This window comes from Chenopodium album, chromosome 5, assembly GCF_948465745.1.
Source record: "Chenopodium album chromosome 5, dcCheAlbu1.1, whole genome shotgun sequence".
NCBI classification, from domain to species: Eukaryota; Viridiplantae; Streptophyta; class Magnoliopsida; order Caryophyllales; family Amaranthaceae; genus Chenopodium; species Chenopodium album.
Window position 1 is genome coordinate 69,637,212 of NC_137838.1, and position 72,089 is coordinate 69,709,300.

A 72,089-nucleotide genomic window follows, 5' to 3' on the forward strand; every position below is an offset into this window, starting at 1 on the left:
ACAGTCCTTGTGGAGGGCATGAGAACCTTCCCAACATGAAGCAATGTGGAACCTGTAATTGGACGGTGCCATGGAGAGGGGAGGCTTTTGACTCAGGAAAACGATACCTCATTCAAACTTATGGTGGGATGATGAAGCGACGAGTGTTCGATGCATGGGAGTTCAAGCGATCTTTTGTGAAGAAATAATAGACCATAAAAAAAAGGAAGGGATTTCAGAGGATCTATTCATGTTTACGTATGCAAAGTTATGAATTTCTACTATTATCTATCACTAAGTTCGACTTTATGAATCAAATTATATTAATACTTTGTTTTTCTGATGTACGTGAAGTTTAAGATAGTTATGTAAGAATCATCACAATATATTAATAATAATCATTTATCCATTTAAAGTAACATAATGCATATATAGAGGTCTGGAAAATTGATGTAACATGTAGCCATGTTACTGCATACATTGGCGCTACGCCTTAATTACGCAAAAAAAGATAAAGCTATAAGTACATAAATAAACCATAGGTCCGTAGTAGATCAAACCATGTGACAAGAAACTAATCTTCTGTCAGATCAACAAATTCAACCTTCTTGTATCGTGTTGGGCATATTTCATCTTCTTCCAAGTTAATTGGCTCAATCTTCACAACACGATCATCAATCTCGGCTAGTGAAATGATTCTTAAGCCCTTGTCATTCACCGGGATGTCTTTCAAGTTACCTTTGTGCATCATGTAATTAAAATGCTCCTCTTCATACATTTTCTCAATCAAAGGGGAATGGCCACCCACAGTTACCAACTTTCCCGTGTTAAGTGGCCCAATGTGGTACAACACGTTCCTCATAAAGATTCGAAAGTTATGGCAGTCCTTCATTCTTTGCATCTCCAACTGCTCGACCTTGCTAGGGGCTGCATAATAGTAAAAACTAGTCATCATTAGAGTACTATAGATAAAAGATGGAGTGTAAACTTATGTTACGAATGATTTTTTACCTTTGCATCGGTTACGTTTCGCCATTGAAGAATCCTCAGCTAAGTAGTTGAAATTTAATTAACAATGTAAATCAAGGATTAAAATAATGAGTATTGTTAACCCTTTATGACATTGTAAAGGAAGTTGTCCCTCTTTTATAGGCGTTTTTTTCCCGCCAAGTAATGTAATAATTACACATTTCGGCGGGAAGAATATAATGTATTTCTTCTCACCAGAAATGATTGAAAAATAAAAACCAAAGTTAACAGTATCATAAACATGTTTATTGTATCATTTCTGTTTTTATAATGGATTCAAATGTAAAACCTTATTTGTGAAATTAAGAATTCAATCAAAATATACTGGAATCAAACCGATGTTTAGTGTATCGTACAATGTTGCTGAGAATTACATATTCATTACGCCCTTCCAACTTACCACGTTGGAAATAGTAATACTTCTAGGATGAATAAGGAAAATTACCATTACCAATGTTATTTATTACCCACATAAATATAATTTATCTTTATATTTTTATGTTCACATGATTTTAATGGAGTTTTTGGATTATTTTATTTTTTTATTTTTATATTAAACGACGAATTTTTGTATTATTATTCAATAGTATTGTGAATATTATTTGACTATCACATGAAAATTTTATAAAGATTAACAATGTATAATCGCTGCTGTCCTCTACAAACAAATACGTAAAGTGTACAACTTCACATATTAATATTGAATTGCAAAAAATGTATAAACAATTTATTTTAACAAAAAATGTATTAATAAGTTATTTTATTTTTTATTAACAACGTACTTATTGATTCCGTAAATTCAGAATTGATACTGCAAATGAAAACTGATTGATTAGGGAAAAACAAAATAAGGAAAAAATAATTTCGTAACATACTTAACTATTGATGTCATACGTAAGTGAATATGACAAATATAATACTTTTACAAATGATAATAATTAAAATTAGTTTACTGTAACACAAACTTAGCCTAACATAATGTCATACATAAATAAAACGTAACTTAACAAAACTAAAACTCAATAACAACACCAAACTTAAACTTAAGGACATGCGTCTAATGCATTACTTATACATGATATCTAACGAAAATCGGGGAAGGGCCTTTTGATCTTTCGTTCCATAGGATCATCATGAAACCAAGTCCATTTCCGGCGAACGAGGCTATCGTTCACGTAGTACGGAATAGCCCTTCCCATTCACGACAGACTAACATGGCAACTGCCAACCTCTTCTCAGACATGTGGTACCAAATTTTTTCCATCAAAACATTGTTTCCCCAAATCTGTTTCATTTTCCCCTTATCAGGATACCTAGGTTCAATATCCCCCCAGTCACATAGTTGAAAGTACAACACCTTTGGTAACAATGGACCTGCCCACTTTGGATCATGACTTTGTAGAACTCGTACACGCTGAATGCAGTCACATTTCTTTAGATATCTACAAGGGTACACTATGGCGTTTAGCCGTTCCCTGTATGTTCTCCAATCAAAATCATGACATTCATCGTGTTCTTGTGGAACATCAGGAAACTATAGGAGAATGTGCAATTAGTTTCCCATATTAAATAAGTGGTTTTTTATATACAAATATTTAAACAAATGTAAATGAAATGAGGTGCGTACCCTAAATTTTTTTTTTCTGTGGAGACGATGTAGATCCCTCGTCAGTGTCGTAGGGTATTTTTCCCTTTCGATCAAGATCCTGGGAAAGGAAAAAATAAAAAAAAATCCATTGAAAAGGTATTTATAATAACTTCGTAAGTACTACTAATCATTTAATGAGTCACAAATAAAACTTACTTGCACTTCTTCTATATGTTCATGTTCTTCTTCTTCAATGAGTTTTATTTCCATATTTGAAATTGAAAATGTATGGTTGAAAAGGTTCAAAACTGGAGGTTATATTTGATATTGGGGGTGGGGGGTGATTGGAAGACTATAAAAAAGAATATATAGTGGGTGTAGACGGTTGTTTAAAACCCAATTATTTTCATAATTCTTTTAATTAAAATAAATCGTGGTACCAGTAATTAACTTTTTACAGTTACCATGTGTAGGGTTTGTGGTTAGTAGTGTATAGGGTGGTTATTTGGTTTTTATTTTGTTTAACTGTATAATATTTATTTTTTACACTTGAAACATGTTGATTATCAATTTTTTTTAAAAAATTCGGAAAGAAAAGGTAATGTATATGTAAGCAATTTATTTATTGTTTGAATTTAAAAATTAGATTGTGCAAGAACTTACTTTTTTTATTTAAATAAACGTAAAATGTTATGACGTATTTTTCTACCGTGCATTTGAGTTATTCAGAATCGTAAATAAAATTAAAATATTATACTGGATTTAATGATAGCAATTAATTGAAGAAAGAGTTATTTTGATATTTTTAGAATCATTAGAACAATTAAAATATTTAATTATATAAAATGATATATAGTGAATAGTGATTGGTATTAAACGTTCAAAGGTTGAAGTTCAATTTGAGTTCATACCTTTATTTTGTTTTATTTGTTTAAATTTTTTTTTTTTTAGAACTTCTGTGGAAACTTCCATTACCTTAACCATATCACTTCAACTTCTCTTATTTTTATTTTAATTTTTTTTATAAAATCAAAAAATTATCAATAACAGTATAACTTCCACATAATTCCTTTTCTTTTACATATACACTAGAGTGTACCCGTGTTCATGCACGGGATATATGTAGTAATGTAGTATATATATTTAAGAGAAAAAAAATGGTAACAGTGATATGGGTTGTTATGAGTTAAAATTGTTTTTTTTTAAGTGATATGGGTAGTTATAAGTTAAAATGGAGGCTATTGGTTATTTTTAAAAAAAAAAAAAAAAAAAATAGAAGGGGTAGAATTGCAAGGATGGGAATTTAGAGTGCTGTGAATGAAAGTTGAAAAAAAAACTCTTAAATTATATTATAGACTAAAGTGTACTCGTGCAAAATGCACGGAATATATAGAAAAAAACTAATAACAAAATTATTATATTTTGAATACGTGAAGTATAATATAGGTAATTTTTAGGGTAGTTGTGTGTTATTAGGGAAAATAAGAGTGGAAGTTATTTGGAGGTTTATTTGTTAGAGAGGTGGAAGTTGTTTGAAGGCCCCCCAAAAAAAAAAAGAGTTAAAGAAGATTAATTACCACCATCAATTTGATTATTAAAGAAGATGTTACTTCCCATTCTTAAAGGATTGTGGTGAAGTGTGTTGGAATAAAGAAAGGGAATTCAAGATGTTACTTCCCATTCTTAATTTCAATTGAATAATTCTCATATAACACCTCATTTTAGTAGAAGTTTAAGTTGATAAATCACCAATGTTTTTCTCTTTGTGTAACTCTTATAACCCTCCACTTTTATGAGAATGTTAAAGAAGATTAATTACCACCATCAATTTGATTATTCATCTCCCTTGACGTTTGATGGGATTCTTCTTCTATGTTTTTCTATAAATAGAAGAAGTCTTTATTATTTTACATACACTTAAAAATACATATCAAACACAAGCTAAACACATACTCTATATTGGGCATAAGTTACTTGGCTCCAACCTTCCACCCAAAAGTGCCTTTGAGTGGAAGTTGTGTGTTAACCATAGGGAACGTGCCGACGAATACAATTGAGCACCCCAGTTGCGTCGGAATTTCGTTTTCAAGTCAATGAATTTGCTTCACGACACATCGTACTCTTCCTATTTTTGTGAGATCAGTTTTTCGGTCTTGCTTAATATTTTTATATTATTTGTAATAGACTACTCCTTTATTTACAACAAAGTGTTGCAAAATTAACTCTTAAATTATATATTAGATACAAGTACACGCCATACGTATACTCCTTGCGCCGGATACACTCTCATGCATTGAGGTTTTACTTTTTTTTTTTTTATAAATAGTACTTTGTATAATATATGCCATGCATTAACATGAGTATAGAGTTCCTTTATCAACAATTCAGTATATTACTCTAAATCCGTAACCCTGCAATTATATGCAATTTTTATGGACTACCCTCTGATCAATTTCCACTATTCTAATCATCAAAAAGAAAAAAACATGTACAAACGTTGTTGTGCAATTGACCTTAGCAAATAACTACGTTACTTGAAACAAAACAAAGTATGTTACTCCTAGAGCAAGACACGTATCCATATGACACTAACAGAGTAACACGAGTAACCCCTATAACACTTAAAGGGTAACTTCTATACCTTTGACAAAGTATAAACCATAATAGCATTTCGTGGCCACTGACTTAAAAGATTAAGACCCTGTCCATTGAGCTTCTAAGCAAAGCGTAGGATAACCTGTTTCAGCATAGCAGAGCAGGTGTTAGCACGACAGAACAAGTGTCAGCACATTATTAATACGATTAGTAATACCCAATACAATAGAGCTAATTAGGGTTCAACAGAGTCGACCAGTCCAAAACCTAATTAGAGTTCAACAGAGCCGACCTGTGTTTGAGTATCAACAGTTGGCTGTGAAACCGCCGCCCCTTTGCTACCCTTCATATCCTTCCCCGCAGGAGCGGACTTTGAAGCCCCCTTACCACCCTTAGGGGCTTTTCCAGAAACGGAGGCTGAATCCTCCTTGGCACTCTTAGGGGCAGAAGCTGAAGTGGAGACTGGTGCCTCACTGCCACCGTTCCCACCATCACCACCTTTGTGAGGACCACTATCATCGTCCTCTGCTTTACTACTGCTTTCCCCGTCAGAGGGGGAATCTTCATCACCATCATCTTCAGTTGATTTACCTCCACTGCCGGATGCATCTTCTTTAGTTGATTCATCCTCATCCTCCTTTGTTTTCCTTTTTTTGTGAATTGGAACCTAAATTAAGAAATGAGATGGGTAAGTGGAATATTAAATTGTTATGTAAATCAAAAATAATATATTCAAATTCTATTAGAAAAGAAAATGTAAAGCATAACTGACCTATACATTTTTTAAGTACATAAACATTTCAATATATGATGGTATAAATACATTCTGTAATCATGAATGACTATTATTGTTAATAAGTGTTGTGATTCTCTAAATTCAACAATGATTCTTACTATAACCAAGTTATGATTCTTGTAACTCGAAACAGATATTTTAAATATATTAATAAATTTTGATTGTAAATAACTAATTATTGAGAATAGAAAGTTTATGATTCTGTAAAGTTAGTAATGATGCTATTAATATTATAATCATTGTGTAAACTTTGCAATGACGCTATGAGGCATATATTTATGTAGTAAAACATTTGAGAGTTGATTACCTCTTTTGGCATCTTGTCAACAGGTGCTGCTGTTGACTTAGATCTTGTCCTTGCTGAAACCCGTGTTTGAGAGACAACATTCCCCCCTTTATCTTTGACATCTTTTGTTGACGGCTGAGGTTCATCATCATCCTTGTATTTTAAAAAATTCAAAACAAAGACATGGTTTAGTTTTCAGCAACGCAGTGAAACACAATGAATAAAATGTAAATAGAATCAATTACCTCATCGCTTGAGATGACTTGGTGAATTCCTTTGTACTTTTTCAACGCTCTGACTTTAGGTTTTGCTGAAGTGGTAACTTTTTTCAGCTTCACCGTAGTTTGATATGCATCTGTTGATGTTCCAGTTGGAACTTGCATCCACACGGGACGATCACTATACGCGCCAATAGGGTAAGGCTTACCATAAACAACATCTCTGACAACCTTCAAATAAACAAGTTTAGGTAGCTATGTAAGTACTCCGCAAGTAAAAAAAGAATTACATAGGTATACTACACAAAAAACACAAACCTCTGCCACACCGTACGTCCCATCATCTCCAGTGTCCGCTGCAATAGCTCTGTCGATGTCTAGCTGCTGCCACAACCCTAGCCTTGGAACGTTTACGTCCCATCGATGACCCTTTCCATCGATGTTAAGCCTGTCAAGATACGCAATTTGTGCAACATAGCTACTAATCAACACAACATCAACATCGTGTTAAACTTTGCGAGTAAACTGAGTAATTTATTACCATGAGCACTATTGGAGATCCTTTCACTCCACACGTCTCCGCTTCTGCTTCACCAACGGTTTTGATCATCCAATCAAATACGTACTGTGCCCAGTTCCACTTTCTTGCCTCTTTTAAGTAGCGGTTTTTCAACAACCAACAGAGAGTAGGACTAATCCAGTTGTTCAACGCCGTACAAATCATATTACCAAATACAAGCAAAATGAACGATTGTATGAACCGGTCTCTATCGAGCTTGTTTTCCTTTAAATCTTGCTCTACTGTCCCATGACCAATGCCACCTTTGTTTGAGTATGAATTCCTCAATTTGGTGTACTCCTTGTCACCTACATCCATTTTTAATCAACAAGAGTGATTAGAAATATGCAAAAACCAAAAAATGTGATGTCTGATGAACTACTGCTCTAAATAATGGTCTGATCTCATGCAAATAATTTTTTGATGCTTAAAATAAAACATTTGTGCTGCAAATAGCTAACAGATACTTTTAAAAGGTTACGGATTCTAAATGGTATATAATTGACTAACTAAAAAACTTTTTGATAATACAAGGATGATAAGACTTTTTTTATCATGTAAAAAAATAAAAAATGCCATTTATTTTATAAAGACTCACTTGTGTTTGGCTGTTCAATTCTCAATGTTAAATCCCCAAATGGCAAGCCATATACCCACCCCACAATCTCATATGTTATCTTAATCTGGTAATCATCCCTAATACGCAACAGTTGGGTCTTGGGATCCCACCTCCCTACCAGCCATGATAGAAAGTATCTGTCAGCAGATGTGAACTGCAAATCAAGGAAGGTCTGAAAACCTGCCATGCTGACCCATGCCTTTTCTTTGTCCAACTCATTCACTATGTTAAATACCCTGTCTGGATATATCCTCATGACTGGGTACTAGAACCAGAAATTGAAAAGCAACCATTGTTAATAACTGTTAGCAAGCATGTTAAGCAAATTGACATATTACACCACTAGAATCAGAATTCTAATGCTTCTTACAGGTTTTTCTTTCTTCCAATCAGGAAGTCCAGGCCTTCCTAGCTTCGCCCCAGCCTTTGCTACTATTTTCTTCCTCGGTTTTCCACCCCCTTCTTCATCAGTTTCCTCATTTGTCGGGTCCTTCGTAGACCTTCCACGCTTCTTCGATGTTTCTTTCCTTTTTGAGACCTCCGCTTCTTCAGGGCCGTCACCTGAAGTGTTCTTTTCTGACCTTCCACGCTTCCTAGTTGTTTCTTTGGACGGTGGAACCTTCTCTTTATTAAGTTTGTCACCGGAAGGTTCTTTCCTTTTTCTTCCACCCTGCTGCTTCTTACTTTCTACAGTGGGCTGAGCTTGTGAGGTCTGAATATGTGACATGTTTGAGTTAATAATATAAATTATATTTCATAAAATTAAATCATATATATTATTTTAGCATCATAAATTATTTTTCAGAATCATAAATTTTTATAAATTAAATGTACCACCTTTTCAGCTGCATGGGATTCCACAGTTGGATTAGCCTCAGTATTAGCCAAGGGGTTATGTGATGCGCTGCCCTTATTTGCTTTATCCACTAAAGGGTCCTGTGAGTCCTTTGGTGCGTCTCTTGACTCATTATCCTGATCCTCTCCAGGCTGTTCACCACAACAACTTATATCACACATAAATTTTTAATAGCATCATTTTCATTTTCTTAACATCATATTTTTGTTTCATGAATCAGAAGCTTAAAATGACTTTATATCTTAGTTGCTAGTTGTTTACTTACAGCAGAAGTAGTTACTAGAACATTATCCTCTGGATCTACTAAGGGTTGAATTGTAGAGCTGCCCTCATTTGCTCCATGTACTAAAGGCTGTTGTGTGCCTTGTTGATGTTCTATCAGTTTTCCACCATGACCCTCTGCAGACTGTTAAATACATACACATATGTCAACCATATAGAACTTTATAGCATCATTATATGTTTCAAAATATCAGGTTTTAGTTTCATGAATCATATTCTTTAAAAGACAAAACATTTTTAGATAATGTAGTAGTTAGATCAGGAACTATTACTGGAACATTATCCTCTGGATTTACACTAGGTTGTGCTGAAGAGCTGCCCTTTTTTGTTTCATCCACTTTAGGCTGTTGTTTGTCTTGTGGTGGTTCTGTCAGCTTTTTACCATGAACCTCTTCAGACTGTTCAATACATAAAAATATATCAATCAAATGTAAATTTATAGCATCATTATATGTTTCTAAAGATCATATTTTAGTTTCATGAATCATATGCTTTAGATGACATAATTATAGCTAATGCAGTACTTACACCAGGAGCAGTGACATGAACTTCATGCCCTTGATTCACCAAGGGTGGTTCAGCAGAGCTGGGCTGATTTGTTTCATGTACTGAAGGCTGTTGTGGGACATTTGGAGGAACTATTGAATCAATGTCCTGAGTCTCTGTAGGTTGTTTAATACAAAAGCATATATAAATCACATATAATTTTATAGCATCATATTTTTATTCATTCCATCAAAATCCAAAATCTAGAATCAAATAATTTGGAAAGTAGTACCTTGTTTCTTGCATGAACTCTATGCTGATCTGATTGTTCATGAGACCCTGTTGCCTCTGTTACTTCTGCAGATGGTGGTTTTCCAATTTTAGTATTGTCACCACCAAACAAATGACTAGATTCACCGGGTATTTGTTCTTGCTGAAACACAAAAAATAATATCTTGAGTTATTTGTAGGGTCTTTTTCCTTTACATAAAATCATTGAGGCTTTTGTCAAAGTCTATTACATAGACATATAGTGTCATGGTGAAAGAAAGATCACTGACATTTGTTTGGGAGGGTTGTCCGATTTGCCCTTTTCAAAACAGCATAAAGTTTGTTGGTTCATTTTATATTTACAGAGACATGTTCTATTTTTCAGAATCATTAGTTTTTAATGTGCAGGTCGATTATACAAAAAATTTGTAAATATTAAAGTATAAATTAACATTCGTAATGTATAAATGTTTATAGTTTCAAATTTTTTCTTACACACACACTGATTTGAGCGAATTAAAAAGTTATATGAGAAAAAATATGGAGAAAACAGAGTAACCCTCAAACATATGACTCAAAATGACAGAGTGTCTAACAAGATTATCAATATATATATTAAGCAACCAAACATCCACAATCAATCAAAATTTAAAACAATACGGTTTACCTGTATCTCCATTTCCACTTTTCCGGCCAAGTTTGTTACTGTTTTCCATTGATTATTAGCGGGATCATCATCATCGGAAACCCTTTACAAGGAAATATCAGAGTTGATTAGATACCCTGTCTTACTTCACCATATTTTATCAACTTGTACTTAAATTAAGGAATCCATACATTAAATGTAATGGAGTTATTCATATATAACTTTGTGTAACGGGAAGTACTCTAAAATTGAATGAACCCTTTCACAACTTAAACCTAGTGTTAAGTTGAAATAAAAAAAAGTTGTACAACCTTTGCCCCCTCCCCTAACCCCTGTTCAATCCACCCAACAATGCTCCATCCTCAAAAATCAATTTGATATCCGTAATGGTAAAATCAATTTTACAAAATGAAAAAAAAATTCTACAAAAAACTTAAAAAGTTTAACGGGAATGAAGACTACAAATTAGAAAATAATTCCAGAAAATAAACAAAAATTCCAAAACAACTATTCCAATTGTCCATTAAATGGATTAACGCCATGTTCTCTTGTGTAATGAACTCTAATTCACTAGATCTGTTTATTAATATTTCATGGTGAAGCAACATTCACAATGGAATTTAAATTATTTGTGAGTAACGAACAAATGAAGTTTGTGGGTACTTACTTTTTCTTAGCATCATCCATGGTCGAAATTGGGAAGATGATTGAAGAGATGGAAGGTTCGTCGGCGTCGGCGGTGCACTCCAAGTTGGGGTTCTCGGGTTCGAGGTCTAACTGAGAAATGAGATGAGTAAATATGGAAAATGTTGGAAAGAGTGCAATTGTTAATAGTATATAAAATTAGGGAAGGCGGGTAGTTATTTTATAATTCATTTTTCTTTTTTCAAATTGACGGTTCCATTATGTGTTTATTAGGGAAGTTTATGACGGTTTTCTTTTTTGGTTGTGAAATGTTTTGTCAAATCACAATTTTTTTTATTTTTTTCTATTTCATTTGAGTTGTCTTGTCAATGTCTTTATTTTTTAATTGATAACACTTGGTACATAGTACTAATGACATGTAATATTTTTGCAAATTTACTATTGGTAATTAATCAAAAATAACAACACTATTGAGCAAAGAAAGATACAATTTACAAACAATTAGATTATTTTATACACACTAGAGTGTACCCGTGCAAAAAGAACGTGATTTATTAGAAAAGATATATTTAAGATATGGAAACTGGCTTTCACTACAACATATTTTATCAAAGAGGGCAATTTAAATCGCTCTCTTAGGTTCAAATTTCGCCCTGTTAGGCAAAGAGGACGATTCTAAAATCGCCCCAAAGTCGCCCTATTAGCTTCGAAGGGCATACAAATTTTTGCAATTTGCTAATATAAGTATGGTTCTCAAATCCTTCTTATCCATTTTGTCTACTTCATAAGAAGTATTTTTCAAAGTTGATATAATTGTGTTATTGTGTAGGGATGATATAGATATGTAATGGAATAATTTTGAACCCATCAAATTTCCTTACAATTAACAATCATTGATATATCATTTTTTGCGAATTGTATAATAATTACGCCATAATACATTTCAATATCACGGCTAGTAGCAAAAAAATATATTTTTGGTTTATCTTTAATTTATTTTAATTTTGTGTGGAAATAAAGGTCTTTACAAATCATGCAACAACTTTTTTAAAGTTACATTTGAAATGAATAAGAGTAATGTCCAATCCATCAAATTGCCAAATAACATAAATATGTATAGAAAGCGTTTTGCGTGAGACTGGACTCACGTGAGTCCGGGCCTTATTTAAAAAGGCGCGGGCCTTCGGGCTCCTTATTTAAAAAGGCGCGGGCCTAATCAACCCGACCAAAGCCCGCGCGCCATTTTATATAGTGTCTGAATTTTTGATTTCATTTACATCATTTTTATAAAATTTCGAGCGCCGTCATTTTCTGAAATTTCATTTCGTCCAATTTCAACCACTTCATTTCCTCAAATTTCAGAGACATCAAATCTTCAAATTTCATAAAAAAATGGAGAAATCAAATAATAAAATGATGATAGAAGGAGATTCTGATTCACCTATTGAATCAATTTCTAGCTCAATTACTGCTGAAAAAGGTACAATTTAGTTCAAAATTTTGATTTTATGCAATTTCGAATCATATTTAAGAATTTCAAAATTATATAGTTAATGATTTAAGATTGTATTTAAAATACGATTTGATAGTTAATTTCGACTTATTTGAATATCAGGTTTAATTTATATTCCAATCGAATTTGAAATCAGGATTAATTTATATTTCACAAATTGTTTATATTACATGTCGCAGAAAAATAAATTTTAATTTGAATCCAGTTTTTTGATAATTTAGAATTAAATCCAAATATACTAACACTAATGATGAATGCAGCAGATAATGTAATTTTAGGAGACAATATAAATGAAGAAAGAGATGTTGAAGAAAGAGATGAAGATGCTGCAAGTATAATAGGTATATTATGTTCTATAAATTTATTAAATGCATTGTAATTTATTGTTGCAGACAATGTAATTCCTGAATAATATTATATGAATCCTGACTGAATTTATTTTATTCCTATGGAAACCTATTTCAAAATTAGTAAAAATAATGTAAACCTAACTATAATTATTTTAAAACTGACTATTACTAACTTAAACCCGATTATCATTTTCTATTTCCTGTTTAATATTATTTCTTTTCTTTCCAATTCCTATAGTTAATAATTATCATTATCTATTTCCTGACTAAAATAATATATTTCCTGATTAATATATTGTAATTTCTAACCAGAAAAAAAAATTCCTGATATATCTGAATATTATTATCCTAAAACTGACTATCTCTATCAGTTTTATGAACAACATTATGTAATTCCTGACTAACATTTCTTAATTCCTGAGTATTATAAATTTAAAAACATTTAATTACTATATATATATTTGATAATAAAATGACTGACTATTATTATCTGTTTCCTGACTAATATTATCTTAAACCTGAATGAGTTAATTTTATTCCTGACTAATATATTGTAATACCTGATCTAAAATATCTAATTCCTGACTAAGATATGTTAATTCCTGAGTATTATAATTACTCTATATATATTTGATAATAAAATTACTGACTATTGTTATCTGTTTCCTGACTAATATTATCTTAAACCTGAAAGAGTTAATTTTATTCCTGACTAATATATTGTAATACCTGATCTAAAATATCTAATTCCTGACTAAGATATGTTAATTCCTGAGTTTTATAAACTTCAAAAAACATATAATAATTTAATAACGTCATACAAAACAAAAAATAAAATTAAATCATTAAAATTTAAAAATAAATTACATATTACTGAAATGTTATGTTTATTAATTCAAATATAATAAACTGTAAAACATTGAACATAAACTACTAATTACATCATCTATTTTTATTCTTTTTTCCTCTCTTCCTGGTTGGATTGCCTCTTCTCTTTTTCTTTTTTTCTTGTTGGCTTCTTCTTCCTCAAAAATTAAACGTAATCCATCAAGAAATTCAGCCCAGTCTTGCACCATTCCATTGTGAAAACCATAACCATTATGCCTCATAATGTCATACGCAACCCACCATTCATTTGAATTTTGATTTCTTCTTACTATTTCTGGAATCCAAAATTTGTAATACCTGATAACAGTAAACTTATTTCTTAGCATAATTATCTTTTAAAATATTTAATTCCTGACTATTATAAATTTTAAAACATATAATTATTGTATGTAATACTGATATTACAATTCCTGAGTATAATTATCTATTTTCTGACTAATATTATCTTAAACATGACTGAGTTATAATATATGTGAATATTATTATCCTAAAACTGACTATCCATATCTATTTTCTGACAATAAATATCTAATTCCTGACTAATATATGTTAATTCCTGAGTGTTATAAATTTTAAAACATTTAATTACTCTATCTAAATATTGATATTAAAATTCCTGAGTATAATTATCTATTTTCTGACTAATATTATCTTAAACCTGACATTGTTATAATATATGTGAATATTATTATCCTAAAACTGACTATCCATATCAATTTTCTGACAAAAACAATCTAATTCCTGACTAATATAATCTAATTCCTCGGTATTATAAATCTAAAACAATTAATTACTGCACATTATATTGGTATTACAATTCCTGACTATTATTATCTGTTTCCTAACTAATATAATCTTAAAACTGACTGATTTAATTTTATTCCTGAATAATATATCATAATACCTGATCAAAAAAATCTAATTCCTGTTTAAGATATGTTAATTCCCGAGTATGATAAATTTGAATACAGACAACAACAACTTAATTTCTGATGAAAAACATATACTATTATCAAAATAAAATAATACAATTAAAGATAATATAATAAAATGCTTATTTCTGATACAACTAATGTAATTACATCAAAAATAACATAATCCTACACAAGAATATACAAAGTAAAATTAACAATTTACATTTCATCGAACACCTGGCGTGCATCTGAATATACAAAACAATATTTTTCCGAATTTAAAAGAATTTATTTCGAATATCACACCTCACAGATCGACTTCTTTTAGAACCTTGTTTAGGACCACACTTCTTAGGATGCTGTGAATCATCCCTGAAAAACAAGAACAAGAATAAAAAAAAAAAATTACTGACAATTTTTTTTAAAAAAACGAATAAGCAAAAAATAACTAAAAAATTTATTAACCTTTCTGGCATTTCAACTATCTTCGGAGGCTGTTTTGATGATCGTTTAGTTCGTTTCATATAAACTTTTAAAGGAGAATCATTAACAGGAGGAAGGCCAGCCATTAATGTAGGTGAGGAAGACGGAATTTATGTAAAAAAAATAAAAATTAAGTACATGCAAGTAAAATATAAGCTAGAAAATGAAGAAGTGATGCGAAATTTTAGGAAAAATGTAGTTAAGTTGAGAGTAATGGAGTGTAATGGGGTGTAACTGCAGAAAACGTGGGGAAGAAGAAGGAGGAGAAAGGCGGAACGTTGGAAGACGTTTTTTTTAAAAAAAAAAAATCAAAAAATGATTGATAATTAATAGTCGGGCCGCTCGCGGGCCGAACTATTAAAAAACGGGCCGCGCGTGGGCTTGTAAGTAGAACGGACTCACATGAGTCCGTTCTACACAATATTTTTCGATATGTATATACTGTAAATATATATAGATTATGGTAAAAAGTGATGACGACAAAAAAAAACTTACGAGTAAGAAGAGCTATTAACTTTGTTAAAAAGGCTTATATTCTCATACTTAATTGGAGGGTGAAAAGTAGAAGAGTTAGATATTAATTTTAAAGTTGGTAGTCTAAAATTACTTTTTCCTTAATTATATGGAACAACTGAAATTCTTTCTAGGAGTGTAAAATTAAAGTTCTTATGAGTAATGTTAGATTGAGACTATCTTTTTTGAGATAAAGCTAAGGCCAACTTGATCAATCAAGGGACAAAAATGTACGACCATATCTTCATTTTTCAAAAAAAAAAAAAAAAAAAAAAACTAAACTTATTCTTCAAACTTTGGAAAAATTAAAAATAAGCTCACATACCCAAACTGTATTTTCCCATTCATGCACCAACAAAAGTAATGAAAAAGTAAGGTTTCTTTTGTTAAATCATTTATTTATTTATGTTTCCTTCAAAATGCATGACAAGATGTCACCTTGTTTCAATTTGAGAAAGCTAGTTGTTGGGAAATTGAGTCATTTTGAGATAGAAAGTGAGCTAATATGGTCATATTAGTGTTTTAGCAACCTTAAGTTAGCTCCATTTTATATAGCATGACTTTTGTAAATGTCATAATACACTTGATACATCGCTAATTAATTAATGTGCTATATATTGTTCTTTCTTCGTGTATTATAGTACAAGCTCATGAATGATCAAGGGTACCAAATGGCTATTCTAATAGCTAGAGTATCTTTTCCTCGTGTAAAGAGAGTTGTAAAAGCCAATATTATATATATATATATATATATAGGTTTTATTATTTCTCTTCTTAAATATCCTTACTATTGAGATGATGACCTTAGGGAATTGTATGATCTATGTATAGCTACATTGTGAAAGAAATGCATGCAAATTGAGGGACAAAATGGTGCATGTCCTACTTGCCTATGGGAGAACTCTATATCTTTCATATGTGAGCTATATGATATCTATCTACTTTATTAGAAAAGATATATTTAAGATATGGAAACTGGCTTTCACTACAAGATATTTTATCAAAGAGGGCAATTTAAATCGCTCTCTTAGGTTCAAATTTTGCCCTGTTAGGCAAAGAGGACGATTCTAAAATCGCCCCTAGGTCGCCCTATTAGCTTCGAAGGGCATACAAATTTTTATTTTTCGCCCTCTTTGTTAAATATCAAATAAGGCAAAAAAATTTGCCCTCTTTGATCAAAATCAAACAGGCCAAAATTTTCGCCCTATTTGATTGAACCAAGCAAGACGAAAATTTGTTTTGGCCTCAGTAACCAACTCAAACAATTCAATTCATATTGCCCTCCTTGCTCAAATTTTGCCCTGTTTGATCAAATTTTAAAGGGCTAAATAAAAGTTGCCCTCTTTGTTCAAATTTTTTTTGTTAAAAAATAAAAAAATCTAGGAAGGATTACATTTACAAAAAAAAAAAAAAAAAAAGGGTGTTAATAGGCATAAATTCTGATTTTGTCATTATATATACAAAAGTATTAACCAAGTTATCCTCAATAGCAAATATTTAATAATGTTTTTTCTAGCTATCTTCTGATCCTTGCACCTTCTAGCATCCACCTTTTTTATATCTGATCATTTTTCCAAGGAATGCAACCAGCCTTTTGGTGTCCTCCTTCCCCAAAGCATTGACTTGATCCCTTAACTGCAAACTTGACAGAAACAAGACTAATGTTAATTGATAAACTTGAAAAAAAAAACAATGGATTTGTAGACAATAAACTTGAGATGTAATGGTCGGTTTTGGACAGGTCGGCTCTGTTGAACTCTAATTAGGTTTTGGACTGGTCGACTCTGTTGAACCCTAATTAGCTCTATTGTATTGGGTATTACTAATCGTATTAATAATGTGCTGACACTTGTTCTGTCGTGCTAACACCTGCTCTGCTATGCTGAAACAGGTTATCCTACGCTTTGCTTAGAAGCTCAATGGACAGGGTCTTAATCTTTTAAGTCAGTGGCCACGAAATGCTATTATGGTTTATACTTTGTCAAAGGTATAGAAGTTACCCTTTAAGTGTTATAGGGGTTACTCGTGTTACTCTGTTAGTGTCATATGGATACGTGTCTTGCTCTAGGAGTAACATACTTTGTTTTGTTTCAAGTAACGTAGTTATTTGCTAAGGTCAATTGCACAACAACGTATTGTACATGTTTTTTTCTTTTTGATGATTAGAATAGTGGAAATTGATCAGAGGGTAGTCCCTAAAAATTGCATATAATTGCAGGGTTACGGATTTAGAGTAATATACTGAATTGTTGATAAAGGAACTCTATACTCATGTTAATGCATGGCATATATTATACAAAGTACTATTTATAAAAAAAAAAAAGTAAAACCTCAATGCATGAGAGTGTATCCGGCGCAAGGAGTATACGTATGGCGTGTACTTGTATCTAATATATAATTTAAGAGTTAATTATGCAATACTTTGTTGTAAATAAAGGAGTAGTCTATTACAAATAATATAAAAATATTAAGCAAGACCGAAAAACTGATCTCACAAAAATAGGAAGAGTACGGTGTGTCGTGAAGCAAATTCATTGACTTAAAAACGAAATTCCGGCGCAACTAGGGTGCTCAATTGTATTCGTCGGCACGTTCCCTATGGTTAACACACAACTTCCACTCAAAGGCACTTTTGGGTGGAAGGTTGGAGCCAAGTAACTTATGCCCAATATAGAGTATGTGTTTAGCTTGTGTTTGATATGTATTTTTAAGTGTATGTAAAATAATAAAGACTTCTTCTATTTATAGAAAAACATAGAAGAAGAATCCCATCAAACGTCAAGGGAGATGAATAATCAAATTGATGGTGGTAATTAATCTTCTTTAACATTCTCATAAAAGTGGAGGGTTATAAGAGTTACACAAAGAGAAAATCATTGGTGATTTATCAACTTAAACTTCTACTAAAATAAGGTGTTATATGAGAATTATTCAATTGAAATTAAGAATGGGAAGTAACATCTTGAATTCCCTTTCTTTATTCCAACACACTTGACCACAATCCTTTAAGAATGGGAAGTAACATCTTCTTTAATAATCAAATTGATGGTGGTAATTAATCTTCTTTAACTCTTTTTTTTTTTTTTTTTTTTTTTTTGGGCCTTCAAACAACTTCCACCTCTCTAACAAATAAACCTCCAAATAACTTCCACTCTTATTTTCCCTAATAACACACAACTACCCTAAAAATTACCTATATTATACTTCATGTATTCAAAATATAATAATTTTGTTATTAGTTTTTTTCTATATATTCCGTGCATTTTGCACGAGTACACTTTAGTCTATAATATAATTTAAGAGTTTTTTTTTTCAACTTTCATTCACAGCACTCTAAATTCCCATCCTTGCAATTCTACCCCTTCTATTTTTTTATTTTTTTTTTTAAAAATAACCAATAGCCTCCATTTTAACTTATAACTACCCATATCACTTAAAAAAAAACAATTTTAACTCATAACAACCCATATCACTGTTACCATTTTTTTTCTCTTAAATATATATACTACATTACTACATATATCCCGTGCATGAACACGGGTACACTCTAGTGTATATGTAAAAGAAAAGGAATTATGTGGAAGTTATACTGTTATTGATAATTTTTTGATTTTATAAAAAAAATTAAAATAAAAATAAGAGAAGTAGAAGTGATATGGTTAAGGTAATGGAAGTTTCCACAGAAGTTCTAAAAAAAAAAATTTAAACAAATAAAACAAAATAAAGGTATGAACTCAAATTGAACTTCAACCTTTGAACGTTTAATACCAATCACTATTCACTATATATCATTTTATATAATTAAATATTTTAATTATTCTAATGATTCTAAAAATATCAAAATAACTCTTTCTTCAATTAATTGCTATCATTAAATCCAGTATAATATTTTAATTTTATTTACGATTCTGAATAACTCAAATGCACGGTAGAAAAATATGTCATAACATTTTACGTTTATTTAAATAAAAAAAGTAAGTTCTTGCACAATCTAATTTTTAAATTCAAACAATAAATAAATTGCTTACATATACATTACCTTTTCTTTCCGAATTTTTTTTAAAAAATTGATAATCAACATGTTTTAAGTGTAAAAAATAAATATTATACAGTTAAACAAAATAAAAACCAAATAACCACCCAGTACACTACTAACCACAAACCCTACACATGGTAACTGTAAAAAGTTAATTACTAGTACCACGATTTATTTTTATTAAAAGAATTATGAAAATAATTGGGTTTTTAACAACCGTCTACACCCACTATATATTCTTTTTTATAGTCTTCCAATCACCCCCCACCCCCAATATCAAATATAACCTCCAGTTTTGAACCTTCTCAACCATACATTTTCAATTTCAAATATGGAAATAAAACTCATTGAAGAAGAAGAACATGAACATATAGAAGAAGTGCAAGTAAGTTTTATTTGTGACTCATTAAATGATTAGTAGTACTTACGAAGTTATTATAAATACCTTTTCAATGGATTTTTTTTATTTTTTCCTTTCCCAGGATCTTGATCGAAAGGGAAAAATACCCTACGACACTGACGAGGGATCTACATCGTCTCCACAGAAAAAAAAAATTTAGGGTACGCACCCCATTTCATTTACATTTGTTTAAATATTTGTATATAAAAAACCACTTATTTAATATGGGAAACTAATTGCACATTCTCCTATAGTTTCCTGATGTTCCACAAGAACACGATGAATGTCATGATTTTGATTGGAAAACATACAGGGAACGGCTAAACGCCATAGTGTACCCTTGTAGATATCTAAAGAAATGTGACTGCATTCAGCGTGTACGAGTTCTACAAAGTCATGATCCAAAGTGGGCAGGTCCATTGTTACCAAAGGTGTTTTACTTTCAACTATGTGACTGGGGGGATATTGAACCTAGGTATCCTGATAAGGGGAAAATGAAACAGATTTGGGGAAACAATGTTTTGATGGAAAAAATTTGGTACCACATGTCTGAGAAGAGGTTGGCAGTTGCCATGTTAGTCTGTCGTGAATGGGGAAGGGCTATTCCGTACTACGTGAACGATAGCCCCGTTCGCCGGAAATGGACTTGGTTTCATGATGATCCTATGGAACGAAAGATCAAAAGGCCCTTCCCCGATTTTCGTTAGATATCATGTATAAGTAATGCATTAGACGCATGTCCTTAAGTTTAAGTTTGGTGTTGCTATTGAGTTTTAGTTTTGTTAAGTTACGTTTTATTAATGTATGACATTATGTTAGGCTAAGTTTGTGTTACAGTAAACTAATTTTAATTATTATCATTTGTAAAAGTATTATATTTGTCATATTCACTTACGTATGACATCAATAGTTAAGTATGTTACGAAATTATTTTTTCCTTATTTTGTTTTTCCCTAATCAATCAGTTTTCATTTGCAGTATCAATTCTGAATTTACGGAATCAATAAGTACGTTGTTAATAAAAAATAAAATAACTTATTAATACATTTTTTGTTAAAATAAATTGTTTATACATTTTTTGCAATTCAATATTAATATGTGAAGTTGTACACTTTACGTATTTGTTTGTAGAGGACAGCAGCGATTATACATTGTTAATCTTTATAAAATATTTCATGTGATAGTCAAATAATATTCACAATCCTATTGAATAATAATACAAAAATTCGTCGTTTAATATAAAAATAAAAAAATAAAATAATCCAAAAACTCCATTAAAATCATGTGAACATAAAAATATAAAGATAAATTATATTTATGTGGGTAATAAATAACATTGGTAATGGTAATTTTCCTTATTCATCCTAGAAGTATTACTATTTCCAACGTGGTAAGTTGGAAGGGCGTAATGAATATGTAATTCTCAGCAACATTGTACGATACACTAAACATCGGTTTGATTCCAGTATATTTTGATTGAATTCTTAATTTCACAAATAAGGTTTTACATTTGAATCCATTATAAAAACAGAAATGATACAATAAACATGTTTATGATACTGTTAACTTTGGTTTTTATTTTTCAATCATTTCTGGTGAGAAGAAATACATTATATTCTTCCCGCCGAAATGTGTAATTATTACATTACTTGGCGGGAAAAAAACGCCTATAAAAGAGGGACAACTTCCTTTACAATGTCATAAAGGGTTAACAATACTCATTATTTTAATCCTTGATTTACATTGTTAATTAAATTTCAACTACTTAGCTGAGGATTCTTCAATGGCGAAACGTAACCGATGCAAAGGTAAAAAATCATTCGTAACATAAGTTTACACTCCATCTTTTATCTATAGTACTCTAATGATGACTAGTTTTTACTATTATGCAGCCCCTAGCAAGGTCGAGCAGTTGGAGATGCAAAGAATGAAGGACTGCCATAACTTTCGAATCTTTATGAGGAACGTGTTGTACCACATTGGGCCACTTAACACGGGAAAGTTGGTAACTGTGGGTGGCCATTCCCCTTTGATTGAGAAAATGTATGAAGAGGAGCATTTTAATTACATGATGCACAAAGGTAACTTGAAAGACATCCCGGTGAATGACAAGGGCTTAAGAATCATTTCACTAGCCGAGATTGATGATCGTGTTGTGAAGATTGAGCCAATTAACTTGGAAGAAGATGAAATATGCCCAACACGATACAAGAAGGTTGAATTTGTTGATCTGACAGAAGATTAGTTTCTTGTCACATGGTTTGATCTACTACGGACCTATGGTTTATTTATGTACTTATAGCTTTATCTTTTTTTGCGTAATTAAGGCGTAGCGCCAATGTATGCAGTAACATGGCTACATGTTACATCAGTTTTCCAGACCTCTATATATGCATTATGTTACTTTAAATGGATAAATGATTATTATTAATATATTGTGATGATGCTTACATAACTATCTTAAACTTCACGTACATCAGAAAAACAAAGTATTAATATAATTTGATTCATAAAGTCGAACTTAGTGATAGATAATAGTAGAAATTCATAACTTTGCATACGTAAACATGAATAGATCCTCTGAAATCCCTTCCTTTTTTTATGGTCTATTATTTCTTCACAAAAGATCGCTTGAACTCCCATGCATCGAACACTCGTCGCTTCATCATCCCACCATAAGTTTGAATGAGGTATCGTTTTCCTGAGTCAAAAGCCTCCCCTCTCCATGGCACCGTCCAATTACAGGTTCCACATTGCTTCATGTTGGGAAGGTTCTCATGCCCTCCACAAGGACTGTCATAAATATCCTGACAACAATATTTTTCTAGCTGCGCCCAATCGACATCTTTGTTGTCATTGATCCTTTTTCCGACGTAAAAGTTCCAATCAGAATTAAGCCGTAACAAATTCATAAGATGAAAAATCTCATTAATCTTAGGATAAATATGCTTAGCAAAAATAACGGGCCAGTCACCAAATTTCTCATGGTCTGGATAGTATGGTTCATCTTCCTCCATAAGAAATAGGGAGAAAATATGATGGGAATACGAAAAGAAAATTATGTATAGGTGGCAAGTATGAGGAAAGGGGTGGTATTGATTAAAACCTACAATTACTGGACTCGCCATTTATAAGAATGATTTATTTTCGTCACCTCGATAATTTAATTTAAAATAACATAATAATATTAATTAAAGAACCGTTGTGTCAAAAAAAAAAAAAAAAAAAAAAACCGTTCATAATCAAATTTTGGACAACACCAGAATTAGATATTTTTTTACAGTATCAATTTGAACTATAAAGTATCACAAACTTTACAATAATTTTGAGAGATTAACAGTCATACGAATTACGAAGTTGAACGTAGACATAAATTTAACAAATGTCTAGATAACATCATCAATAAATACTCTTTTACATTCTCTGGATTATCGGAATACGTACAGCCCTTCCATTTAACAATGTACTTTATTCAACTTTCCAAATTAAAATATTTAAAGTTTATTAAGTTGACATTAAAATAATTTTATACGTTATTTTGGGGTTTACATAAAATAATTTTTTTTTTTTTAAAATACACCCTTTTAACTTCCAAAAGTGAGATCCCCTACAAATAGTTATTTCACATCCATCACCCACACCTATCCATCTCACTTGCCAAAAGTCCACAATACATATAAATTAAACCATGACATCTCCAAATCAAGAAGAGCCATACTACCCAGATCACGAAAAATTTGGTACATGGGAAACAATTTTCCATAAGCATGTGTACCCAAAAATTAATGAAATCTTCTACCTCCTAAATCTAATGTCGTTGAACTTCAAATACAATAAGCTTGTAGGTATAAGGATAAATGCTAATGAAGATGTGGACTACACTCAGTTAGAGTCATTTTGCTGCAAGGATCTTGTAAGAGTCAACATAGCTACTTGCAGGGTCAAACACAGTTGCTTTGAGGAATTAATGGATTGCGAATTTTGCAACTGGAGTACTCCTATGAGGTATCGCGCATTATCAAGAGGGATCAGATACCTCATAAACACATACGGTGGAATGCGGAAGACTAGGGTTTACAACACATGGCCGGAAAGACGTTGGTTTATCAAGGATTGACGATGGCCACCAATTAGCCGATGTCAATGATATGATGTTAAGCGTTTGCATTCTCTTTAGTTAAAACTAAAAAAGGTTGATGAGTAAAAGTAGTCCTTTTTTGGTTTTTTTTTTTTTCCATTTCCCTTTACCAAGTCATTTTATGTTGTTTTCCAAGTTTCATCCTTAATAATAATCCGTCTCGCAGTTTTAACATCATCGTACCACATGTCTTGTTTTTAGTTGAATAGACATATTCCGTATATTCAAAAATTATTCTACAAAATAAATTTTGACAATAAAAATAACCAAAATAAAAACGGACTATTAGTCAAACGCTTCGAAATAAATATGCCTTAATAAAAGTTATATGTGTATAATTAATTTTTGGGACAAAATAAGTCTTCTATGCCAGAATTGCCTCATGTATATAATTATTACATGACCCTCTTTCTAAAATATATATATATATATATATATATATATATATATATATATATATATATATATATATATATATATATATATAACTAAATAAAGATTTCTTAAATAAGAAAATGATTCTTTTAAATCCCAAATCCTTTAACTACGTTTATTAAAAAAAAAATTAAAATATTACAATAAAAAATAAATCAAATAATGGATTCTTCAATGGACGCGTCTAATATCTATCGTTAACATTGAATATTACACATTAGTCTTATTGTGTCTGTTGAATACTTGCATTTCATTGTTCTCCCTTTCGAATTTTAATTATTTTGCTTTTTAACAACAAAGTGTAGTTCTTTCAATTTATTTTCCGTTTGTTTTTTAAATAAAAAGTAATTATACATTTACAAGTTACTGAGTTGAAGGATAATATGAAAAGTTTTTGTTAGAAAATAAAATTAAATTAAAAAAAAAATGTAATATGAAAAGTTTGGTGTGTATTTAATAGTGGTATTTGTAGCTTTTTTTTTAAAACAGTAATAATTAAAAGGTAGTGAAGGGACGTGCACCTTCCCCATAAGGGTAAGGTGAAGCAATTCACAACCTCTATTTAAAGTTGGTTCAACTACTTAACATAATCCTAAAAATAGTAATTGTGCTAAACTAACCTTTAAAATGGCAAACCCAGGTAGCTCTTCATCATCTACTACGAAATCAGATTTGAGGTTGGCTGGTTTGCAGCACACTTTATCTTATTTGCAAGGTCGTTTCATTGAGGCTTGCAATCAAGTACAAGCGGCCGAAAAAAGACGAGAAGAGCTTGGGGTCCTGATTGAAAAAATAAGGGTCGACATATCAAATATGGCGTTGGAAAAGCATAAGGAAACCGATCCACAACAACATCAACATGCATGGCCTGTACCGAATGACAATTTGGTTGATGGTAGAGCTGTTGTGAGGGAAGACGATTTTACAAAATTGTGCCTCTAAGTCAGTACAAGCTTGGTTAACTAAATTAACTTAATTGTGTTTTATTTTAAGTACCTATGTTTTAACTTTTCTATGGTAGCCTTAAGCTGGAAGCACTGTTTGTTACGTTGGTTTTTTTTTCCAAGAATTCGCAGTGATAATAATAACGTGTTCTGTTTTAATACATTTTTATTTTCCTTTATGTTTCTAAAAATTCAAATATGATATTCTAAATACATATCAAGATTCCGTATTTAGAATATTGATGTATTCTAACTGTTAAATTAAAACCAACTTTTAAAAAACCTACAACTATGCAAACACACGGATATTATTAATTGTTAAAGCGAATACAATAATGGAAAACAGACTTAGATGTCACAGGAAAAAATGAGAATGTGCTCCATATTTGGTTAAACACACAAATGAATGTAAACCAATCTCATTAATGTGATGCTATAAATAGTGGAACGATTCTAGGATTATAATTTTATAAACAGTGGAACGATTCTAGGATTATAATTCTAGGATTATAATTTTATTATAATTCAAATATGAAAAGGTTATTATTAGGTTTTCTAATAATACATCAATTAGGTCTGAAATTAACCTTAAGTTAACTAAATACTATTTGATGCTTGCCTTTAAATCCTTGTATTTTAATAAATTCAGGAGATATCACGGGTTCTCACTAACAGGTATAATTCCAATACCAAAAAAGACAAAGATTGTGTATAAGAATTCAATATATTTACAATTTATGTATTTGTTAACACGTGTTATTAGAGTACATATAGTACGGGTGTACATATTCGGGTAAAAAACCTAAATCCAATTCAATATAAACCGAATTATCAATTCTGATCACATACGAACTTCAAATAGGATCGGATTGATTTAGATATTTCTTTAATTCGGATTTCCGGATTGGATCGAACTTACCCGGATTCTATCCACCCCAAACCGAAAACCTAATTACAGAAGTAATCTTGAATAGAATAACGAATTTACAATTTCTTTCTAATTCAGCAAAAAACATGCAGTACTCCCGCTGTTTCTTTAGTAATGTCCACTTTCGATCATTTATTTATAGAAAAATACCGAGATAGTGGACATTCATAAAGAGACGGACAGAGTAAAACATACAATAAATCACTGACTTTACGCTTAACTTTTTATTTCACTTGTGATTTTGAATCCGTTTGTTAATATTAAAAGTTTATAAAATTTGGATTTCTTATAGGATTCGAATAATCGGATATTAATTCTGATTCGAACTTATAGGATCAAAAGATAAGATTCGGATCAGATAAGATTTCAAAATTGTAAACCAAATGATATTTCGTATTTGGAGTAAATCCAAACCGAAAACCGAATGGGTACCCTTAACATAAAGTGTTGAATTCCCTAATAAAACATCAATTGTTATATTTATATTGACATAGGGAATGACAACAAACTAAATTTTTATATAGGTAAACATTACGCTGTTTTAATAATCAATTTTAATAAATCATTACTATCTCTATAAAAGCAACTGACACCTCTATAAACTGATCCTTTTACAAAACGATGCCAATCATAGAACAAAAAGTTTACATAAACTATGGTTATTTTTTGTTGTTTGACCAAATAATAGAAATATAACCCTAGAACCGTAAACCCTAAACTTTAAACCCTAAGCCCTAAACCCTAAACCTTAAACCCTTAACCCTAAGCATAATTCCATGAAGCAGTAATGATCATTATGCATTAAAGAGAATCATTTTAATATAAACTAGATCATATTGAAACTTATATAACACATACATTTATTTGACATCAACATCAAAATTCTGTTTGCTAAACAAACCCGACCAACATAATAACTTAGAAATTTCCTTCTCAAAATAATAATGGTCATAATTTCACATCAATATGCAACCGTTACAAAATTTTGTGAATTATTTGATAAAATTAAAAAATTAATTCGACTGTAACAATTACAAAAAGATGCAATTAAATAGTAAGAGCTCTTGAAAATGACAAATTAACTCAATATCAATTTTCATCCCAAACGTAAATAAACATCCTTTTAACATTTACGGAGTCATATTCTATATAGTATAATCACCCCCTACTTTTATAGATGTAATAATATGGTACAAATTGATAAGTAATACTATGAAATGTGTGCTGATACCCTCTGGTGTAGTTGGTTATATGTCCTTACTAGTCACAATTGAGCCAAGTTTAATTCCTGACTATACCATGTTTTTGATTTTTTGATTTATTTATAATTTAAAATACTTATTTAAATATGCTAATAATATTCAACACAAATTCACTCTTGATTACCTACAAAACATTTTATTTTCCTACATTCCATAATTAGTACTTTTATATATCAACGTTATGTCACTACACGTAATTTAAACATATCGGGGTGTAAGTTGTGTAAGTCCGAAAATCTGAGAACCCCACCACAATATCAAAATCTTTTTTACACATCTAAGAGCATCATATTCAATTAAAAATTATTTTCCACGTTAAAATATCATCAAAAGAGTATTAACAGGATCAGAAGTATAAATTCGATTACTGATTCAAAAACAACACATCACTTAGAAAATCGACCCAGAAACAATGGATGGATGTGGGGATTGACATTCGATTGTTGAGTAGTATTCTGAGAATTCATGCCAGCATGTCTAGGAACGCCGCTGCCAAAACTACTGAGGTTCATATGTGTTCCAGGCTGTTGAAATAGTTGTCCACTTGGGCCTTGATTTAGCCCACCGTATGGGTTGTACTGGTAAAACCCTCGAGGGTCAACAGAACCATACTGAACTTGAGCACCGTTAACAGAGCTCATATTACCATTATGCTGCTGCGGATTTACTCCATACATCTAGTTTGTATAAAAAAATATAACATTGTGAAAAGGATCATCATCCTCACCTTCATCATCAGGTTCCTACAACATAGGCATTTTTTGAAAAAATAAGTTCTAAATGATACCAGTAATTGAAAAAAAATACTAAGTACGTGTATTTCAAACCATCTGACTCACAAACAACAAAACAATTGTACCTGGCTGTTCTTCTTCTTCCTTTTCTTACTCCCTTTCTCTGAAGGGTGTTTGTTCCTCGAAGTCTGTGCCCTTCCTGAACCTCTTTTGACTACTGGATCCTTGATGTTCCTTTCTTCGGGGGGTTTTGCATTCCGTTGAAGATTTTGTTGGTTTTGCTCCTTCGGCCTAAGCCTGCGCCGGCCAAACACCCTGTTCATTGAAGGGTCTGACCAGTCTTGTCCACCAATCATGGATCGAATACCAATTACAGCTTCAAGAGTAGCACGAATTTTGTTTGTTGCTTCCTTATACAATTGGAGTGTCTCCTCGCTGTGCATGGCCAACGATGACAAGTATTGATGTCTGACATTTATTTCGTTCTGCTTTTTCAGCTTAATAGAATCATTAGGGTCGTAGTATGACACACTAATGCCTTCATAACTCCGTACTACACTCTTCCTCCAACGATCCAGAATGTATTTCGAAGGAATAAAATCAATGTCTTCTTTCTCAATGGCACTGATAATATGTCTGCAAAGTATTCCACAAAACTCAAATAGTTTGCATGAGCATAAAAATTCACCTTTATCTTTGTCCACAGAAACCTTAAACAGTTTTCGCCGTGATTTCCACACGGGAATAGGAATCTTCTCTTCTGCCTCATACAGAACTTTACTCCCATCATTTCCTGTCCTCAACACATTTGTGTGCCTTAGACCTATCACCTCATCCCTTACCTCCATAAATTTTTTATTGGTGTACGCCTTGCTAAATACGCACTCCACAAGAATTGTGTTATCATAATGATAAGGTTTACTGTGTGATTGGAAATTCAAATCCTTCTCATCTTCAACTTTCTTTTTATTGCTTTGTTCAAATTGATTCATGAATTGCAACAACCCAGTGTTCAAACTAACGTATCCTTTAATGCATCGGTTTTGTCCTTCACTCCGTTGGGTGGATGACATCCCCGCCCAAAAACTGCCTCTCCAAAAACCTGGGGCCCAATGTTCCCTATTCTCGAACGTGTCGTTGATCCAATCGTTATTTTGCAACCGATATTTTGTCACCATATGTTTCCAAGAATCCTCAAATTCTTCTATACACAGCGAATCATGCACGACAACTTTCAAATCAGCTTGTATCTCGGTAAATTTCTTTAATTTTCCTAGGTTCCTGTGAGCATTCTGCAGAATGTGCCATATACAAAGCCGGTGTGGCACATCACGAAATACCTTCTTAACCGCCTTACCGATAGCTTTACACTGGTCGGTGATGATGCCTTTTGGCGGCTTCCCCATACACTGCAGCCATTGATTAAAAACCCACTCAAATGTTTCTGAATTTTCATTAGAAACTAAGGCTGCACCTAAAATGATGGACGACCCATGATGATTGCAGCCAACAAAAGGAGCAAATGGCATTTGGTACCTGAACAAGGTAATAGATTTTTATTCATTAACTTACAAAATAATTCAAAATGATGCTTTCAATTATAAACATATCCTATACATTATTAATCTAATCCTTTAAATAATGTATACACACAAATCCTGAAAGTACGGTTGTCTTAATTTATAAACAAGATTTTTTAATTAATAACCAGATTATGTAAATTATAAAACGACTTTGACGGTACCTGAACAAGGTAATATGTTTTAATTCTATACTTTACAAATTAATTAAACATGATGCTTTTAATTAAAAACAGATTCAATAAAATATTAACTTAATGCTTTCAATAATTTATAAACAAGATCAGATGTTTTAATTAATAACCAGATTATGTAAATTATAAAACGACTCTTTAAATAGTTTGACTGTTTAATCTTAACAATTGTATTAACCAATTTAAATCATACAAAAAACGAAACAAATCTAGTGGAGGCAGCTCTTACTTGTTTGTCAAAAATGTGGTATCAAACGAAACAATGTCTCCAAAGTCTTTGTACTTCGCACGCGCCCTTGCATCAACCCAGAAAACATTTAAAAGTTTGCCATCTCCATCTGTTTGGATTGCACTATAAAATTCTGAATTTGCTTCTGCCATTTTTTGAAAATGTTCTTGTACAGCGTCAGCATCCCCACCAAATAAGACACGTCGCCGAACAATGTTTACTGCATTCCTCAAATCGCTCTTGTTAAAAGTTACATTCTGTTGTCCTCCTCTTGCAATAACAATAGAGTTTGAAGCTTTTGGTCATTGAAATTCCAGCTGAGTCGTTTAAAACCATGTTCTCATGAGCACCATCATCAATGCCCCGATAGTTCACCATAAGCCGGCTATCATTTGGAAATAGGTCATGATTATGGGACAGCTCACAATTCTTAATATACATCCTACCATCAACTAACAAACGTGCCTCAACAAAAACCTTACACCCTGGAGGAGGTCCTGATATCTTCCTTCCAGTTTTCTTTTTCCTCCTATCTTTCGTACCCATCTTGCACAACAGTCTAATACGAGACATCATGTAGTCTTTAGGCTCCTTATCCCCAACACCTCGATGATATACTCCTTTTTCACGAAACTCGTCCATTATTATACATGTTCGAACAAAAAATTCAAACCCTTTCTCAAAAGCATACATATGGCAAAACCTTGTAAATTCTTCACCGCTTGCAAAATTCATACCCACAGCTGGAGTACGACTTTGTTGTTCTTCACCGTTTGAACGATTTCGAAAATCATGTCCATTTCTAATGTTGTTAACCACATCAGCAACCTCTTCATTGTCAATGATATTAAACTCATCATCTTCATTCTCAGAATCATGTCCATTTCTATGGTCATTAACCTCCACATCAGCCTCTTCATTGCCAGTGTTATTAATCTCAACATCATCATTCTGAGAATCATGTCCATTAATATTACTATTAGCCTCCACATCTACCTCTTCAGTACCAATGCTATTAATCTCAACATCTTCATTAAGATCGAATGGCAGTTCCCCAATATTATCAGTCACATCGTTTGATTCTACATCTCCGATAGAACTAACCACGTCGTTTATCACTACATTCAAATCAATGTTCAAACGAGAGGCCCCGTTTTCACTTTCCATTACACTGCCACACTGTCAAACACACAACAATATTATTTTATATGCTACAAAATATAAAAAGATACTGCATAATAATATTTTGTTTTTATATTGACTATATGACCCAATGTATAACAAAAAGATCCTATAAATAAATAAATTATTATTAACAGCATACACACCTCGATTTTATTTAAAAATTGATTCCATTACAATTATACCCAGCAACACTCCTTCAATTATATTCAACCCTCACAAGCAACAATTATAAAAACAAACAAAACCAAACACAACATAGATATCAATGTATTACTCGAAACGACTTACCCTTTCAATTAAATCTTTACATAAAACTAATTTTTACCCAAAAATCATTTACTCCGAAATCATACAATATAAACCCTAATTTATCATAAAAATCAAATTAGGAATTTTAAGCGAATTAATCCAACAACTAACAAGATTACCTGCAAATACTTGTAATTGATTGACGAAATTGATACGAAAACTTGAGTAATTTCTTCACAATTCGTTCCCTTAATCAAATTGGTTGTGTTCTTCGCCAACGAATTTTGGGGGAAAAGATGAATTGATGGGGCAACAGAAGGGAATTTTCTTTGCTTAATTGGAAAATTAATGATGTATTACCCATTAATCAAGACATTATTTGTTGCCGCCCACACAAAAGTTTGTCGCCCACCTTCATCAGTTTGGCGCCCAGCATGAAATCTGTACCGCCCAACTTTCCCTCTCTTTTTTTTCCCTTTCCTTCTTTTTTTTTTTGTTTCCATAAATACATTGCTGAGTTGGCGTTTTTTTTTATTGGTGGTGTACAAAATGAATCTTGTACACTTAGTGTACCCCTAGCCTTTTACCAAAATATAATCACTCAAAGGCAGCAGCATAAAGAGATAATTCTAGAAGTTGACTCCACATTCCTCCCTCTTACAATATAAGCTGACCTGGCACCTTTCCTGCGCCCACTAATAAAAACGGTTACAGCAAGTAGATTTCCTTCCGTTTTCTCTCTCTTCTGCAATAACAAACTCTCACACTCCCATTTTCTCTCTCCTCTTTCTCTCTCCTCTTTTCAACAACTTCAACCTCAACCGCCATTGTTACTCAAGCTTTTGAGCTATTCTTCGTCATTCACTCCATTTCTACTACTACTTCAATTTCCGAGTACTTCGCTTAATTTCAACCATTCTTTGGTAGAATTTCACTTGTTCGTTCTCAATCGAATTCATAGCTTTCTTCTTCTTCGGTATGAACTTCAATTTTATTTTTATTCTTTAAATTTCTTGTGATATTCGATTGTTAATGGCGTTCTTTTGCGTATTTTGATTTATTTATGTCTATTTTTTTCTCCAATGTAATTATTGACATTTCGAACTCTGTTTTCTCCGTAAAATTGGTTCAGCGTATATTCGAATTCATCTTCATTTATAGATTTATGATTAAAATCGTGTTATTATTATGTTTTTTTTTTCTTATTTTGATGTATTCGAGTACAATTCATCCTTTGGTTTTCTGCTTACTTGATTCTTGAATACTAGAACTCTGTTTTTTTGGAAGATTTTTTTGATAATTATTTTCTTGATTAACAGCTACAATATTTACTGTATTTCTTTGATTTCTAGTGAAAAATTGAAGATGGCATTGTTTCTGCGCTTTTTGAGTCTTTGTTTACTCGTGTTCGTTTCGGCGATACTCTCTTCCGAAGCTGCTACTGATCCAGACGATGGTAATTGCTCAGTCTCTCTGCAAATTATTCAAACAATTTATCTTGTTATTTCTGTATTTCGTCTTCCTACTTCAGTTGCTAGTATAATAAGAACTTAGGAATTTGAGCATCTTTCGTGAAGAACTGAAGAAATAGGTATGATCCGAGTAAAAGAATAGTCCTGTGTTTGTAAGTTATTGATGTTTGTTAATATAATTTCATGAATATATTGTGATTTACTACTATTTGCAGCGTCATTTCGGTCTTGAATAGATTATGAGTTGAGTGTAATTTCTTTGAAAATTGGTCTAAAGTACATTTGGAGTATGAAATTTTGGAAGTATTAGCTCTTTGTAAACGAAGTATAAGGCGGTTATACTTGGTGTTTCTATGTACTAGTGTTGATAGCGGACTTGTATTTCATTTCTAAAGTGAATTTACTAGCTCCTATAATTTATGTATTTGCGATATTAATCTTCTATGATCGACTGAAGATTACTGCATATTAGAGAGTGGTGTGGGTTTTATGGTTCCAAAGGTCTTGTTGCTTCATAATTCTAAATATTATGTGAATTGTCCAAGTTTTATGTTGAAGACAAACTTCTGTGAGCGAGTAACAAATGACCAATGTATTTTGCAATTGTGATTTTAGTTCCTTGTAATATGGCTTGGAAAGATTATCAAGGTTTCAATGAGAGGGGATTATAATCGGATAATATGAATGGAGAATGTTATTCAAATACATACTGTAATGCTGATACAATATTTGGGTTACTAGATAACTTTCTGTGATTATAAAAAGTTGAACTAAAATTTGTTTGAATTGAATGTGAACGTTTTTATTAAATGCAGCTTTAGCACTGCATGACTTGTACAATGCCCTAAAAAAGCCAAAGCAGCTTAAGGGTTGGACGGCAGAAGGTGGAGATCCCTGTGAACAATCTTGGACTGGAATCGAATGCTCTGGCTCATCGATCATACATATGTACAACCACTCAGTTCCCTCTACATTTCTCTTTGATGCAAATTTGTTAACTGTGTACTAATGCTAACTCGTCCTGTTTGTTCTCTGCGATGAAGCAAACTGCGTGGACTGGAGCTTGAGGGATACCTTGGTGGCCTGCTTTTCAATCTCCACAGCTTAAAACACTTGTAATGGGCCTCTACTTGTTAATGAGCTTGTTGTATTACTATTTACTAGTGTATAGTCTTTTCTGACTTCTCCTTTGCAACACTAGGGATATTAGCTCAAATCGAGTAGGAGGAATGATCCCAGATGGCCTTCCACCTAATGTCACCTACTTGTAAGGCCTTTCTGACTGTCTTTTTTTAATGATTTATATGAGTTATAGTTATTGAATGCCCATGAGCCTACAATTCCTTCTATTATGTCATTCAGGAATTTGTCAGAAAACAAATTTTTGCTGAGCATTCCACAGACCCTTTCTTTCTTGAGAAACTTACGACATCTGTGAGTAGCTTTGCTTAATTCTAACTTGAAGGTCTATTCTGTCAGTTTGTATTACGCTGGTCTGATAATAAAGTAACATACATTCATTCTTTGATAGGAATCTCAGTCACAACATTTTATCTGGACCCATTGGAAGTGTGTTCAAAGGTCTTGACAACTTGAAGGAAATGTAAGTTGCCTTAACACTATATATTCATCCTAGCCTAAGTTGCTGGTTTCAATTAATATAGGATCATATATGCACATAATCTAACAGCACCAATTGTTAAAATCCTGCATGCACATAATCTGACAGTACAGGCATCAAATAACATTTCTTGTGTGCATATTATTGTTTCTCCATCTTATTTTGCATATTCTGATCATTGACATCTTTATACTTTTCTTCATTTGGTATAATCATGTGGTTCAATCACTAGGAATCTGCTAATGCCGATACTGTTCATTTGCTATCCTTATTGTTTAATATTAATCTACTGCTACAGGGATCTATCATACAACAAGTTCAGTGGAGATCTACCGAGCTCATTTGCATCTCTGACAAATCTTACCAAACTGTAAGTTCGCACTAATTCTGTAGAGATGATAACCAGACCGGTCATGTTTAAGATCTATCTGTCAATGCCTCTTCAGTGTTAAAATCATCTTAGTTAATTGAAGATATGAATATCATGCAGGTATCTGCAAAACAATGAACTCACTGGTTCAGTGGTATACCTGGCTGACCTATCATTGATTGAATTGTAAGTCAAATTTTATATATGCAATATGACTTATTTGTGATTTTCTTCAGTAACATTCACATATTATTGGCTACGATGTATTTCCAGGAACATTCAGGATAATCATTTCAGTGGCATCATCCCACAGCATTTTCAAACCATTACAAATCTATGGTAAGAGCCTAAGAGGAGTTCCTAATTAGTTATTACTATATCAAATTTCACACTTAATATCACTTCATCATTTTTTATAGGATTGGAGGAAATAATTTCAGTCGAGTTGCCTCTTACTCTCCATGGAATTTTCCTTACGATAAGGTCCCCAGTGAGCAGAATATTTCTAGTCCGCCAATAGCTGAGTCAAGCGCCATAGAAAAGAATCCTTCTAGGGGAACACAACAGCAGCACAAGAGAAAGGGGAAGGCCTTAGGAATAATAGCTTTAGGAGTTGGAGGAGCAGCCTTCATTTTGACTCTTCTGGGAGTTGCTATTGTTGTCCACATTAAGCGAAATCATACTGCTGAGCCTGAAAGCTTGAACAGCAGTCGTAGGTCAATGTGCTCCTTTCCAGTTAGTTCAAATGGAGGTAATGATATTATTTATTATAGAGAATTCTATTCCTTTCATAATTTCTTTCCTTAATTCTTTTCACACTGATTTTGCATTTTGCTCCGGCATAGCATCTACTGTAGGTTTGGTGGAAGCACTGATTTTGGTGTTTATATGTTTCTAACTTCAGAACTTTAATTCTTGATACTTTTTTTTGCTCGTAAGCAGATCATTCTTCTGGGAGATATGAAGATGTCCCACAAAATTTGTCATTCACCACTCCACCTGTGGCCTTACCCAGACATACATCTGCTGTTCGTGTGTCCACCAAGGGCAAAGTGCCCCCAAATGCAAAACTTTACACAGTATCTGAGCTCCAGTTGGCTACAAATAACTTCAATGAAGAAAACTTTCTTGGAGAAGGATCGCTAGGTTCAGTTTACAAAGCAAAGTTCCCTGACACCAAGGTATATTTTTGAGTGCTAATTTAATCTTTTCAAATTAAGTTCAGTCTGATGATAAGCTGATTCAAAATATCCATGCTCTTGGTTTTCAGATTTTTGTTGTGAAAAACATAAACTTGGTATCTCTGTCTTTCCATGAAGAAGAACAATTTTTGGATGTTGTTCGTAGCATATCTCGTTTGCAGCATCCAAATATTGTATGTCTTACTGGCTACTGTGTGGAGAACGGACATCACCTTCTTGTATATGAATATGTCAGAGATTTGACTCTTGATAAAGCTCTTCATTGTAAATTCTTTTTGCCACTTACCTGGGACCTCCGTATTCAGATAGCAGTTGGTGTGGCAGAAGCCCTGAAGTAAGCTTCTTAGTAGTTCCTTTAAAAAATACAAAGATCACTCTCACCTGTGCTGCTATGTTATCTGCTCTCTTATCTCACTGGGATTTTTTTATTCAATGTCAGTTATATGCATTCCTTGTTACCCCCAATTGCACACTGCAATCTGAAAGCCGCCAACATTTTGCTTGATGATGTGCTTAAGCCTCAAGTAGCTGACAGTGGACTTTCTATATTGAGGCCTCTCACCAGCAACAGTGTCAAAGTCAAGGTAAATACAATATTTTTGCATAGAGATGAGTGCTAATGACATTGCAAGAGTATACACTGCATTGACCTCCCAGTTTTGCTCACATCTTGTATTTCAATGCTTGCAATTCTCTAGTTCCCAACATGTGGTTCCGTAAATATTATGGTCATTAATTATCACTGTCTTTTACAACTGCGATAAACAGGCTGCTGAGATGGCTATCAATGATAGTGGCTACATTCCACAAGAATATGGGCAAACAGGAATAGAGAGCATAAAGACTGATGTATATGCCTTTGGTGTCTTGCTTCTGGAACTTTTGACCGGAAGAAGGCCATTTGACAGGTTCTGTAACTGCTTTGATAAATTTATATCACACTGATGGATATGTTCTGCATCTGCTAACAAAATTTATCATTCTTGTTACAACGCGTTTCAGCTCTAGAGCAACAGAAGAGCAATGTTTGGTAAAATGGGCTTCACATAGACTTCATGATTATGGATCTCTTGAAGACATGGTTGATCCAATCCTAAGAAGATCAATCTCTGCAAAGACTCTCTCGAGATGTGCTGACATCATATCTTTATGTGTTCAGGTAAATACTTATCCATAAAAATATTATTTTGCATTTTGAAAAAGGCCCCTTCGAAAGTTGGAATAGTTTTCTTATTTTCCCACATGATAGGAAATCAACTAGCAATTCTTGCAACTTCTCCCATGTTTGAAAAACCAAAACCTGTATACATCCAAAATGATTTCACTGTAGTTGTTCATACAAAATTCTACATGCTCATCATCCGTAATTCTTATGACCACCCAAGTACTATGTGGACCAACACATGCCTCTGTTCCCTAATTGCTTTCTTTGCATCTGTAACAGCCTGAAAAAGAATTCCGGCCACGAATGTCAGAAATTGTTGAAGCTCTAATGAGAATCTTGCCAAAGCCTGGGGCAGATGTTGTAGAAGGTGATGCCTTTGAGAGATCTTTCCGGTCAACTAAAACTCGTTTTTCTGAACTCTCCTGAGAAGCTTCATGCCTGTATGAATTGGTCAGACCAGAAAATACATTTTTGCAGCAATGCCAGCAACTGCCACTCAACTTAGAGATAGGAATATAGGATGTGCAAAGCTATTATCGTTAACAGTTGGAGTCTTATTGTATGGCTCAATGCCTAATAAGGCGCGGTTACACTGTAATACTGTGAATCCAATGCAAGCTAGCATTGGTGAGTTAGGCTATAACTGAAAAAAAAAAAAAAATAGGCACAGAGTAAACAATAGCTCATAGTTTTAACAGTTTCTTATTCATAGGTTCAGTTTATTTTTGTTCAAGGTTTGTTCTCAGCAATGTTTGATTTCAAATTCAGATTATGTCGAATACATTCAGCTAAACAAAATTCTTATAGGGAAAACGATTTTTTTTTTTTTTTTTTTTTTTTTTTTATTTTTTTTTTTTTTTTTTGAAAAAAAGGCATTCATCAGATATACTGCTTCATGTTATATACCCTCTTACATAAATGAACATGGTCGGGCCCTTAAAAGCAACAAGTGATAAACATGCAAAATTAAACCAGATGGGAAATTGAGAAATTGATCCTTAATTGAAGCTTAATTTGTTAAGAATATATACCAAAACAGAGTTATACAACATTAGAAACTTCAAACTTTCTAAACTATATTCAACGTCCTTATTGAAAACATAACAAAGTGTAGGAATGCCTTCCTATTATTAGTACATGCTAACACTGGTAGAAAAGCTTGTGAGAACAGCTAAAAAGATCACACAGATACACCACTATTTAACAATGTATTAATTTCTCCAATTATCTTGACAGGTCTTCCGTTGAACATGGATGAAAGAGTGGTTTCACATAGTTTCTTCAGCTCCCTTGTTTTGTTGATTGCTACTTCCTGCAAACAAAGAGCACTCATTAATTCTTCTGCTCATCGGATTCAGATCAAATTACAGCAGGTCAAATAAGAAATATGAATATATGAATGCACACACTAAATAACAGTCTGAATGCAGGCAACAAAATAGCATAAAGTCTGAAAGCAAAAAGAATATAAAGACAATCACATTTAGAGGTGCATTTTTGAAGTACAATAACACCAAAACATTTTCATATATTCATCCCCAACTCTTCCACTGGATTTAATATTTAGCACTACAGTACCAAAGTAAATGATGGAGAGGCAGAACCACAATAACAGCTCAAATCCCATCAAATGCATCAATAGTTGACAATCTTTGAATAAAAGATAGTAAAATCTCATCACCAGACTATTAGTAAATAAACAAGTGAAAAAAAAAAAAAAAAAAACAACAACAAACAAACCAAACCAAACCAAACCACACACACAATACCGCTCTTTGCTGTCTCTTTTCAGTTGCATTGAGCATTTAGGCTCCTATATCTCACAAACTGAGATTTAAGTGTGGAAAGTGTCTTCCTCCATGACATGTATTAAGCCGAGGCCAACTATAATAATATGGTTTTGCAACTTTTGCTATCTTCTTTTTCTAATAATACGGACCCCAGATTACATTTGAAAAATCTTGTTCACAAGGCACGCCCACACACACACACCCACACATACATAAATTATACTTAGCCTCTTTATCTTTCATGAACATTGCACCCTCCTCAAGGATAACTCTTCACTAACCCAAACTATAAGTTTTCAGGCAAGAAGATGTAGGGATTACAAGAACCATTTAAAATCTTAATTAAGGTCCTATTATGTTCACTTAATTTCCACTTATTACAAAAAAAATTATTTAGATAAAAATTATAAGTTCATATAGGTTTAAGAAATATAAGTTCATATTATTAATAAGGATTACATTAAATTATAACTAAAAAAGTTCCAACAAGCACAGATAATTTCACGTTAGCTCAAATAACTTCAGAAAAGTCCAGATAAGTAGATTGCACCCTAAGTGTCAATTTTATTGGATAACCTAAATTACATGTACAATTATACACTATGAAGGTGTGTAGTCATTTCTCGCCTCACCCCAACAGCCAAACAAGACAATTAGTGTTAGCACCTCAACATCGTTAAATTATTAAACTTGAAAATTCAATTTCTTAAAAGAAGACTGTATTGGCTTCTATGGTTTCTTTAAAAAAAACATCATCATTAAAATTTTGTAGATTATTGTCCTGCTACAAATCCATAAATTCCAGTAAAGCAAATTCTTCCCAAATCAATTAAAGCATGGCAGAAGAAACAGAGCACACAATACTCACTTGCTTTGGCCAAGATGAAGCCATTGAATTCTGCAACTCCATACGTTTTGCAGACAAGTCTTTTAAACCGTCTTTCAGCTTTACTTCATGATGCTTTTTTTCTTCCAAGTTTTGCACAAGTCTGTCTAAGAATCTGTAGCAAATGATAATAGTTAGTGGCTCCAAATACATCACAAAATTAATGATGTTTTGAAAGCATAAAATTCTGTCAATGATCTGATGAATTATTATAGCAAAATGCAGAAAGCTTATGTGAAAAATAGCAATAAGATGATTACAATGACATGCATAACGGAAATCTCAGGACAAATTCTTAGTATTGGTAGGGGGGAGAAAATGCTAATATAGTCTCATATAGTCATATATGTAAGCACCTTCTTGAATTTAGTATCATGATCAAGTCTCTTGTTTTTTTGTTCGTTAGTAAAGATATGGCCATCGAAATGTCAGAAAGCATTTTCTGAATGTTATCAGTAGAATACTGTTGCAAGACAAATGGAGCAACTGCCTGAACTTGATGTTGCAAGGACAAAGTCTCTTCATTTTTCAACTCCATCAGCCGCTGGTTTAAAAATGCCTTGATCTGTGAAAAGGTACAATCGGAACAATAAGAAACACTGCAGATCAATTCTATTTCATCCATCCCTTTACATTTACCAGATTGAGAGATAAAAGGCAAAATTAACGAGTGAAACAAGGTGCTAGTAACATATAGCAGAAACATATAAATACCTCAAAGAGATCATCAAGAATTTTATTTCTGTATTCCGTCTCCAAAAGTGGACTTCTGTCACCTGAGACTTGAGCGTCAGCTAAAGTATTCAGAGCAGATGTCTGAGCTTCCTTTGCAATATGTGTATCAGAATCTTCTGTTGCTTCCAATTGAGAATTGTCAACACTATAATCCCAAGATATTTCTGAAACCTCAACATCAATGGATCCTCCGCCACTTGGAGCAGCCTGGCCAAACTTTTCAGACTCAATTGCAGAAGAATCTTGCAAAAAATCTTCAGCATTTATAATTTCATAAGGACCCAACCCATTAGCAGCATCATCCGTCTCTTCAACTGCGCCAATATCCCAGTCAATCTGAGAGCTATCTAATGTAATATCCCAATCAATGCCATCTGCCCCAGTGCTCATGGTTCCACAAGTATCAGAATGTTCATTAAGGTTGGACACAGCATTTGTGGATTCAACCAAATCAGATCCCACAGAGACACTAAGTGTAGGTGGGTTTTCAATGATATTCCTTAAATTTTGAACCACAATGCCAGATGTACACTGTATCAAATACATGAACCTATATTAGCAACAGGCAAAATTGTCATTGTAAAGCAGCTTTCACCAGACAATGACAAGCAAAAAATTGGAAAGATAAAAAGTAAAGATCAGCTTACATCCTTATTTGTATGAAGCTCTGTAACAATACTGGAGTAGTATTCAATAGCTTGTGCAACAGAATCACCACTTACGACTTCCATAATATCACTGAAGATAGTTGGAAGAGATTTTGTAGCACTCCCTAAGAGTTCCAGTCTAACATTATTCCCCTAAAAGCAAAAATTAAAATCAAACTGTTCAGAATCATTATGAAAACTCGCATCACAGGATTCAAGACAATGGGGCTTAGTAATATAGCCCAATTTATGAAACAAACACCTGCAATCCTAGTTCTTGACAAGCTTCAGCATACTTCGCTGCTGATGAAGCTGCACTTCTTTTTATATCAGCTTCCTTGCGATCAAGCTCTGCAAACTGTTGCTGTGTCTTCTGAACCTGCTTTTTTAAGTAAGGGCTTCAAATTGAGGGGGGAAAAATCAATCAATCAACAACATGATTGGCAACAAAAAAGTTTGCTCATAATGACAGAAGATCAGACTTTAGGCTTACATCTCATAATTAGCATTTTGGGCCATAGTTTGAGCAGCCTCACCAAGGAATACATGATCCTTCTCATATGCCTGGACAATTGCTTCCCATACACCCTGTCACCATAATCACAAAATGAAAAATTAGCACTATGATTTCAAGTAAAAAACATACAGCTAAGCATTGAGGAGAGAAACAAGAAGTCAAGAACTTACAGCAGCGCCTGAAAGCCGACCAAATATGTTCCGACTTTCTGGATTGGTCTGCAAGAGAATTTCATATATTTTTTTTGCTTCCAAATAATCAATTCCTAAAAAATAAATAAATAAATAAAATCATTAAACCAGCTGGACAAGTATAGCCACATAACTAAAAGAATAAAACCTATTATCTTTACTAAAATCAAGTTCAAAGCTATTAAATAAGTTAACAAACGTTATATGATATGTAAAGTGAGGCAGAGAACTTGAAACATCCATGTAATTAATGAATTATAGGAACTTTGATCCCAGACAATTTCAGATACTCCAACATATTCAAAAAATTTAAGATTTTATTAAGAAAATGTAAAAAGAATTTTTGGTGCTAAGTATAAAAATGTAAAATGAGCAAAACAAACAAATCATAGAAGTAACCAAAATAAAACTCCTCATCCTGGGCTTCATCACTTAAAAAACTCTATTTATAAATCCAAACACTTATGGTGTCAAAATTCAATCACTTTAAACAGCTAGAGACTCATTTAGGAGGACCTAAAACAGCTACCTGCTCTGCAATGGGATCAAAAATAATTTGAGAAACTTTCAGCCCCATAGAAAGCACTTGCTGTTTGATAATGCTGCAAATATTTTTATTTGTTCATATTTTCTAGTAGAACACTTGTGTATTAGTGCCTAGTAGTGGATTAGTTTGTTTTCTTAGTCAAGTGTCATGTTTATCTAGTTGAGTATTATTAGGAGTAGTGGGGTCATTACTCGCCACATTCCTAGTTTAGAGGTAGTAGTGGTTTGTTATTTGGAGTCTATTAAAGGAGTTTGTATGCTGATTTCATTTAATGCAATTTTCTTCAGTTTATTTACTTTATCCTAATTTACTTTTACATTGCAAAAGTATATTTTCCAACACTTGCTACTCCAGGGATGCATAAATACTTTTGTATCCTAGAATAATATTTTTACTTCTCACTTAGTAGTTAGATCTGTCTCAGGACAAAATAAATAATAATAAAAAAAAAAAGAACTTTTTTAACACAGCAAAAACTTTTTCATTGCCCTTTTATTCTATGTTCCAATAGTTTCTTAGTTCTTACTTCGTAAACTATACTTTTTGAATTAATTTAGCAGGAGATGAGTGAAAAGGTCTGTATACTTGAGTGTGAGTAATGGAAGTATGCCAGAAAGAGCCTAACTATTATTTGTACCAATTATCTTCTCAAAAAAAGAAAAAATTAATTCTGCAAACAATAATTCAAAATGAGATACACTCTACTTAGAGGCCAAGCATTCCTTTGCTAAAAGCTAAAAATCTATACAAGTATGATGAACGGCTGGACAAAAACAAACAAAACAGAACAAGAACTCGTTCAAATTTTTGTAACAAAAAAATTATATATAAACACATTAAGTATGGAATGGTAACTTATCAGATGCTCAAGTGCTTTCAGCTATAGCTTAGATTACCCAGACACACCTACTTGGCAAGACTTGCGGCACGAAAAGATAAACAACCACCTAGTTCTTATGATTAGACGAAAAAAAAAAAAAAAAAAAAAAATTAGTAAACCATATACCAAAAATTATATTCAACTTCCTCTTCCTCCACCCCCTCTTTCAGCTAAGGAGAAAGGTCAGCGACCTTTTTACTGGGAAATCAGCAAGCAATTAGTCAAATCTTTTTCACCATCTCACAAAGTCCCATCCAAATTTACAAGAAAAAATTTATCGTCCGCAATCCCAAATAAATTTACATTGAAGGTCCGTCATGTAACAAGCTCAAATGAACAACTAATGTGGCATTTTTTTTGTTCTGGTGGAAATGTAGCAACTACTCAACCCCATATAAGCATGGTGATTTTGATGTAGTTCTATAATACTTGAGCATAACTTTGTAGATTTTGAAAAAAAATTCTAACTAATCCAACAATGACTTGTCTAATAATTTGTACCAATTCCTCCAAAATAATGCTAATATAATTACAACATTTGCAATTAATCATGGAAGATTGCTCCTTCGAGAAAATTAAACCATAATTTTGCAAGTAATCAAATTCATATATCAATCAAACTAAAAAATTCTTAATCTTCAAAGTAAATTACTATTACAGAAACCAAAAAAATAAGTGGGGGCAATTACATTTTCATTGAGTATTTATGATTAAAACAAACATTTATATATTAAAAAAAAAAAAAATGATCAACAAACCTTCAGAATCGAGAGTATGGAAGTAAGGATCAACATCTTTAGGAAGAGACGCAAAGGCGGATGAAATTTTAGCTCTGATTGCACTCAATCGTTTTCTCCAATCCCCAGGAATTCTCTTCCGATCCACAAGCCATTCTTCAATTTCAACAAAATTCAAAAATTACAATCAAACAACAAAATCATAAGAAAAAAATTCATTGAAAGTTGAGAAGATGATTACGAAAAACCTAACCTCCGAGGCGAGAGAATGAGATGTCAATTGGAAGATTTTGAATGTCTTCTTGAGATTGCATTTTGGGGTTTTTGGGTTTTAGGGATTGATGAATTTTACAAGTATGTTTCAGTTTCTATCAATGCTAAGAATTGTAAGCAAAAGTCTAAGGAATTGAGTGAATTGAGTTATGCAAAAGACAACATGACAAGTAAATATTTTTTTTTTTTTTTTTTTTTTTTTTTTTTTTTTTTTGACACAATGACAAGTAAATTATAGCTAGGTAGTATAAGACAAAAGAGTAGTAAATTCTTTTTCCCTTTTAAATGGTACAAATATTGTAGGTCTTCCAAAGGGAGGTTAGTTATGTATGAGTAAATACATAACGAGGGGCATGGGGGTCATTTCACGTAAATGCATTTCTGAATTTAGAGTAGTGCCACTGGGTGATCAATTGTATCACTAGATGATTAAATGGTACCATTGAACATTTCAGTGGTACTATTTATGTATGTAGTGGTACTATATATTCATTCAGTGGTATTTACTACGTGTAGAAATAGTATCACTACGGTAGAAATAGTATCACTACATAGTCAATGATATTATCTAAGCTTTCAATGGTACATTTAAAAAGTGGTCCCACTTACCCATCTCTCTCCTCCTTTCTCTCACCCCCATTTGCTTTTTAATATTTTAGTATTTGTTATGCATTTGCAAATGCATAACTAACCTCCCTCCTTCCTTCAAACATTGTACCACTTTCATCTATAATGGTTGTAAATAGTACTATTAAAACGATACATGTATACCACTAGTACATTTAAAATACCACTTTAGCCAAAAAAAAAAACCTGTTAAATCAAAGAGGAATTGCATAAAATATTTTCTCTGTATTCACTTTCATTCATGATCACAATATACACACACATATATATATATATATCTAGGTTAACAACCCAAACTTTCCATAATATTCTACCATATCTTTCCACAAGATATGCTACCTACAATATATCACAATAATATCCTAGCGTATCTAGAATATCCCCAATACCCCCCCCCCTCAAGTGGGAGCATACGGATCATAGATGCCCAACTTGCGGAGTAAAAAATCAAACTTGACCTTCCCCAATGCCTTTGTGAAAATGTCGGCCAACTGAAGCGTCGTAGGCACATACGACGGTTTTATGAGACCTTCTGTAATGGCGTCCCTTACAAAATGACAATCAGCCTCAATGTGTTTCGTACGCTCATGGAACACCGGATTCTTGGCAATGTATAATGCCGACTGACTATCACAATAGAGATGCATGCCGCTCTCATGCCGCACACCTAAATCCCTCAGAATCCGCTTTAGCCACTTCAACTCACGAGTGCAAGCGGACATCGATCTGTACTCTGCTTCCGCAGAGCTCATAGCAACCGTGGGTTGTTTCTTGGTTTTCCACGACACGGGAGATAAACCAAGAAACACAAACCATCCTGTCAAAGAGCGCCGAGATAATGGACAACTCGCCCAATCTGAATCACACCACCCTTCCAACTGTAGAGCACTATCAGACCGTAGTAAAATACCCTGGCCTGGACTCTTCTTCAAATACCGCACAACTCGCAAAGTAGCATCCCAGTGCTCTACTCTCATGCTCTGCATAAATTGAGACAAAATATGCACAGAATAAGCCAAGTGCGGCCTAGTAACAGCTAAGTAAATCAAACGCCCTATGAGGCGTCTATATCGCTCAACATCACCAAATAATCCCCATTTGCCAGAGCTAGCCCGTGGTTTTGCTCCATGGGAAAATCTGCAGGTTTCGCATCAAGCAACCCTGTTTCAGTAATAATGTCTAAGGCATACTTCTTCTGACACATGAAAATTCCCTGCTTATTTCTGGCTATCTCTAGCCCCAAAAAATATTTTAACACACCCAAGTCTTTCATCTTGAAACAATCACCTAGATATGTTTTGAATGACAACAAAGCAGTTTTATCGTTCCCGGCAACAATCAAATCATCAACATAAACAAGCACATTAAGTTGCATTTTCCCTCTCGTCAGAGTAAAAAGGGAATAATCGTAGTATGACTGGTTAAACCCATAATTCTTCAAAGCTTTTGTCAATTTAGCAAACCAACACCGGGGATCTTGCTTCAAGCCATATAATGACTTCTTCATCCTGCATACTTTCCCAGAATTATCTTTGTCGAAACCAGGGGGAATTTTCATGTATACCTCCTCCTCCAGGTCACCATGTAAGAAGGCATTATGCACATCCATCTGATGGACTTCCCAATTCTTCACTGCTGCAACTGCAAGAAAAGTACGCACTGTCACCATCTTTGCCACCGGAGCAAAAGTCTCGTTGTAATCTAGACCTTCGACCTGATGATTGCCGAATATCACTAGTCGAGCTTTTAATCTTTGCAAATTTCCATGTTCGTCGTACTTCTCTTTATAGACCCATTTACTTCCGAGTGCCTTTTTGCCAGGTGGAAGAGATTCTAGGACCCATGTGAATTGGTCTTCTAGTGCCCGAATTTCATCTGCCATTGCTTTTCTCCATCCTTCATGCTTCATTGCTTCCTTGAAATTTTTCGGTTCCTTACTACCTGTGATTGCAGCAATATATGTTCTGTGTTTCACAGAAAATCGGTGAGAATCAACAAAATGTGCTGTAGGATAAACAGTACCTGAGGAAGGAGACGCGGATGAACATTGAGGCGAGGATGGACTTTTATTCCGAATGGTGTGAGTCACGTAGTCCCGAAATTTAACAGGCTTGTATTTTGGACGCATGCTTTTACCCATAGGCTCGTCATTTTCTGCGTGTTCGAACACCTCAAGCTCGTGTGGGCTGTGTGGGACATCTCCCTGCCCTGCTGCCTCGCTGCTGGTGTGCGAGGAGGCATTGCTCGCTGGAATTCCAGCACCCTGGGCAGAGTGGCTGTGCTCCTCGCAGACTGTCGCACCAGCGTTCGCTGGAGGGGTGCTGGCAGCGCCATCCGCAGGTTGGTCACGGTGATGGCCTTCCTGCCGCGGGCTGCCTGCGGCCTCCTCTGCCCCAGCGTCGTGTGCAGCCTCGTGGCCATCCACACTCTCTATATCACTCCCCCATTCATCATCACTTCCAACAAAATTCGAATCTTGAGCCCGTGGTGAGCTTTGTGAATTTTCAGCCACCGTACTACGAAAAGGGAACATATTCTCAATAAAGTGCACATCACGAGAAACCAAAGTCCCTTTAGTCTCCAAGTCTAACACCTTCCATCCCTTCTTTCCAAAGGGATACCCCAAGAAAACGCACTTTCTACTCCTACTAGCGAACTTGTCCCCCTTACTTCGTTGATTATGCACATAGCACAAGCACCCAAACACTTTCAAATGTTCATACATAGGTTGTTTACCAAACAATACCTCAAACGGGGTTTTAAAACCAAGCAATCTAGACGGAGTACGATTTATCAAATGACAAGCAGTTTGAACACATTCCCCCCAAAATTTAATCAGTAAATTCGCTTGAAATCTCAAAGCTCGGGCTACATTAATAATATGTTGATGTTTACGCTCAACACGTCCATTTTTTTGAGGCGTTCCCACACAAGAAGTCTCAAATATTATCCCACTAGCAAAAAAATAGCCTTTCAAGGAATTAAATTCCGTTCCATTGTCACTCCGAACGATCTTAATTTCAAGGCCAAATTGTCGTTTAATTAAAGCAACAAAATTGAGAAACATCAATTCAACTTCAGTTTTATTTCTTAACAAGTACGTCCATACTCCTCTAGAATAATCATCAACTATTGTTAAAAAATAATGAGAACCACAAGTTGACGCGACCTTGTAAGGTCCCCACAAATCAACATGAATAAGTTCAAACAAACGACTAGCCTTATATTTGCTTAAGGGAAAACTACTCCTATGTTGTTTTGCCCGAGGGCATACATCACAAGTTTTTAGACTTCTATGAGAACTACTTAGAACTGGAAGATATTGCAAAACCTTTCCGGAAGGATGCCCCATTCGTTGATGCCACAACTCTGTCGAACAATTCCCATCTAGCTTCAAAGCTTTTACTGCAGGGACACCACGGAAATAGTAAAGTCCATCCACTCGTTCACCCGCTCCAATCACCTTCCTCGTCGTTAGGTCCTGTATAACACAAAGTTTGTTAGTAAATTGCAGAGTGCAATTCGATTCATCACATAATTGGGTTGCGGATATTAAATTGCAATTTAATTGAGGAACAAAAAGAACATTATCAATCCTCAAACCCCCTTGCAAAAAAACGGAGCCAATTTTAGAATCACTAGCACTTTTCCCATCCGGTAGGCCTACCGGACAATTTTGCACATTAGAGACATTCGTCAAAAGAGACAAATCACAAGTGACGTGATTGGAAGTGCCGGTGTCAACAATCCAATCGCTATTGTTCTTACCCTGAAGTTTTGGTTTCATATTAGCCAAGTGCTCAATAAATTGTTGAATTTGAGCTGAGGTTACCCCCGAAAGTGCAGCGCCATCAGCAACAGACGCTTGTGAAGTGCTCGAAGTAGCAGCCTGCCCCCCTGTTTTATTGGCTCGCATAGGGGCAGCAGGTGCTTGACTGCCTCGGCCACCAGAACGACCTCCACGGCCCCCTTTTCCAGGCTCTCCACGTCCCCTACCTCGACCTCCACGACCTCTCTCACCCCACCATGGCGGATAACCGTGAAGCTGATAGCAATCCGACTCCTCATGGCCTACCCGATTGCAATGATTACACAGCTTGTCCGAGTTATCAGTTGCGCGACTCGACTTAGAATCATGCTGCACCTTGAATGCCATAGGGTTCTCATGGGACGGTGTCATCGATGTATCACTTCCTCGCAAGCGTTCCGCTTGAATTAGCTGTTGGTATGCCTTGTCTACAGTCGGAATGGGTTCTTGGGCCAAAAGTTGACCTCTAAGAGAGGCATAAGCATCGTCTAAGCCAATGAGAAAATGATGAACAAAGTCCTCTTGGCGCAAACGCTCTACTTGAGCCACAATATTGCACTTACACGCCCCACATGAACAAGCGGGAACCGTGATGTAGGTGTGCAATTCATCCCAAATTTTCGAGATTCGACCAAAGTATACGGCCACGGAATCAGTCTTGCCTTGCTTACATTCACCCAAGGCCATTTTCAATTGACAAATCCGAGTACCGCTAACTACACAAAATCGATTTTTCAAATTGGTCCACAATAATTGAGCATCATCATATTCACCAATAGTTGCCCTCACCGAAGAGTCCAAAGTATTGGAAATCCACGCAACTAGCATCGAGTGAACTGCTTCCCAGTCTTCTAATTTCTCAGCATCAACCGGTTTCTTGACAGTCCCGTCAATAAAACCATACTTCCTCTTTGCCTTCAACGAGGTGCGTATAGCCCTCGCCCATTCGTCATAATTCTCACCCCGAAGCTGAATCGGAGTAATCATGTTTCCTGGACCATCACTCGAACCCAAGTAATAGGTCATGTCAACCTTATTCCTTCCTCCATCGCCGCCGTTGCCGGAACCTTGACCTCCGCCAGTCATCTCCTCACGATGTCAGGAAGAAAAGAAAAAAAAAATTATGTGGTCGTTCGTTAATTATGAAAATTAAACGAACTGGAAGAAATCAGATCTCAACTAAGCTCTTGATACCATGTTAAATCAAAGAGGAATTGCATAAAATATTTTCACACACACATATATATATATATATCTAGGTTAACAACCCAAACTTTCCATAATATTCTACCATATCTTTCCACAAGATATGCTACCTAAAATATATCACAATAATATCTTAGCGTATCTAGAATATCCCCAATAAAAACCAATCAAAAAACATTTTTTCATGAAGGCGCAGCCAATCAGTGAGTAGGAACAATCCATTGTCTAGGAACCTTAACTATCCGACACGCATCTAGACCACAATTAGAAAATGAATATCCTGAAGCAACAAGAAAACAGGCTGACGAAGATTCCCAAGAACTAATCAAAGAACCTTGCAATCTAAATAAACCAAAATGCGACAGTAGCCCCTTCTGTAAGCGCTACGCAAACCCCAAAAGCAGGCCCGAAACTCAACTTGTAAAAGAGACAAGGAAATACAAGCCCGAGTCCCACCACCAAACACCGTTGCAAACCTCACATCCCGGAATACCCACTCTGCCCTGCAAGATTATCAGCTAAAGACCAAGCACCATCACAAAAGCATGCACATGTCCAGGACTAGAAGCGTCACCTCGAAGCCATCCCAAAAAACACAACCGATAGACCTGCTATCGACAAAGACTATAAGTGGAAACGTTATGACTAAAATCTTCCGCCAACATAATCCTAACTTCCTTTGCGAAGCTAGACACAAGATTTCCCTCGGAAAAGACTTTAGCTGACGAAATTAAACCACCCATTGTTATGAGCACCCAAATCGCCCATAACACAAAAAAGAAAGAAAACAACTCATTCCAATCCTCCAATGACCCAAAACAAGAAACCGTTTCCAAAAACCAATCAAAAAACATTTTTTCATGAAGGCGCAACCGCTGGAAACTCAAGGGACCACAAACCCAAAGATGACTAGAAATGAAATGAAACTATGCACACATATATGTTTATTACGAAGTACGTTATTACTAGAGTATCGATTAAGTTAGTTGTTAAGTTAGTAGTTAGTTTCTGTTTATTTATTTTACGCATAACTGATTTAAAACTATGTTCGTGCGTCATTACTTCATTAGAACATCTAACCTTTTTTTTTTTTTTAGGAATCATTAGAACAACTATAGAAGAAAAGAAAGTGTTGAAAATATACATAACATTAGGAGATGATAATAACCAATCAAAAACAATTATCATTAAAAAGCATTAGTTATTAAGATGTTTGTTAGTAGTACAATTGACAAAATAATATAATCATATCAAGACTGAATAAGTCTGAACCCCTGTTGACGAATGACCCGGTATCCCTATCCACTAGATTGTCTTACTAAGCTGAGAAAAATGATCTTCCAATAACAAAAAATATATATGCTAATTCAACAACAATTATTTAAATGATGTTTTACTGTCCAAAATCAACCAATCCAAATGAGAAACGAACCAATTAACAACCTTTTATTGAAATAAAAAATCGACCCGAATCGTATTTTAGTAAACTCAAAATCGAACCGATCCGAATAATGTTAAATAGTATAAGTACCAAACTAGTTAACAAATTGAACCGTTCTAAACCAAACTGAAATAGAATTGAACCGTAAAAGAACCATACCATTGTTAACCAGATCCGTTCCTAACCCAAAATCGTTTGAAACGGGTTAAAAACTGTTTACACCAAATCATCAACAAACCGCGCAACTTTTTGCACCGAAGTGTTTACAAGCCAAACCAAATTTAAACCGCACAAAAATAATTGAAACCAAACCAAAACGATAATAATTTGAACCGAACTGAAATCGACTCATAGGTCACTTAAACCGGTTTCAAACTGAACCGATTCTAACCTAATCGATTTCAAATCGAATAGTCAAACTATTTTGACACAGTGCTAGTTTGGATGGTACTTGATTAAAGGTTACTTTAGTAACTAGGTTGAGCTAAGGAATGATGTAATTAGACCTAACAAACGGGTTATTCGAGTCGGGTCAATTACAAGTCATTTTAGTTCAACTAGATTTCGGGTTGGGTTATTCATTTTGTATTGATAATCAAGATCAAATCAATAATTTTATTCCGTTTTGAGCTTAGCTAAGGTTGGGGATGAAATAGTTTGAGTCATTTATGGCACCAGACATTTTTAGTTCAGGTATTAGGTAATAAATTTAGTTTTGGACATGTCAAGTATCGTGTTTGTTCATGTCGATCAAGCAATTCAAGTTAAGATTAGATCAGGTTGACTTTGGGTTGAGTGTCAATTAGGTTGGGTCGTTTTGGGTATCGAGTCAAAATAAAGTCGGCTCCGCTTTTGGGTCGAGTACAAGTCGGGTAGGGTAGATTTTGAGTTTCGACTCAGTTTCGGGTAATTTTTTTGGGTCAATTTTCAGATCAGGGGTCAAGTCATTTAGGCCGGGTCAAGATTGTCAAGTCTAGATGCATGCAACATTGTTTTAATTTAGGATTTTTAAAGTTTATTTGCTTGTTTAAGTAGTGCAATTGAGTTTCGTTCATTCTGGGTTTAATGACAATAACTAGTTCATGTCTGAGGCATACTCGATTCTAAATTTAATGAATGGTTTAATAAATTAGAATTTAGGGTGATATAAATTAGTCATCAAATGTTATTTTCTCAAATCTATAATATTATAAAACTCAAACGGACAACACGGTAGTGTTAGGTGTCAACCCTTAAACTAAGATAATTGCGCCATGTATGTTCTTATGCGTCGTCACTTTCTTCACACACACATATTGTAGTAGGGGTGTCCAATATTCGGATTAAACTGAAATCCAATCCAATTCAAACTGAATTATTAATTTGGATCGGATGCGAATTTTAATCGGATTGGATTAGTTTAAATTTTTTTGATAATTCGGATTTTTGGATCAAATCAGATTGACCTTGTTTGGATCCAAAAAGACCGAAATATGAAATCATTCTTTTACAAACAAGGATGGTATTAATCATGTTAAACTATATTCATATATAATTACATTATTATTAATCATATAAAAGTATGTTTTTAATACTTGAATTAATCATGTACAACTATCCTTCCAAAAATCTTATATATTTATTTTTTATTTTTATAATCGGATTAGGCTTAAAATTTGCACGTATTCTGATTTGGATTTTCGGATCGGATCTAAATAACTGAATTTTAATTCGAATTGGATTTAGTAAGAAATTCGGATCGGATTGGATTTGATAATTGAAAGCCGAATTTTATTTCGGATCAAATTGGATTTGGCCTAAATCCAAACCGAAAACCGAATGGACACCCCTACATTGTAGTAAAGTTTAATCTCTTACAAAAAAAACCTCTAAATAGGCATAGCCTCCATATAGTAATTATTTTAGTCTGTTTCATGCAACGTAACTTTCGTAATTTTTTTTTTTTTTTTTTTTGGAACAAGAAGAAAAGGGATTTCATTAATTAAAAAATAGCCAAACGACACTTACATATAATTCCTAAAAAATCAAAATTCTAACATAAGTATTCACCTTAAAACTAAATACATCGTAGATTTGATTAATAATCGCCTTAATAAAAAACTTCATCTGAAGCAATACAAGATGTGAGTTCGCATTGATTCGGCTTGAAATCCACTGATGCGTAGTCGTCTGAGTGAAAATACTCATGTGATCCTCCGGATTCTTGTAGAGATCATGAAACCCTAAATCTTCAATTTTCACAAAACAAACACAAAAAGAAAATAAACTCAAGACAAAAATCATCATCACAAGGATGAGATCTATTTATTGAAAGCAATTGAAAGGTTTTTGGGGCTTATCACCGGTAAAAATACAAGTGGAAGCCCCTACAAAGATTCACAACTAAGACCAAGAGGAAAAGAGATGGAGAGAAAAAGGAGAAGAGGGAAGGAAAACCTTCAAAGAAATTGAAAAAAACCTAGCAATGGAGGGTAGGAAAACCTTCCCAAGGGAAAAACCCTAGAAGGAACCAAAAAAACCCTCCCTCGTAATTTTCTATTTAATTTTTCATTTATAGTATATATGTTACTCCTTAGTAAACTACACAATAATTTACCATCTAATTTGTAATAAATTAATTATTATAATAATTATTATTATTTAAAACCTACCATTTTGCTACTGTAGTTTGGAATGTGGTTAACTAATTAAATTATTTTTTGTTTTAAAGTGCACATAATGTTCACTCATAATGTCACATCAAAAATTTTGAATCATCTTCATTTTATTTTATTTTTTGCATTTTATCATATAAGGTAGTTTATTATTATTATTATTATTATTATTATTACTATTATTATTATTACTATTATTAAATCTTTATTATTATATTTTCATTAATTTATAAATGTCGTTGAACATTAACCTTCTAAATTTAATTCTGATCAAACTTACAAAATTATAATGATCCAAGACATTTTCCAGGCCAATAACTAGTACACTATTTTATAGTTTGTACAATTACGTGCAAAGGGACTCAAATAAAAAAAAAAGAAAGAAGTTAGGGTTAGAGATTGTTACACAAGCAGTCACTCAGAGGGTTGAACCTTAGGGTTCATCCGCCTCACACAGTGCTTTACAATAGAGCCAGAGCCAGAAGAAGAATCAGCCTTGTTTGAAGGAGGTGATGAACCCTCCTCCTTTTCAGGCTCATCATTAGAGGACAGAACAATGAACTCCTCATTTGGCAGCCAACGCATCCGCCTTAGAGCCTCCAACGCCGACTTCCTTCTAGACCGGATCTTCGTGGGTGGCCTAGCTCTCTTAGATCTGGTCTTTTTGGTGGCCACAGAACTACCCTAACCACTTTCAGCAACCGGATCTACAGGTACATACATCTTTGAAATCAAGCGTTTCCTTGCCACGGGACTCACCCTGACCCTAAGCCCTTTTGAGACGCTCCTCCTCCTCAAGGCTGTCAAGAACCCTACCCAAAGCTTTGTAAGTGGTTGAAGTACAGTAGAGACCAAACTCACTAGACTCGTAAAATTGGCGAGGAAAGGTAGAACCCATCTCAATTGATTGAAGGAGATAATCAATTTCCCCTCACCTTTCTAGGGGTGAGCATGGATGGGATATCCGATCTGAAATTGGGTTTCAGATCGGATATCCTTATTCAAAAATTCTTATATCTGATATCGGTATTCGAGAAACTTTTTGGATATCCGAAAAGTTTCGGATCGATAGCTTGGATACCCAATATTCGAACATATTTAATATATTCACTGAATTGAACTAGAGAAAATTTAATAATGAATCAATTCTCTAAATAAATTAATTCATTGCTACTTAAATTAGAAGAAGATTAAATAGACTAGAAATTTAAAAAACCAACAAATAATTTTGGAAAATTACAAACAAAGAAATTTTACACACCATGTACATAATAAAGAAATTTGACAAAAATCTGTAAGCTAACTGTACAAAATACAAAATAAAAAAATTTAATTGTCAATGAGATAAAAGCCATTGTTGGTGTTGCGGGTTCGAAGCTCGATCTAGCGATGATGCGTATGGTTGCAATTGTTGTTGCGATTGTTGATGATAGTGGTTGGAGTCGTTGCGAGGGCCGTTGGTGAGCCAACCATGAGAATCGAAGGAGGAATGCGGTGGGGTTGCAGAGACTAAAGGAGGAGAAATAGAGGGTAAAGAGGAGATAGAGAGAGGGCACTAAGGATTTGAGAGAAGAAAGAGGAGAGGGAAGATAGAAAGAGAAGGGGTAGAGGGGCGGTGCGAGTTAGGAGTTGGAATGAGTTAGGGTTTGTTGGTTTGGTTATTTTGGCTTTAGGGTGATATATCCAATTTATATAGTGGTTTACCCCCGTCCCGTGGTCATTATTAGTAGTGTTTTTGGCTCTTTAGAGCCACTTTTATTACTAATTTGTGTTTTCTAGTGTTTTCGTAGTTTTAGTTGAGTTTTACAGGAAATTGCACTTTTGGAGCATTTTCTCGGGTTTTCATGGATCGACTACGGAAGCTAGAAAGACACGACCATTCTTGAAGCCCAGGATCGGTGTGAGCCGGTGATTAAGGGCTCGGTATGTGATACCGGGGCTATTGGATCGACTAATCAAGACCCGATGAGGAAATCCGGATTGGGCCGAGGAATCGAGCCCAATCGAAATACAAGCCTCGAAGAGGAAGCCGGGCCCGATCGGGCAAGCGTACGCCCGATCGGGCGAATGCGCGCAACAGCAGCCTCAAGAATGCGCGCCCGATCGGTGAGCGTAGGCTCGATCGGGCGCATCGTGCCATCAAAGGCAGGGCAAAAAGGCGGGCCCGATCAGGCGCGTGTTTTTCTTAGAGCTGATTAGTTTGTTTTAGGAATTTTTAAGTACGAATTATGTAAGTAAATTCTGATTACCTTCTTTCTTAGATTTTCTCTCTCTACTTAGGATATTTCCTCTCTCTTCATTTCTCTTATACTTTTGTTCTTAATTATTTTTCATTAATCCAGATTTCTTTTGTAACGATTTCTCTTCTCTTAATCTTAGTTGTTTACTTTATTCTTTTGATCATGTCTTGTTTTGTTGCTTTGATTAGTTTAGTTTCTATTATGTGTGAGTAGTTTTATTTCTAGGGTTTAAGGGGTGATGTGTCTATTTTACATAGTATTTTACCCCCGTCCCTTGGTCATAATTAGTAGTGTTTTTTAGGTAGGAACGAGTCCCATAATGCCCAAACTAACGATCTAGCTGTCATAGGTCACTATGTGTATGGGTTCGGGAAGTTGAACATAGGTACGTAGGTTTATTATTCACCATCTGAGTAGGCATGCCACGACCAGCACCACATCTCGCACCCCCATCCATTTAGGAGGCCTTATCACTCGAATAGCAGTGAAAAAGGCCGGTTTTGTAGTGGATGGACCCCACCAACTGACCAACTGTGGACCAGATACCTATATGACTACTAGGTATTTTGAGGAGTTGGGGTGGGTACGACCGGATAGCGAGCAGACACCCTTTTGGTGTATTAGGACTGGGAGCGAGCAACCTTTGCCCATCTTTCCCCTACCCAGTCCTGACTTGACCGCCTTTCCCCCAGGGCAACCATCTTACACATATGATATTTTAGTTGCCAACGCTAGGGGGCAGGCACCATCACCACCAGTTCCACCACCCCAGCCTCAGCCTCAGCCCGAGGTGGCATTCTCTCCACCTCGCATGTCTCACTTCGTCCCTCATGTTGACTCTGACCTAGTTTGGGACCTTCAGAGTATAGGTCAGGCCTTAGGACGTATAGAGCATTCCCATACTGACCTTATAGGATGGTAGGCTCCATAGACCATAGGTTAGGGTACCTAGAGAAGAACCAGGGTAGAGCTCTCTACCCCATGTACGATGATTATGCTCGTCGGGGCAACATTCCCGACGACGCTATTCACCCTGACTGGTTTCAGCCTCCACCCCAGGGATACGATAGGGATCCCACTGCCCATGGTATTTACACTGACTATTCTTCCTTCCATGGGTACGGCCAGGACATTCCTTTCGGGTGACCGGCGGGGGGGAGTTTTTATGCTGATTATTTTGGTGGTAGCTCTTCTGGTGCAGGTGGTGTAGGTGGCAGTGGAGGTGCGGGTTTCGGCTCGATGGATGAGGATGATCAGGACTAGCTATGCTGGGCTAGTTCCCGAGCCAATGAGGACATTGTATGATTCTAGCTTGGGGGAGATTTTGAATTTGGTATCTTTCTTTTTCTCTTTTCTTTTATTTTTGGTGTGTTTTCTTAGGGTAGGTTTATTTCTTTCTAGATTAATTTTATTGCTTTCTTATATATGAAAAATACAAAAAAAAATTGAAAAATAAAAAAATCCAAAAATATGTTCCAATGAATTGTAAATTATGCTTCCATGTGCCCCTTACTTGAGAAAATTGTTTTTATTCTTGGTATTTGATGATAAGCATTCTGGATTAGTTGATCATGATTTGATGTTTGATTGCCTTGAAACCTTAACATGCGTCAATTTTGTCAACTACTTGTGAATATAGTGCTTGACTAGTTGATTTGATTAGGAATGGGTGTTAGTTCCTGGTATGTCAATGAATTTGAGTATTGATTTGCAACTATAAGTAATATTTATATGATTCATTATTATGCACATTGAGGAGGACGAAGGCATTTGTTCTTTTAGGTAGCCTCCAGATGATTGTAGATACATTTGTTCCCTTCTTGCTACCCATGTTGTTACCTTGTGTAGGGAATAATTTCAAGCCTTTAAAATCCCACTAGCTTGAACCCCACTGTGATCATACACTAAAGTACGGTGGCGTCCAAAAGGGAAGAAGATAGAGCAAAAGAGTCGCCAACAAGTTTTTTAGGAACTTGTAAACCATTCACGAGGTGAAGGTTACACCCCTTAACGATCCAAGAAATCGTCAACTCCATAAGGTCATGAACCAAATAAGGGTTCGGGGATGATGGTACAAATCCAACCTAAAAGAGATTGAACCTGCCCTAATAATAGGCCTCTACTTTATTCTGCTCGTATTCATGTGCGCTTTCTGACTAACATACAATCAATAGGATTAACCCTAAACCTGTTTAATCTATGTTGGTTGAATTTAATGCACAAATAAACTATTATTGGCGATCACTTGAATTTATAATCTCAATTAACCCTAAACAAGATTATTAATTATCTTATTAAGCGTGATTACAAATACCAATTCCCTTTAACCTGCAATAAAAGGTGATCAAGCAATAACAATATACAATAATATACATATCAAGCAACATGATAAATAATCATCATAAATATTAGAAAGAACATAGAAAGCATCATACTCTTAATCATGCTTAATATTAAAAACACCCTAGACATGATACTAGGAATCATAACAATCTAAACATGATGTCTACATCATAAAATCAATAAAATACTTACTTGGATGCCTCGTACCTCTTTCTAATTACAAAATACACACGTTAGTAACTTCAAGGAAAATAATAAACAAAACAATTAAATTAAATAATTGAAAGAGAAATTTGGGACCAAACCCTCAGAAATTAAAACCTTTCACGTCTAGGGCGAAGGCAACTTCGAATATGGCTAGGTGTATCAATATCTTGTAAATGCGGAATTTTGTATTAAAGAGCAAGAAAGAAAGAATGCTAAAAGATTAATGTTATTGAGAATTGATGAAAGAAAGATGATGAATAAAGAGAATTGGATGAATTAGATGAATGATAAAGAATAAGGAGAATTGGTGAATGTTGGAGATTGTTGATTGTAGATGAATAAATCGGAGTTTTTGATACGATATTTATAAAGAAAATCGGCCAAAAAAGATAATTTATCAAAACAGAGTCTGAAGATCACAAAAATACATTGGCGCCAGCCCTGGCTCATTGGCGCCAGGACCAGTGGCTAGCGCCAGGCGCCAATGGCTGGCGTCTGGCGCCAGCCCTGGTTCCAGGCGCCAAGGCCTGGGGTTGGACGCCAAACCGGCTTTTAACACGTTTTCGAAAATATGATAATTTTACCGTACTGGAAGATAAAATAATATAATTTCAGTCGAAAATGCTATTTGATCTAATTAAAACTCTAAAGAATCCTAATTGAATTAAGAATGATAAAACCTTCTAGAATGTTCTAGAAGACCAAAACCATTCCTAATTACATTAGGAATGATAAATCATATTAGACCCTCCCCTAGATCATTGGGCCGTACTTAAAACTCAAACCGGGCCCAGTTTAGTAAATTGGCCATAAATTCCTCAATATTCATCGGATTTGGGCTTATAATATATCGTTGGAAAGGTCTTTACAAGCCCCATCCAACTACACCACTACTGGACCCATATCATGGACCAACCAAACTGTATCGGCTGTTTTCCTTAAAATAAAGTTTTCAAAAACAGAGAGAAGAGAAAAGAAAAGAAATAAAACTTTCCGCAACACTAGACCTTTCCACACTTTTGTTTCATTCGATTATGATCTGACGTGAAAGGTACTCATCACTGGGTTTGGTTTTGGGGAGACACAAATGGGTGTCTACAGAAGCCCCCACTTTGACTGAGTTTGGAGAAACGCAAGTTTCGAAAAACGAAAGTCAAAGTATCGATAGGGACGGAGAATGATTCAGAACGTTCTGCGATCCTAAATCAATCTTATAACGCCGATACCTGCAAAACTAGCATTAGTTAAACAGATAGAAGAGTTAAGAAACGCTTATCTTGCACCGTCGAGCACACGTCTCTGAAAGTAATCGATTTGCCTTGATGACCTCCTGCAAGCTAGAGAATGTCATCCCGCTTGAAAACCGCTACGCCTTGTAACTGCTTCCAAATTAGAAGATTGCTTCGCCTGAAACTATCCTCTCCGCTGTGATAATATTCCACGTCCAAGGGAATATCATCGAAAATTATTTCTCTTGAAATAATTCTCATCCGCATTATGATCACATTCCATGCCTCAGGAACTATGATCGAAGACAATTTCGCCCGAAATTACCTTCAGTTGTTTGTGACAACTTTCCACAAGCTAGGGAATGATGTCGAAGACACCTTCTCTTGAAGTCATCCTCATTTGATGCGATAATCTCCCAAAGGAAAGTACCGACACTAGTAGAAAAAAAGCATTAGGCACCCCCCATATGGCACCGGTTCAGGCTAAACCGGTGCCCAAAACCGGTCTGGAAATGGGCGGGATTTTACCAAAAGAGAAAAGGCACCGGTTTGGCCTGAACCGGTGCCAAAAATTAAAAAGGCACCGGTTTGAACCGGTGCCAATTGAACCGTTACTTACTTTAAAAAAAAAACCGGTTAAACTTAAAAAAAAAAAAAAAAAAAAAAAAAACGGCCATATAAATATGAAACCCTATTTTGCTTCACTACTAGCTCGCCGCTTCATTCTCCTCTCCTCTTCTTTCCTACTATTTCTCTCTCCTCTTCTCCTCTCCTCCTCTTTCACTCCACTTAACCTCCTTCCCTTTCTCATCGATCTCCTCCTTCTCATCTCCTCCTTCCCTTTCTTCGTTCTCATCTCCTCCTTCCCTTTCTTCGTTCTCATCTCCTCCTTCAAGCTCACCACGAAGACCACCACGGAGACCACTACAAACACCACCACGGAGACCACCACGAACACCATCGCAAGCACATGCAACAACACCACGGAGACCACTCCTCCTCCCTCAATTTCTGGGTTTTTGTGTTGTGATTTTGATTTTTGATTTTTGAATTTTGTTTTTCGATTTTGATTTTCGATTTTTTCTGGGTTTTTTCGATTTCAATTTTTTTTCGTTTTTGTTTTATTTTAATTGATTTCTGGGTTTTTTTATTTGTTCGTTTTTGTTTTTATTTTTTCGATTTCTGGGTTTTTCAATTTTTATTTTTGTTTTTCGATTTTGATTTTTGATTTTTGATTTTCTTTTTTATCGATTTTGATTTTTGTGTTTCGATTTTTACTTTTGTTGTCTGATTTTGATTTTTGATATTTGTTTTTCGATCTTGATTTTTATTTTTCTTTTTTTTTCGATTTTGATTTTTATGTTTCGATTTTACTTTCGTTGTCTTATTTTGATTTTGATTTTTGTTTTTCGATTTTGATTTTCAATTTTTTCTGGGTTTTTCCGATTTCAATTTTTTTTTGTTTTTGTTTTTATTTTAATTGATTTCTGGGTTTTTTAATTGTTCGATTTTGTTTTTATTTTTATGATTTCTGGGTTTATTCATTTTTTTTCTAGGATTTTGTTTTTATTATTTCGATTTTGTTTTGATGTTTTGATTTCTGGGTTTTTTTCGATTTTATTTTTAATTTAATCGATTTTAATTCGATTTTTTTTTTCTGGGTTTTTTTTTTATTTTTTTCGCAACTTGTTCATTTTAATCAATTTATTTTTGATGTTTTAATTGGCGCAGGTATACATAATCCAAGAATCAAGAATCAAGAATATGGGGATTTTTAGATTGTGATGTTGTAATATATTTTTTTTTTGATTTATATTGTAGTTTTTTTTATTTATTTATATGTTGTAATTTTTTTTGATTTATAAGTAATTTTTTTTATTGATCTATGTTGTAAAATTTTATTGATTATATATTAAACAGAATCGTTTAGACGTTTATATTGATTGCGATGTTTGATTTATATTTTGTGTTTTTATTTAAATTAGTTTATTTAATTTTTAAGCAAAAAAAAAAAAAAAAAAAAAAAAAATATTTTTGGGGGTTTTTTGGCACCGGTTAACCGGTGCCAAAAACTTTGAAAAAAAATTTAGTGGGCCTTTTTGGCACCGGTTAACCGGTGCCTATTACACCCTATGGCACCGGTTTTGAACCGGTGCCAAAAACCATGTTTTTGGCACCCCTCACATAGGCAGCGGTTCAAACCGGTGCCTTAGACCGGGTTTGAACCGCTGCCAAATGCCTTTTTTCACCTAGTGCGAAGATCCACGCCCGTCGATCTTTAAAAGTTCGCCTGAACTTTGCTTTTTTGCTATGTCTGTACGTCGGCGTTCTTTGCTCTTGAACCTATATGTCGGTGCCCTTTTGCTAATGAACCTGTATGTCGGTGCCTTTTGCTAATGAACCTGTATGTCGGTGCCTTTTGCTAATGAGCCAATGCTTAGGCGCTTTAAGCTTAGTGAGACGATCTTTTCATCAGGTCGATCACTTCATGTAATCAAGCCGATTACCTAATCATGTCAAATTGCTCAGAGGGGCTAACTGGCGTACCAAGAAGCCCAAAATATATTGCAAAAGGCTAGCACAACCCCAGAAGGTGGCTGGCTGCTTTGGCGTCGCTGAAAATCGATCAGCGCCAACTTTTTCGCATTAGCGCCATGTGCTGAAATTGGCGTCTGGCGCCAATCACATAATATGACGCCAATGCCTAGGGACTGGCGCCAGCACGGGAATCACTTTAAATTCCCGTTTTCAGTTCATTTCGTGCTCTGGTTTGTTGCGAACGCTGCTCGAAAGAAGTCGAAACTTCAATTGATCGTTGCTCATTCGTTTCTCGACCGAATTCGCTAAAATTTGTTGCAAATCAAAGCTCTTTTCATCCATATTCCCGATCTATGTAAGTTTCCTTCCAACTCACACCGGTTTTTATGAATTATTGGCATATTCATTCACGAATTTCATGAAAATTCGAAACTTATGATGCTCAATTTGCTTTATTTATCAAGTTTCATGCCATGAAATTGCTTGTTTATGTTTGTATATTGCCTTGGGAGTAATTTGAGACTTGTTTGACTCAATTTGGCGAAGAAATGAGCAATCCGCCATTGTTAGACCTCCTAAGGTCGTGAAGAACAATGTGGCTCGTTCTTGATGTTTTTGCTAGCAATTCTTGTTCAATTTGTCACAATAATCACCATAGTGTTGCAAGAAATTGTTTGATTGCTTGAAAAATGCTTATCATGCTCAATTCGAATTTTTGCTCTGTTTTAGTACTACGTACTCTGTTTTTTGCGAACATAGTATCATGCGGCTAGGCAAACCTTTAGATACTATAGAACCTTGATTTATGATGATTCTGCACAATGTAGCATGGCTAGACAATGAGGCTCCGGTTCACGGTCCCGAAACACTAGACGGGAGCATGAGCCCGTGGAGGACGACACTACACCGTCCACTTCGCTTGGTCAGTTCCCAGAGTGGGATGAGCAGACCTTGTTCTTTGCCCCTGTCCACCACATTTCTGAGAGGGTGAGACGGGGAACCAAGCCGGGAAGGACACGACATCACGGCTCTGGCTGCGATGGTCTCGGCGATTTGTATAGGATGCATATCGCCAGAGATCGAGAGACGAGACTCCTATGGGAGTCTTGCGGGTTGGTTGCCCTATTTGAGACCTCCGAGGCTATGGTCGCCTCCAGCGGGGGTCACCACGTAGTACGCGCTCTGGTGGAGTTCTTTTGGGACACCACCAACACATTTCATTTTCCATGGGGTGAGATGATGGTCACTCCTACAGACTTCAGTCTCATCACAGGACTAGAGTTCTCTTCTGTGCCGCTGCCATTCGACGGCGGTATCGACGTCTTTTCTCCAGAAGTCGAGGAACTACTGGGGCCGATTGCTGTTCGGGCCCGAGCTGAGGTCGAGACGACTCAGTTTAGTGCTAGAGGGATTCGCCGCTCGACGCTGGCAGCGGCTCTTGATGACGATGCGACCACCCGAGAGCAGCGGGTGCGCATCTTCGTGCTGATGTTATTGTCAGGGACATTCTCCCCTGATAGGGGTAGTAGGGCATTGCTTTACTATCTCCCTGCTGTTCGCGATCTCCGACGGATCGGGACATATGACTGGGCCAGTTTGGCCTATACTGACTTCGTTCGCGCACTGAGGGACTCGTGTCGCCACCGGTCTCTTAGGACGAATGTCGCTTTGTCCGCTTTCTGGAAAGTTGTAGAGGTAAACATTATTCCCTATAAAATTTAGCTCTATATGTTTAGTTAGCATTTACTCATGTTTTAGCCTTTTGTAGATCTGGTTCTATGAATACTTTCCTTCCATTGCGCCGGCGAGACCATCGCCGAGGGGGTATCCGGTGAGCGCCTCTTGGGGCGGCCACCATGTGGACCTGTCTACTGCACGTGTCCCTGATTTTTGGTGCTTATCTTGCTCTTCTGCGATGCTTCGCACATGTTCTTACCCGATTGGTATTTTTATAGGGACCTGAGGTAGTATACCGGCCATGGGGTGGTTGGACAGTCCCTGGATTAGCCGCACAGTACTCTGCTGAGCGCCGTTATTTTCTGGGGACCTACGGAGCAGTTGCGTATTTAGGAGAGAGAGTTGCTAGACAGCACTCTTCCGACGTCTTTGTCGTTCCTGCTCCTCCACCACGCCACATGTTTGACGAGAGAGAGTTGTCGAGCATGGCTGAGGAGCCTGGTTCTCTTTGGCGGTCCCATGTGATCCTTGGGCGGAGTTATGCTGAGGAGCTACTTCCTTTGTTAGCTCCAGCCCCCGTGCCGGCCGAGGATGTGAGGGTAAGATTCTTGGCTTTTTATTTTGCACTGAGTAGCCCCCAAGTAATACCTTACTGATTTGTTTTTCTGTTTTATCAGGATGGTCCCACTGAGTTTGTGCCACCCCGTATGTCCATCCACTACCAGGGGATGTACGGGCCGATCGAGGAGATGATTTCTCCGGCTCCTGAGGGTGAGCGCTTCGTGGAGCGGTCGATTCCTCGTCATCAGACCAGAGTAAGTCTAGCTCTAATCCAGAATCTTGTATTCAGTTATCATGCATTTTTACTGACTTAACTTCCCTTGACAGTTCTCACGCGAGGTGGTTTCGGCTATGGCACGATGCATAGATGCCTTCCGGAGCCAACTCGTCCGGATGAGGAACGCAGCTACCTATCGTCGAGACGACACTGTCCGAGAGGTAACTTTTCTTTACTTATTGTTTCTGCACTATGCTTCAGTTTTCACCTTGTTTCTGATTTATTTCTTTTTGCAGGGTCAGCCGATTGCTTCTCACACCCGTTCGAGGCCTGAGGGGCGAAGAGAGCCGGCGAGGTCTAGCTCGAGACGTCGTCGCACTTCGTCAGGAGGTAGAGGTGGTCGTTCTGATGCTGCTCGAGCCGACGTTGCTGAGGGCTCAGGGTCTTCTTCTGAGGAGGTTCCGGCTGCACCATTAAGAGAGGCTACCTCGGCTTTCAGAGGTGGTGGGATGTACGAGGTTGGCTCGTCATCGCAGCCTCCGCGGTCTCAGCCTCAGGTTGGCCTTGGCTGGAGCGGTCCTGTTTTGAGTTTCCCTCCTCCTACGGAGACTGGAACTGGTGCTGAGGCTGGTGGAGAGGTGACTCCTCGGACTGCGCAGTTTTATGGCATGATGGGCCTACGTCCTCCGGCGCCGTAGTTTATTTCTGTATATGCATTTTATTTTGACTTTTTATAGAACTTTGCCTTTGACTTGCTATTTAGACACTTTGTTCTGTAAATCTATTATTATGTATTATTATTATGTTAGTGTATGTTAGTGTGTGCAAATGTGATAACAATTTTGCGCAAAAATTCCGTCATTTTTATTATTGATGGAGGGTATTATCCGACTCTCTCCCCCAAAAGGAAAAAATAAAAAGGAAAAATAAAACGGAGAGAAAGGCTGATTTTTGAATTTTAATAAAAAAAAATCCAAAAAAGAATAAAAAAAAATAAAAAATTAACTAAACATAATTGCTATATTTAATTAATTAAGAAAAAGGATAGAAAGATATTTAGAAGAAATTAAAAACGGGGCCATAAAGTCATTAACCGACTCCAATTTAATATCAAAACTCAAACTGAGCATACGCGGCTGTCCTGCTGACTTGGCGCCAGCTGGCGTCAGCCTGTGGCGCGTGGCGCCAAGCGCTATTACTAGCGTGTGGCGCCAAGAGCAGATGGGTGACGCCAATTTCGGGTGTGTGACGCCAATTGATGCTGACTACGTATTCCAGTCAGGTTGAAATTCCTCGCAATTTGTGCATAAATAGCCCCCTGCTCAGTCGATTATTCACATAATTCCAGCGAAAAAAATTATTCTTCTCTTTAGAAAAAATAGTAATCATGTCTTTAGCCACTAAAACCTTCACCCAATATTCTCATGAGTGGTGTCGATCTCTCAATGCTAGAGAAAGAAAAGAATTGGATTTATTTCACTTGGGGGGAATATATGGCATTAAAGGGGTAGATCTAGACATAGACTTCATTCATACCGCTTTAGAATATTGGAACATTGACACACATTGTTTTAGAATAGGGTATGATGAAATTAGCCCTTTGCCAGAGGAATTTGGTGTTATTTTAGGCTTCCCTGCAATAGACCTGGTAGTGATCCCTAGAGTAGATGCATATTACTATAAGGATTTTGAGCGCTTCTTTAATTTGAAGGAAAGGGATTTATCAAGGATAGTGAATGGCAACGTGGTGAACTTAAAAGAATTCGCACGCTATTATTTTGATAAACCGCTTTCTGAATCTCTTCACATATATAGAAGAAGGGCGTTCTTATTCTGCATGCTTAATCAATATTGTCTTAGTAGTGGTAAAATTAATGAGGGTCGATCAATTATAACCACTGTGCTAGAACAAATTGAATCAGGGAGAAATCCGATGCCTTTAATAGTTGGAGAGACTATGATTGGTCTAGATGAGTTGAAAAGGGACCCGAAAACACCTCTTCGCGGTTCTCCAATTTTATTACCGGTAGAAAAATAATATTGTTAATTGTAGAAATTAAAAAATATATTTTTGTATTGTAATAAAAAATTTTATTTATTTATTTTTTTTTTTTTTATTTTTTTTTTCCAGATGTGGCTAATGGAAAGGCTAGGATTAATTAGCCCTCCGGACGACATTGAAAGTTATACGACCACTTGCTTTGTAAGAAGAAAGAAGCGCATCCCTAAAATTGGGCGCCATGGGTGGAAGAAAGTCTTTGAATCACGTGACTTTGCTATCAAGTGGGTCATCCCATGGTGGAAAATAAAAAGGATGGTTGGTGTTAACAAGCAACCTTTCTGCCGTCTTCCAAGCTTGTCTCTCATGACATATTATTATCCCTGCAGAGTAAAGAGACAATATGGCTTGCTTCAAAATATTCCTTCCGGGGATTTTCGTCCTCCCTATGAGTATCCCATATCTCAAGAAGTAGATAAATTTGACACGTACTGGAGCGCTAGACCTTTATGGGAAGTGATTACCCAAAAGGTTCCCCCTTCTTTGCCTAACGATGTAAAGAAGTGGTTGCTGAAGAAGTCTTCAATTGATCAGGGTAGGACTGATGTGAAGAATCGTCTAGGTGACAGGGTGACACCGGCCAAGGAACGCTTAGGTGCGAGAATTGAGTTCAAAACACCTATAATGCCTAAGAAGAAGAATTCTACTAAAGACAAGGGGAAAAGGAAAGCTACCACTACAGACAAAAAGGTTTGGGTGGAAAAGAAGCATGGGGTGCTAGCGGAAGGGGAAACAATCTATTCTAAGATTGAATGTAGGTCCTCTAAAGGATGCCTACTAGCCAAAGTAATGGATGAAGAGGAGGAGGCAGAAAAGAATTGGAAAAGAGCAAAGAAGGAGAAGAAAGATTAGAACATTGCTTAGCTTTCGATTTATTAGATTCTTAGTTTTTATTTAAAGTTAATTTATTTCAGCTTTATTTAAATTCCATTAACAATGCAATTTTATTTTATTAATGAAATTTCAGCTTTCAATTAAATTGTTACTTTAAATTTGTTTTATTAAAGCAATGAAAAACCGAAAAAATTGATTTTCCAGAAATTCTTCGAGTACGGAAGTCGAAAATTTTCCGAAAAATACCGAAATTCGCCCAGATTTTATTACTGAATTGGCGTCAATAATTGCGAATTGGCGCCAGATATTGTGGTCTGGCGCCAGGCGCCAATACTGTCGTCTGGCGCTGATGGCCTTTTGCTGGCGCCAGGCTTTGTTCTGCAACGCCAGTTGCTTTTCCGACTTTTGTTGACTTTTTGTTGATTCTGGAATGCGGAGATGTCGAAAAATAAAGTGGCCGCACCCGTAATGGGTTTCCTACGTATCCTTTCCTAAGGAATTAGGCCGAACGTAGCTCTCTTGAGTGTCCTACTCAAGTATTTATGGGTAGTATTTTTTAAGTTGGTCAATATTGGTCATGTTTGAGAATTCATTGCCATCCATGTCAGTTAATTTTGCTGCACCACCTGACAGGATTGTTTTGACAATGTAGGGGCCAGACTAATTAGGTCTAAACTTTCCCCTTGGATCTAAAACATTTTTCCTTAGTGCCTTTAATACCAAATCTCCTATTTTGATATTTCTTGTCTTGACCTTCTTATTAAAATGTCTAGCCATACGAGTTTGATAACACTGAGTGTGATGTAGAGCTTCTAGTGGTTTTTCGTCGAGTAGGATCAATTCTTCATATCGTGCCCTAGTCCATTCGACTTCATCGAGTTTACTTTCTAGCGCAATACGTAGAGATGGTATTTCTAGTTCGATAGGTTGTACGGCATCCATTCCATATACCAAAGAAAATGGTGTATTTCCTGTTGACGTACGGATTGACGTGCGATAACCCCACAATGCAAAGTGAAGCTTGTCAGGCCAATCCTTGTAATTTTCTGTCATTTTCTCGATGATAGTCTTTAAATTTTTATTAGCTGCCTCGACTGCTCCGTTTGCTTGAGTTCTATAAGGGGACGAATGATGATGTTGGATACCATATTTATGTAGCAATTCTTCACATTCGGCTTGAAAGTGAGTTCCATTGTCACTTATCATTTCATGTGGGACTCCATATCGACAAATGATATTTCTCTCGATAAAAAGTGCTACATGTTTTGCGGTGAGTTTAGCATATGATTGTGCTTCAACCCACTTCGTAAAGTAATCAATCGCTACTAGAATAAATTCATGGCCTCCTGTCCCTGGAGGAGCGATCTTTCCAATTATGTCAATTCCCCATGTAGAGAATGGCCATGGTGATGTGTAGGTGTAGAGCAAAGATGGAGGAACGTGCTGTAAATTGGCATAAATTTGACGCTTAGGGCATCTTTTTACATATTGATGGCAATCCCTATTCATGGTAGTCCAATAATACCCTTCTCGCATTATTTTCTGGACTAACATTTTGCCATTTATATGAGTTCCACAGATTCCTTCATGGACCATTCTCATTATTCTTTGTGCATCCACCTTCCCTACGCATAGGAGAGCTCGACCTTTAGGTACCCTTTTGTGTAGCTCGTTATCTATGAGTACATATTGAGAAGCCAAAAGTCTCAAGGCTCGTTTTGCTCTTTTGTCAGCATGAGGAGGGTATTCTCCATTGGTGACATAGTTGAGAATGTCTGTGTACCATGGTTCTTCTTCTCGTTCTTCATCTTCGTCTTGGATTGGGTTGTCGTCTTCTATAGCCTGTATATATGCTGGTTTGTGCCTTTTTTCGATAGTTAGAGGCATTTGCTCGATATCCGTGGGAATCCTAACCATTGAGGCTAGTCTTGCCAAGGCATCAGCAAATTGATTTTCTTCTCTAGGTAGATACGTGTATTCTACCTTCTCTAACTGATCGGTAAGAGTTTCCAGATAAGTTTGGTAAGGAGCTAGGCTTTCGCTCCTAACTTTTCACCTTTTAGATATTTGATTAATGATTAGAGAGGAATCTCCGAATATCCTTAACTTCTTTACTCCCAATGCCAGGGCTGTTTCAAGGCCTACCACACATGCTTCATATTCAGCAGCATTGTTGGTAACGTCGAAATCAAGCTTTATTGAGATTGGGACGTGTTCTTCTTTAGGTGATACTAGTAGCACTCCGACACCACATCCCTTTTGGTTTGAGGCTCCGTCAAAGTACAAGGTCCAAGTATCATCTTCGGTGACCATCAAATCTTCATCTGGAAATTCACTGTCCTGTATTGGTGTCGAGTCTTCTATTGGAAAGTCTGCCAGAAAGTCTGACACCACGGATCCTTTAATAGCTTTTTGTGGCATAAACCGTACATCAAACTGGGCTAAGTTGACTATCCATCTTGAAATACGTCCATTGAGCGTTGATTTCTCGAACAAGTATTTGAGTGGATCCAATCGAGATACCACGAAAATGGTATGCACCAACATGTAATGTCTCAACTTAGTTGTGGCCCACACCAAAGCGAGGCACAACTTCTCGAGTGGTGTATAGCGTGTTTCGTATTCGAGCATCTTCTTACTTAAGTAATAGATTACATTCTCTTTCTTTTCTACCTCTTGTGCTAGCATGGCTCCCATTGTCTCTTTGGTAACCGTCAAATATAACCTCAGAGGTATTCCAGGAAGTGCTAGCGCTAATACGGGAGGATTTGCGAGTTAGGCTTTGATCCGGTCAAAGGCTTTTTGACACTCGTCATCCCATATTACTGGTACATTCTTCTTGAGCTTTTTGAAGATTGGTTCACATATCGTTGTTAGTTTTGATATGAACCTACTTATGTATTGTAACCGGCCAATGAATCCTCGAATCTGTTTCTCGGTCTTGGGCGATGACATTGACATGATTGCTTTAATCTTGGTTGGATCTATCTCTATTCCTCTAGAGCTTATGACGTATCCCAAGAGCTTACCCGAGGTAACTCCAAAAGCGTATTTTGAGGGATTTAACCTCATATTATATTTTCTTAGCCTTTCGAAAAATTTCCTTAAGGCTACTTGATGGCCTGGACGGTCTTTTGATTTTACAATCATGTCGTCTACATATACCTCGACTTCTTTGTGCATCATGTCATGGAGCAAGGCAGTTGCTGCACGTTGGTAAGTAGCACCTGCGTTTTTCAACCCAAATGGCATTACCGTGTAGCAGTAAGTGCCCCATGGTGTGATAAAAGTTGTTTTCTCCATGTCTTCTTTCGCCATGAGGATCTGATTGTACCCTGCGTATCCATCCATGAATGAGAGGAGCGCGTGATTTGCTGTGTTGTCTACCAGAATATCGATGTGTGGCAAAGGGAAGTCGGCCTTTGGACTTGCCTTATTTAGATCTCGATAGTCGACACACATCCTTACCCTTCCATCTTTCTTTGGTACTGGGACGACGTTAGCGACCCATTCGGGGTATTTAGATACCTTGATGAAACCTGCAGTTATTTGTTTTTGAACTTCTTCTTTTATTTTAAGTGCTACG

The 72,089-nt window shown here is 35.2% G+C and overlaps 3 protein-coding genes across 3 annotated transcripts; 1 reads left to right on the plus strand and 2 right to left on the minus strand.

Moving 5' to 3' along the window:
* Positions 1-28,044: 28,044 nt before the first annotated feature.
* On the minus strand, positions 28,045-30,547 carry LOC145633076 (protein FAR1-RELATED SEQUENCE 5-like). The gene is made up of 3 exons (XM_081685370.1): positions 30,396-30,547; positions 28,518-29,928; positions 28,045-28,335 (listed from the first exon to the last, which is right to left on the minus strand). The coding sequence occupies exons 1-3, from the start codon at positions 30,545-30,547 to the stop codon at positions 28,045-28,047; spliced, it is 1,854 nt and encodes a 617-aa protein (XP_081541496.1).
* Positions 30,548-33,194: 2,647 nt separating this feature from the next.
* On the plus strand, positions 33,195-38,110 carry LOC145633077 (protein STRUBBELIG-RECEPTOR FAMILY 2-like). The gene is made up of 16 exons (XM_081685371.1): positions 33,195-33,285; positions 34,117-34,249; positions 34,345-34,416; positions 34,503-34,568; positions 34,664-34,735; positions 34,833-34,904; positions 35,221-35,292; positions 35,413-35,478; positions 35,566-35,631; positions 35,712-36,043; positions 36,235-36,473; positions 36,563-36,828; positions 36,934-37,078; positions 37,263-37,402; positions 37,497-37,653; positions 37,939-38,110. Exons 1-16 carry the CDS (start codon positions 33,195-33,197, stop codon positions 38,083-38,085), a joined length of 2,136 nt encoding a protein of 711 aa, XP_081541497.1. The 3' UTR covers positions 38,086-38,110.
* Positions 38,111-38,661: 551 nt separating this feature from the next.
* LOC145630943 (CDK5RAP3 protein homolog) lies at positions 38,662-44,980 on the minus strand. The gene is made up of 10 exons (XM_081683064.1): positions 44,843-44,980; positions 44,611-44,745; positions 42,405-42,499; positions 42,211-42,305; positions 41,980-42,115; positions 41,718-41,870; positions 41,050-41,601; positions 40,692-40,900; positions 40,318-40,450; positions 38,662-38,971 (listed from the first exon to the last, which is right to left on the minus strand). The coding sequence occupies exons 1-10, from the start codon at positions 44,901-44,903 to the stop codon at positions 38,840-38,842; spliced, it is 1,701 nt and encodes a 566-aa protein (XP_081539190.1). The 5' UTR covers positions 44,904-44,980; the 3' UTR covers positions 38,662-38,839.
* Positions 44,981-72,089: the final 27,109 nt, after the last annotated feature.

Coding starts and splice junctions, on each gene's coding strand:
- LOC145633076 (XM_081685370.1), bottom strand. CDS start 30,547: ATGGCAGAAGCAAATTCAGAATTTTATAGTGCAATCCAAACAGATGGA. Junction 29,929..30,395: donor ACCACATTTTTGACAAACAA/GTAAGAGCTGCC, acceptor TACCTTGTTCAG/GTACCAAATGCCATTTGCTC. Junction 28,336..28,517: donor GGAAGAAGAAGAACAGCCAG/GTACAATTGTTT, acceptor TATACAAACTAG/ATGTATGGAGTAAATCCGCA.
- LOC145633077 (XM_081685371.1), top strand. CDS start 33,195: ATGGCATTGTTTCTGCGCTTTTTGAGTCTTTGTTTACTCGTGTTCGTT. Junction 35,632..35,711: donor CAAACCATTACAAATCTATG/GTAAGAGCCTAA, acceptor CATTTTTTATAG/GATTGGAGGAAATAATTTCA. Junction 36,474..36,562: donor CAAAGTTCCCTGACACCAAG/GTATATTTTTGA, acceptor CTTGGTTTTCAG/ATTTTTGTTGTGAAAAACAT.
- LOC145630943 (XM_081683064.1), bottom strand. CDS start 44,903: ATGCAATCTCAAGAAGACATTCAAAATCTTCCAATTGACATCTCATTC. Junction 41,871..41,979: donor GTCAAGAACTAGGATTGCAG/GTGTTTGTTTCA, acceptor TTTTGCTTTTAG/GGGAATAATGTTAGACTGGA. Junction 41,602..41,717: donor AGCTTCATACAAATAAGGAT/GTAAGCTGATCT, acceptor TATTTGATACAG/TGTACATCTGGCATTGTGGT.